This window comes from Arachis stenosperma, chromosome 1 (assembly GCF_014773155.1).
Source record: "Arachis stenosperma cultivar V10309 chromosome 1, arast.V10309.gnm1.PFL2, whole genome shotgun sequence".
NCBI classification, from domain to species: Eukaryota; Viridiplantae; Streptophyta; class Magnoliopsida; order Fabales; family Fabaceae; genus Arachis; species Arachis stenosperma.
Window position 1 is genome coordinate 39,885,139 of NC_080377.1, and position 72,089 is coordinate 39,957,227.

The following is a 72,089-nucleotide window of genomic DNA, read 5'->3' on the forward strand; positions in this document are numbered from 1 at the left end:
AAAAATACTGAAATTCTGCCACTTTGCATCCAAAGACGTGGTTTTTCCTTTTCTGAAAGTTGTAGAAATATAAAATGCTGCCGGTTTTAGGCTAACTAACAAAACCAATTTCTCCTTCCATGAGCTCAAGAAGACATCTGCTAATGCTCAATCCTATTCCAGCTCCATCATAAGTTCAAGAGGTCAAACTATCGCCCTACATAAAAGGTGTGAATATACGGCTTTGCACATCAATAGGAATTCCTATACATGTATCCTCAACTGTTATTAGTAGTTGAATCAATTCAGGCTCTTCCATCAAGTCCACACTATTTAACTTTTTAAAGTTTGCCCAGCTTTTTCATCGATTTCCTACAACGAACCCACTTAATGTATTATATGTTTTGTTTGACAAATTATGATCCAACTTTAAGCCTTTCCCCAGCACTGCATCCATGTTGTGAAGTAGATTCGTCATTTTATTTTCTAGATGAACCAAGACAAACATATGTGTCCTTTATCATGAGTGGACTGAAATGTATCAAGTAAACTAATTAAAAAAGATGATTTAATAAATTTTTTATTAAACATTAATAGTGTTTATGTATTATTGTGATATATGTCCATTGCATAGATCAATCACTATCACTATGTGACTTCTAATAGAAAAAATGTTATATCAAAAACTGAAAGTTATTTCAAGAACATATGGGAAGCATACGATGGATTAAAAAGAAGTATACAAGGTGAAACATCGCAAACCTTGAGTGAATTGCCAACAAGATAAGTAATTATTTGCCAGAACCATTTAGGGTTGCCAATGAGAACTTCGGGTACTTCAATGGATGCATAAACAGCCAACTGTATTAAACCCAAATTGGGAATAAAGATTTATGTAAGGCTTATTACTTATGTTATGAGAGATATAGAACTAAGGTAGTTATGAGAAAAAATTAAAGCTCACGGATACCGGCAAGTACACCAAATCATTCAAGTAATACCACGGTGAATGGATATCATTCCCACGAAGATTAAAGGACTGAGCAAGCACATATCAGATGAAATACTTAATTAGATCAATAAAACCTGGATTAAGAAATTCAAGATTGTGTCTTGCTTGAAACCTTGAGTGCTTGAATGTTAAAGGGACAGTGAACTTGAGTGTTGATTGAGAGAAGACAAGATAGTGAACTTGAGTGTTGATTGAGAGAAGACAATGATGGTGAGAGTCAAGGGCTTCGGAGATGTTTAAGTTCTTAGGAAAATCAATCCTTATTTATCTATTTTGAAGTATGCAAAGATCTTTCATGACAAATTTTAATTAACTAATTTCCAATTCCTTTGCTCCTTGATTTCTTTTCAATTAACCAATCACCAATTCCTTGGTCAACTGACTAATTGAAGAAGTTAAGTACAAAATTGATTTAGTTTCTAACAAGATTTAAAAGTACTCCTTAGGTCGAATTATATGTCAAGCATTTAAGCTAGTCCTGTCTGATTGAATCTTATATGAAAACACAATTTTCAAAAGTTATTCTAATCTGAATTATATGTCACGTATTCAAAACTAGAGTGATTGAAAATCATATGGTATCGCACACTAACAGAAACATTATTCCTAGTCGAATTAAAAAAGCTTTGTGAAAGAGTTTTCAATCTATAATTCAGATACTAAGTTTTTTAAGATAATAAAAGAACACAATAACACAGAGAGAATAAGAGAAGGAGAGAGCGGGGACGAGCATTTGAGGGTGAAACATGATGAAAAAGATGGTCATTCCATCGCAAGAGATAAGGGGGAGAGCGTGCGACGGTGTGTATCCGATGTCAAGGAGGGTTCTTCTCGAGAGGGTTTAGAAAAGTCATCCAAGGTCTCTTTTAGAGATAAGGTCATTGGTGTAGAGAAGTTTAAGACCTTTGCATTAGTAGGGTCTTTATCTGGGGATGGCATCGCCACAGTGTCAGGTAAGCAGGGTGATTCTCATCCACCAAGTGTCAATTGTGTCTAGCTGAACCATATAAGGAAGCCATCGTGATCAAGGTGCTGGATAAGCATTATGGCTACACGACTCTTATGCATAAGCTTTGAATAGTATGGCGCATCAAAGGAGGGTTTGATTTGTTGGATGTGGGGTTTGGATATTTTTTGGTTAAATTTGATATTGCTGCAGATCATGAGAAAGTCATGCTTGGTGGCCTGTGGTTGATAGATGGTCACTATGTCGCAGTAAAACCATGGAATGTGGATTTTAGGCCATGCGAAAAATCCTTCGGATCAACGCTACTATGGATTCGAGTCTCGGGACTTCCGATTTGGTGCTATCGGGAATAAGCAATGTTGCGGATAGCTTCTGTAATAGGGGCTCTGGTGAAAGTAGACTTGGCCACTAAGCTTGCAAAGAGAGGAAAATATGCTGAGCTTGTGTTCAAATTAATCTTGGGTTGCCGGTAATCAAACACATTATAGTGGAGGGCATGACACATGAAGTGGAGTACGAGAGTTTACAATTGATTTGTTCTACTTATGCACGGTATGGACATGATAAATCATTGTGCATGGAGAAGGAGTCATCGGAAGGGAAGGGTGATTCTTTCGGTGATGGAAAGAATCATGATGCCCTGACACTAGTGCCACACAACAATCATGAAATTTAAAAAGAGGTTGAATCAGAAGCTCGTAATTTGGGTGAAGATTCTCATAATTTGGGCAAGAAATTAGGAGTTGTTAAAGGAAAGGATGCGGTTACGAAATTATTGACCCCTCACATGTCTGATGGTCATGTTAAGGAGGCATGCATGGATGATGGAAAGGGCTGGCAGTAAGTGCTGCGTAAGAGAAAATTCACAATGGGTAAGCCATCAGGTTTGAAGGACCAAGACGGAAAGCATCACAAGTATGGTTCAAGAAGGGTCCCAAGGCCCAATTTGCATAGTGATGGAGGCAAATCAATTGGAATTAGGATGGGGCAGCAAGGAAAGTATGAAATTGTGCCATCTCCATCACGCAAAACTCCTGCACATCCTGGAATTTCTCTCCGGAAGCGTCTGCGACCTTCCTCCCTGCAAAACTCGCCATTTGATAAAAATGGCGGTGCAGCGGAGGGAACTTTAGTAGATGGAAGCATGGCGGGTGTAGCGTTTATGGGTCTAAAGGTGCAATTATTTAGGATCAGAGTGTGCCAGTACCGCAGGACAAAGCACGTATTGAGATTGGTGATTCTATTGAGAGTATTATGTTCTTAATTATTTTGTCCCTATTATTTATGGATAGTTTAAATATGATTGTTTGGAATATTTGGGATGTTTCTAATAAGTTAGCCCGAGTGTATTGTAAGGAACTTGTTAGGAAATTCAGACATGTGTTCTTTATTGTGGTTGAAACTCACTCCCCTTTTCAGCATTTAAAATTATTCTGGGAAAGGTTGGGATATCACTCTGTTGGTATAGTGGAAGCAGAAGGACATAAGGGGGTATTGGTTTCTATCCTCTATGTAAGGTATTTGTTGTAAGGTCATTGATGCTTTTGATCAAGGTGTTACTATTGAGGTTAAATCTGATAATTTAATTTGGAGGTGTAGCGGTATTTATGGTAGCCCTCAATTTAATAAAAGGGTTCTCCTTTGGAATTATCTTGTTGCACAATCCATAGTTTCTCAAGGACCTTGGATTATTCTTGGTGATTTTAATGAAATCATATTTTTCCATGAATCTAAGGGCTATCAATTTTCTCATCAAAGAGCAAACAGGTTTGCTACTTCATTAGGGGATAGTGGTTTGTTTGATCTGAAGACTATTGGGAGACGGTTTTCTTGGTACATGAGGGTGAAAACTTATGTTGACGTGGCAAAAAAGCTTGACCGAATTTGTATAAATAGTGGTTGGTTATCTATCTTTCAATAGGCTTATGCAAAAGTTTTAAATAGGTTTCAGTCTGATCATTGCCCTATTCTGGTGCGTTGTAAATGTCATCCTTAGCATAAAGGAAATCGACCTTTCCGATTTGTTGCTGCTTGGACTACTCATCCCGGGTATAAGGATATTGTGAATCAGTCATGGTGGTCTAGTAATAGAGGGATTCATGGCAAACTTTTGAAAGTACAGAAGAATTCATTAAAGTTTAACTCGAAGGTGTTTGGTAATATTTTTGTTAAGAAATATAAATTAGAGTAGCAGATTAATTATTTACAGAAGTGTTTGGAAGTAGTGGATAGCATTTATTTGAGTCAGAAAGAGCAAAAGTTGCTTGATGATTATAATAATACACTAGTGCAAGAAGAGCTTCTATGGTGCTAAAAGTTCAGAGAGCGGTAGGTAAGGTTCGGGGATAGGAATACAAGATTCTTTCATGTTCAAACTCTTGTCCGAAGGAAGAATAATAAGATTCATGGCATTTTTCTCAAGGATAGAGTGTAGAAAACTAATCCGGAGGTTCTGAGTTGAGAAGAAGATTCTTTCTATAAAAGTTTATTCTGTCATTTGGATGATGTTGATTTGTGTTGCCTTGGTGATGTGCCTCTTCCTTCTCTGAATGAGGAAGCTTGCAATGATCTTACGGCACCAGTTACTATGGAAGAAGTCAGAACAGCTATTTTTTACATGAACTCTTTTAAAGCTTTGGGTCCTGATGGGTTTCAATCTTTCTTTTTCAAGGAATATTGGGAGATCATTGGTCTTCATGTTTGGAAGATGGTTAAGATGGCATTCTTCGGTGTTGCTCATGATCCGAGAATGATGGAGACTTTACTGGTTCTTATTCCAAAGGTTGAATCGCCGGTATCTATTTAAGATTTCAGTCCGATTAGTCTCTGCAATGTAGTTTACAAGATCATCACAAAGGTCCTTGTTAATAGGCTCCTTCCTCATCTTGTGGAGATTGTTGGCCCGCTTCAAGGAGAATTTATTCCAGGACGAGGAATCTTGACAACATCATTATTGCTCAATAGGTCCTCTACTTTATAAAGAAGACTAAATCAAAGAAAGGCACACCGGTGTTTAAGATTCATTTGGAGAAAGCTTATGACAGAGTTGACTGGAGATTTTTAGCCCATACCCTTAAGAGCTTTGGTTTTCCCAGTCCTACAATTAATTTGATTATGAATTGTGTCATTGCTTCCTCCTTATCTATTCTTTGGAATGGAATCATCTGAATGGCTTTACTCCTAGCCGGGGTCTTAGACAAGGAGACCCTATGTCACCCTATCTTTTTATGTTGTGTATGGAGAGATTGGCATGTTTTATTAGTCATCAGGTTTATTTGGGCTTGTGGAAGCCGGTTGCTGTTTCTAGAGGTGGACCAAGAATATCCCACTTAATGTTTGCAAATGACTTGCTTTTATTCTGTAAAACTACAAAGAGACAAGTGCAAAATGTGATGTTGGTTTTAGAGACTTTTTGCAAAGCATCTAGGATAAAGATTAATGTGGAGAAGTCTAAAGCGCTTTACTCCAAGAATGTCTCTGCAACAAGGAAAGAGCTTTTCACTGGGATGTTCTCTATTGGATTTATCCAGGACTTGGACAAGCACTTTGGGGTTACCCTTAGCCATTCTAGGGTGACCAGTTTAGCTTTCAATGGTGTCCTATATAAGATTTGGGGTAGACTAGCAAGCTGGAAAGGGAGTTTACTCAATCGGGCCGATAGACTCTGCCTAGTTAATTCCGTTTCAGCCGTTATTCCCACGTACCTAATGCAGGTATCTATTTTTCCCAAAGAAATCATTAGTAAATTGGAGTCTATGATGAGAAATTTTCTTTGAAAAGGATAGGTTGATGGAAGAGGAATACATCTTGTTAGTTGGAAGGTACTAGTTACTCCAAAAAGAAATGGAGGTTTGGGGATTAAAGATCCTTATTTTGTGAATATTGCTCTTTTTGGGAAGCTAGTTTGGACTTTTTTCCAGCAGACAGACAAGTTGTGGGTCCAATTGTTGGATGCCAAATACCGATCATTTCTATATGACTGTTTTGGTTGTCTTAAGAACAAGGGCTCTCCCATTTGGAGGAGGCTTTGCAAGGCTTGGGAAGTGTTGAAGGATGGGTTTACTTGGTGTATTGGGAATTTGAACTAGAATTTTTATTTTTCTAGCTAGAGGACAGAAGGGTAGTTATCTAATGAGATGGATTATATTCACATTTCTGATTCAAACCTCCGGATACAGGATCTCTGGTCGGTTGGTAGTGGCATTTGGATACTCTTTATTCTCCTTTATCTCAAAATCTGAAAGGTAATATTCTTTCTTACAATCCGATGTGCAAGTATGCCCGAAAGTGGGTTGGTATTGGTCTGGGTCTACTGCCAAAGTCTATGATTCACGCAATGGTTACTTGTGGTTGTGTAAGCAGCTGTTTGGTTGCGATGAGCGGAAGAATTGGCTTTGACTTTGGCGCCAGTTTATTCTGAAAAAGCACAAGTTTTTAGCTTGGTTGTGTCTTAATGAGGATCTTCCTACTGTAACTCTATAAGGTTTCACTTTAGAAGAGGTATGTCGTCATCGGATAGGCGCCCAAGATGTCTTTCTAGCCAGGAATCGGTTTAACATTGTATTCGAGATTGTCCAAAGGCTCAGCTTCCATCATAGGTTAGATATTTCTTGTCATCCTTTAGATTTGAAGAACTGATTCTTGTATCATAGCAGCGAGCATCCGTTCAGGTTCTTTTCGATACTTTGGTGGATATGACAAGTAAGGAATAATGACATCTTTAATCCTCATGAGACTTGGCCTCCGGAAAAAGCGATTTATCTGGCATTAGCTTCAGAAACGGAGCTTAGGAATACTTTTGAATTACAACGTATGTCCCTTTCCTCTATTCTAAATGTTTTTTGGAATCCCCATCCATTGGTACTTTTAAGATCAATTGTGATGCTAGTTATCCTAGTTCGGGTGATGTTGGTTTTGCTTGCGTTATTAGAGATTGCAATGGGAGTTGGCAAAGGAGATGTTTGGCAATGATTGAGAGTAATAGTATACTTCAAGGGGAATTGTTTGCCATTTAGAGAGGATATCTCTTAGCCTAAGATGTGGGTCAACAAGATTTTTTTTGTGAGATGGATTGGTGGAAGCGTTTAATTTTGTTACTAATCACCAAGATGGTTTTGGGTTTATTGATCCATTGGTGCTCAAATAAGGGATATCATGCATTGGAATTGGCATATTGATTTCTGTTTAATTATGAGAGATGCAAACACGGTGATAGATACCATGGCAAAGATGGTGATGAGGTTACAACTTTATTATGTAGAGCTTCCTTCTACTTGGGAGGAGTTTAAGAGTAGTCTTAAACGGGACTGTCCTTCTATTTAAGCAGTTCCTTTGTTTTTCTTGTTCTTTTTCTTTGTTTAGTTTATTTAAGTCACACAAAAAATCCTTTAAAGAATGAAGACCAAATAACTCAATCATGAAACAGATTAATACAATACTTCAAAATAAAATAAAACTTAGATTAATAATCCATAGAGAACATATACGGAGCTCCTAACCCTTTGACAAATGGATTAGTTACTCATGATAAAAGAAACTAAGCCTAATGAGAAAGGTGTCTGATGGATGATTGGATTTGGATCCAAAGATCCTCTTTCTCGATGGGATTCCCCTCTCTTGTGAACAAGGTTCACTTATTCAAATCCTAATTTTTATCTAGAATTCAAATTCAAAACTAACTCTAATCTTATCTTTAAAAATCCCTAGATGTCCTCTTTCTCTCTCTTTTTCTTTTTCTTTGAAAATTAATTTGAAATTAAAATGAAATCTATAAAAGAAAGAGAAAGTAGGAAAAAAATATATAATAACCATCAGAGAAATATAATTCAAATTTACCATATTTTTACTTGTCTTCATGGTCCTCTTCTTAAATAGAGACATATTACTTCCCTAAAATAATACCTTAACAAATGCAAAACATGTTTCTCTAAAACTTTCAACACCAAACATAGATTTTGTCCAAGTCTCTAAGTTCAGATGTATTAGTGAGGAGAGAGTGAAATATGTTGTGAAGTGAAAGGTGGATAGAGAAAAAGAGAAGATAAACGTGTAATGAAGTGAATATGGAATGTGTGTAATGTGTGGATGTATATGCATGTGAAGTATGACAATAGAGACAAGAAAGAGTGATATTGAGAAGGGTGACATGCATGAATGCAAAGTGGTCTTTGAGAAGATAAACAATGATGGCAGTCATCAAGCAAAAACTTTTGAAAATTATTTTTGAAAATTAAAATCAATAAATAAAAACTATGAGTAGAGAGCATAATCTAATAAATATTTTTTTCAATTAATTAAAAGAAAACACTTAAATGAAAAGAGGACAAAAAGATACTCACTAATTGGATTGCCTCCCACATTCTTATTACCTCTTTATGAACAACTCATTCATTGTTGGATTAAGCCTTCTTTCTGTTTGCACTACAGATTTAGAATCTTTTTCCAGTGAGATTTTGTACACGCACATGGTGGGACTTATTCCTTTGATGTTGTTTGAGAAAGTAGTCTTTGTTGAACAAGTGTTTGCTGGCTTCTTTTCTTTTTTCTCCTTGGATTGTTGTAACAAATTAGTTAGAGCCTTTTTATTGGACACTTCTTGGCTTAAAGGATTAGTCAAATTGCTCTCTATGGTTTCTTCTGATTTACTAAGATATGGGCCCCTTGTATTAATTGCCTTACATTTTTCATAGGATTTTGTTCTTCTTCTAGTTGCTTAGTAATTTGTCCCATTTGCACTTCTAAATTCTTTATTAAAGCTACTTGTTTTTTAAAATGTGCTCTTGCTTCTTCTATGAACTCGTTAGTGAATTGAGATAGTTTTTCCACAACAAGTTCAAGAGGTGATGGTTCTCACAGGAATTGATATTCAACATTAAATTTATTTGTTGTTGGAATAGAATGTTGAAATATCCTTGTCCTTGACTCTCCCAATTAGAATTTGGGTAATTCCTCCATTCAGGAAAAGATGAGAAATTTCTTCGTTTGTGGGAATATCCCAGTGGCGTACACTGCATTTGTTCCATTAGTCTTGTGAGAGGGGGGAGTTGTTGATGCAAGAGTTTATTGATTGTTAGGATTGTGTCCATAGAATTTGATTCCATGATTCCTTAAACACACAAGCAATAAAAGATCAAACGCACCTTGTAGAATAAAAGAGAAATAAAGAAGGAAGAAAGAATTTAAACAAGATAAAGAAACTAAAAGAAAGTAAAAAGAACGTAAAAGAAAAAGAAAATAAAATAAAAAGAAAACAAACATGAAATAAAAGAAATAAAAATAAACAAGATCTAAGTTAGGATTTAACCGGACGTATGTTGTTAATCTCAATTAATCCCTGACAATGTCGTCAAAAATTTTATGACTGAAAATTAAAGCTCACGGATACCAACAAGTGCACCAAATCTTTAAGTAATACCACGGTGAGTGAATATCGTTCCCACGGGGATTAAAGAATTGAGCAAAAAAAATATCATATTAAATACCTAATTTGATTAATAAAACTTGGATTGAAGAGGGCAAGATTATGTCTTGCTTGAAACCTTGAGTGCTTGAATCTTGAAGGGACAGTGATCTTGAGTGTTGATTGAGAGAAGACAATGATAGTGAGAGTCAAGGGATTCGGAGATGTTTAAGTTCTTAAAAAAATCAATCCTTGTTTATCTATTTTAAAGTATGCAAAGATCTTTTCACAACAAATCTTAATTAACTGCTTTCCAAGTCCTTGGCTCCTCAGTTTCTCTTCAATTAACCAACCGCTGATTCCTTGGTCAACCGATTAATTAAAGAGGTTAATTACAAAACTGATTTATTTTTTAATAATATTCACAAGTAGTTCTTAGATCGAATTATATATCACGTATTCAAGCTAGTCTAGTCCGATTGAATCTTATAAGAAAACACAATTTTCAAAAGTTGTTATAATCCGAATTATATCTCACGTATTCAAAACTAGAGTGATTGAAAATCAAGTGGTGTCACACACTAATTGAAACATTATTCCTAGTTGAATTCAAAAATCCATGTGAAAGAGTTTTTAAGCTATAATTTAGATATTAAATTTTTCAAAATAATAAAAAAATTCAAAACGGGATTAGCATACCTTCCTTTGCTACTCGAATCCGTTCCGAATTTTGTTCGCTGTCGCTTGAGCTAGCCGATAATAGAACGTACCCCTCACACTCACTCCCGTTATAAGTAATTCTCACTGAATTTAAGTAAAAGGAACAGGATAACACAGGTCCAGTATGCATATTATCAGACAAAATAATAACAATTTTCTCAAAATAGTCAAGATAAACAAATCATGTCATGTGTAACGTCTAAACTAATCTAATCCCAGAATAACATCTAAACCATGCAAAGATAAACAAATCAAGTCATGTGTAAAGGTTCTACTATCTATATCAAACTTTACTTTTGAGCACACTAGGCTAGTCAGAATATTTTGGGATGTAGGTGTATGAACAAGCAAATCAAAATTCAACTTGGAGAAATCTAATCCAAACTCTCGTGCAACAGTTAAAGAAATAAAAGAATGCGACGCACCAGAATTGTAAAATGTAGTTAGGAAACGAGTCTTGACATAACATTAACCTTGGATCAAGGAGTCCGAATAGACAGCATCTTCAAGAGTCATTATAAATATTCTTCCTTGTTGTTGCGTCCTAGCCACTCCTTATATTGGCTTCTTCGGATAATTACTCACTATATGTCCCGGTTCACCACAGTTGTAGTAGACTTTTATTCTAAAATAACAAGGGCTACCAATGTGATTCTTTTCACACTTCTTACACATCGGTCCTACCTGCTTCAATTGAGGTTGCTTACCAGCATTTTGTCTTAGCCTGTTTCCATTCCCAACAGTAGAGTGCATAGAAAAGTTACTAACTTGCTGATTTCCTCTCATAAGTACTCCAGGTGTCTTAGAATTAACCTTCTGATGTACTGCATGCCTATGAAAATTATTGAAGTTTCTTAGTGGTAATTTCGGACAACTCATCCTTGATGTTGCCATCTTCTTTTCACAATCCTCCATCAACTGGCTCTTATTGACAAGCTCCACGAATGTCCGTATATCCAGTGGTGCTAACAATTGCATCAGCTCATCACGAAGTCCTCCTTTGTACTTCAAACACTTTCATTCTTCAAAATCATCTGGGTTTTCCTGACAGGTCTTGGAGAATCGGCACAGATCCTTAAATTTTTGGGTATATTCTGCCATGGACATATTCCTTTATTTCAACTGCATCAATTCTATCTCTTTAGCATCACAAATGGATCTATGGAAATACTTTTTTGTAAAACTCCTCCTTAAAAGTATCCCACACAATCTCTCTTGCCTCCTACTGCAGCAAACGTTGTACTCCATGCAACCAACATATAGGTTGCAAACTCTACATGGTGTCCCTCTGGTACACGTTGTGCTTTCAATGACCTTGCGATACCCCGGAACCAGTTGTCAACTTCGGTTGTAACAAGCGTCTCTCTAAACTTAGGTGGATTCACCTTCAAAAGAACTACCAGCGTCATAGGTTTATCATGATTCCCATTATCCCCTTCTTTGTTATGTTCGTCATCACGACCCCGTTGCGCCTACCATTACCTTCCCATAAATGATAAATTGCTCGAGTCATAGCAGTTGCCATTTCACGCACAGCATCAGCCATGGTATTTATCACAGCCATAAAAGCATCTGCGTCTCTCATCGGATCATCTATAGGGTTCTCATTGCGCTTACCACGTTCTTGTCCCTGTGCAGCTATCAAGATCTTATTCATACCCAACATTCAATATTAAGGTGATCAATCATAACATTTCAGGCAAAGTGTGAATAGTCTGTAAGATGGATATACAGTGATAATCATGTAGTCCATATCACAAGGATATCCTATATGCATGAGATACAACTCAGAGTATGCAATGAAGCATGATTCAATCCATTTTCTCAGGCTTTAATTTATCTGGTGATAACCCGATCGTAAATCAGTCTTTGAGAACACAATTGCACCCTTTAGCTGATCTATCAAATCGTTAATCTGTGGAAATAGATACTTGTTCTTAATAGTAACCTTGTTTAGCTGTCTGTAATCTACACATAGCTTCATTCTACCATCCTTCTTCTTTACCAGTATCATTGGAGCTCCCCAAGGTGATGGACTTGGATGAATAAACTTCTTTCTGAGTAGCTCATCTAATTATTTCTTTAACTTTGCAAGTTCCAATGGTGACATCTGGTATGGTGCTATAGAAATCGGTTCAATTCCAGGTACTAAGCTAATGGTGAACTCTATCTCTCGTTGAGATGAAAATTCAGGTATATCTTTTGGAAAAACATCAGGAAATTTCTTCACCACTCAAATCTGTTCTAAACTTAGTTCACTATCATTTGAGCAAGCCGCTAATAGAATACACCCCTCACAGTCACTCCCGTTATAGGTAACTCTTACAGAATTTAAATAGAAAGCATAGGATATAAATGGTTGAGTATGCAGACTATCAGATGGAATAACAATAGTTCTTGCAAAACAATTAAGAAAAATATGGTGTTTAGATAACCAATATAATCTTAAGATAACTTCTAGACCACACAAAGGCAAAGAGATCAGGTCATCTATGAAAGTCCTATCCTTAGTGATAAACTGTACTTGCAGACATACTAAACTGGTTAAAGGATTCTGGGACATGGGTGTATGAACAATCAAGTCAAAATTCAACTCAGAAAAATCTAGTCCAAACTCATGAACAATAGTTAAAGAAATAAAGGAATGTAATGTACACAAATCATACAGTGCAGTTAGAAATCGATTCTTGACATAATATTGACCTTGGATCAGGGCGTTCGATTGCATAGCATCATCAGCAGTCATAGCAAACACTCGACCTTATTGCTGGGTTCTAATTGAATTTCAAGCAAATCCCTTTGGGCAAACTCTAGCTATGTGTCCAGGTTCTCCATAAACATAAAAGTTAGATGTTCCAAACTAGCAAGGTCGGTTATCGTGCTCTTTCCCACATTGCCTGCATATAGGGTTCATCTGTGCATGTTGAGGTCGTTTGCCATTATCTTGCCTTGCTTTACCTCTATTCCCACCTGTAGGGCAAGCAGGATTATTACCAGCATGTGGATTCCAATGCTATGGTACACCAGGTGTCTTGAAATTTGTCCTTTGCGGCTGCCAATTATGGTTGTTGTACTTCCTTGGTTGAAATCCTTGACGACTTGCCTTAGATGCAGTCACCTTTCTAACACATTCTTCCACTAACTTACTCTTGTTGACCAGCTCGACAAAGTTACATATCTCTAATGGAACTATCGAACTCATCAGATCATCATGAAGGCCTCCTTTAAACTTCAAGCACTTTCACTGTTCAAAGTCAATAGGATTTCCTTGACAGATCTTGGAAAAATAACACAAATAATCGAACTTACAGGCATACTCAGCTGCATAAACTCCATCTCCTTAGCATCATGCGCTACCCTTGGAAAATCGTACTTGTAGAATTTTTCCCTAAAGACATCCAAAGGAATATCACCTTTATTCTATTGCAGCAGTCACTATATCCCCTGCCACCAGTACTCAGCCTTTTCTTCGAGCAAGTAAATAGAAAACTCCATGTGTTGGTCTTCCGGAACATGTTGCGCTTGCAGTGGTCGCTCGCTCGATATATGAAAACCAGTTGTCAACATCAGTCACAATGAGTGTTCCTTTAAACTTAGGTGGGTTCACTGTCAGAAAGGTCACAAGGGTCATATTTTTCTCAAGATGCCCCAAGTCATTCTCATCATTCCCATTATTTTCTCCATTTCCATTTCCATTTCCGTTTCTCACTCCGAGACGTTCAACAGCCCTAGTCGCATCTACCGCAGTCTCACGCACGGCTTCAGCTACAATGTTACATTGTAGCCATGAACGTTTCCTATTCTCTTTCTTGGATAGCACTAAGGGTTTCTTCCCGCGTGCTACATCTCTGTGAACTCATTGTGATTCTGTTCACACCAAACAATCATTATTAAGGCGATCAGTCGTAACACTTCAAGTCAAGTGTGAACATTCCCAAAATAAAAACACAGAAACAATCATGCAACACATATCATTGAGATATCCTATAAGTATGAGACACACAACAAAGTATGCAATAAAGCATAGTCAGTCCACTCTCCAAGCTCTACTAGGAATGAATTGCTCTAATACTAAATTGTAATAATCCAACTCCTAGTATGCGATGGTCATACAAAAAGTTAAGTGTCACAAACTTGTTCTCTTAATTATTAAGTATTATTTAATATATGATCATGTACCGTGTTAGAATGGTACCAATTTGATGAGTAAATTTTTCTTTATAAAATGTTGAGGCAAAATGAAAGATTAAGTTCTAATAAACATACACAGCCAGAAATGTAAAAGAACATAAGGAAACATACAACATAACTGATAATATACATCATATACATTATAAACAGATCATGTAGCATTATAAAAGATCAGCTCAGTACACATCCTCACTAACCCTATATAGCTAATATATACACCACACTCCCAAGGCCTGGCCTATAAAAAAAGCTGTTAAGCTGATTCCCAGCCTAGCCTAACAACTCTATAACTCCAAACTCTCGGGTGTACTAACACAAGTGAGAGAATAATCATAACTCAATGTTAAACTGGAGTGTCATAAAAAAGAATACTCCTATTGCTGTCAAACTATCATCATATGTGGCCGTTAGGTAGATCACCATGGTGCTCACCCATTTTCTCATCCTGCTCTATCTCCATGTCTAGGTCCTCCTCCTCTTCATCATTGGCAACTACAACAATACCCCCAATACCACCAAAAGTACTAATATCACTAATTTTCCTAGGATTTATCAAATTTAATTTATTAATTTTTTTAATAATAATTAATTTATTGGTTAATTATTTATTAATTTTCAGGGTTTTACATCCTACCCCCTAACAAAAATATTCGCCCTCGAAAATATCAATCACCTCGAGAGTATGCGAAAGTAGTTCTCCTTTTTAACTCAGCGTATAGTTTTCCAACCTATTGCCAATCTTCGCAATGACCTATCTCCTGCAACTTCTCCTCTTCATCCTAGTAGTCCTAATGTCCTCGCATTCACTGCACTTTTGCTGCCGCACTCTGATTTGTTTGTCTTTTAGAATTTGATTATTCATCCCACGCCAACCAAGATCTCCTTAAACTCTATAAGCTCTAACTGCAATACACTACTCGGTACAATTCAGTTTGGTTCTAAGTTTAACACTAAGCTCAACGTTTTTAGTCTTATATTTTCATCCCTATCATAGGCTACAAATAAATGTGGTGTCCTAAAATCATATACTACACTTTAAATTCGGTTATTGCAATTACCTTAACGCTTACGCTGCGATCGACCCACATCCTGAGTCCTCCCCTGCGGATAATTTTTGGACACATACCTCGGTAAAATGAACTTGTAACATATGCCCAAACCAAAACGGCACGGCCTATTCGAGTGATAACCTCCACATCTTTGACAACTCGAATCACCTGAAGCAGTCGTTGTCTATTTTCCTCTACCATTTCCTTGGTGGTCATCATCCATTCCAGAATTATTCCTACCATGGAGAATTTGTTGTGTGTATTGATGAGCGGATATTTTATACGCTTTTTGGAGGTATTTTCATGTAGTTTTAGTATGTTGTAGTTAGTTTTTAGTATATTTTTATTAGTTTTTAGGCAAAATTCATATTTCTAGACTTTACTATGAGTTTGTGTGCTTTTCTGTGATTTCAGGTATTTTCTGGCAGAAATTGAGGAATCTGAGCAAAAATCTGATTCAGGCTGAAAAAGGACTACTGATGTTGTTGGATTCTGACCTCCCTACACTCGGAATGGATTTTTTGGAGCTACAGAAGTTCAATTGGCGCGCTCTCAATTGGATTGAAAAGTAGACATCCAAGGCTTTCCAGCAATATATAATAGTTCATACTTTGCTCGAAGATAAACAACGTAAACTGGCATTTAACGCCAGTTCCATGTTCCATTCTGGCGTTAAACGCCAGAAACAGGTTACAACCTGGCGTTTAACTCCAAAAACAGCCTATGCACGTGTAAAGCTCAAAGCTCAACCCCAGTACACACCAAGTGGGCCCCAAAAGTGGATTTCTGCACTATCTATCTCAGTTTACTCATTTTCTGTAAACCTAGGTTACTAGTTTAGTATAAAAATAACTTTTAGAGGTTGACTGGGTACCTCATGACATTTTAGATCTAAACTTTGTATCTTTGATGGCATGAGTCTCTAAACTCCATTGTTGGGGGTGAGGAGCTCTGCTGTGTCTCAATGGATTAATGCAATTATTTCTGTTTTCTATTCAAACACGCTTGTTTCTATCAAAGATATTCATTCGCACTTCAATATGATGAATGTGATGATCCGTGATACTCATCACCATTCTTAATCTATGAACATGTGCCTGACAACCACCTCCGTTCTACCTTAGATTGAATGAGTATCTCTTGGATTCCTTAATCAGAGTCTTCGTGGTATAAGCTTGAATCTATTGGCAGCATTCTTGAAAATCTGGAAAGTCTAAACCTTGTCTGTGGTATTCCGAGTAGGATTCAGGGATTGAATGACTGTGACGAGCTTCAAACTCACAAGGGTTGGGCATAATGACAGACGCAAAAGGATCAATGGGTCCTATTCCAGCATGAATGAGAACCGACAAATAATTAGCCGTGCGGTGACAGCGCACCTGGACCATTTTCACTGAGAGGACGGATGGTAGCCATTGACAACGGTGATCCACCAACACATAGCTTGCCATAGGAGGAACCTTGCGTGCGTGAAGAAGAAGGCAGGGGGAAAGCAGAGATTCAGAAGACAAAGCATCTCCAAAACTCCAACATATTCTCCATTACTGCATAACAAGTACTAATTAATCCACGCTTTTTATTTACTACCAATTAAAACTGAGATTTATTATTATTCTGACTAAGAGTTACAACATAACCATAGCTTGCTTCAAACCACAATCTCCGTGGAATTCGACCCTTACTCACGTAAGGTATTACTTGGACGACCCAGTGCACTTGCTGGTTAGTGGTACGAATTGTGAAAAGTGTGATTTATAATTTCGTGCACCATGTATCCTCTTCTCTTGAATTCTTGGCCCCTCAGTGCAAAGCTCTGGTTGTACTCCCTTCGGTAGGACCCTCAGCAATCACTCTCTGCCACAACAGCCTTCCTTGAACATTCTTCTGCAACTCTACTCTTGTTTACCAACTCTGAGAAAATCGGACCTCCATAGGACCCACAGTACTCAAGATATCACTCCGTAATCCACCCTTATACTTTATGCATTTCCATTCTTCGAAGTCCTATAGAGCACCCAGACAAACCTTAGAAAACTAACACAACTCCTCGAACTTACTGGTGTATTCTACCACAGACATGGAGCCCTGCATCAATTGTAGCAACTCTATCTCCTTTGACGTCCTGACTGAGTTAGGAAAGTATTTCTTATAGAATTTGGACTGAAAGGCATTCCATGGTATTACAGCGTCTTCCCATTGCAAAAGACGTTGGGTTCCCTACCACCAATATCGAGCTTCACCCGTCAGCTGGTAAGTGGCGAACTCCACACACTGGTCCTCCGACACTTGTTGCGCTTGAAGGCTCATTCCATTGCTCGAAACCCATTGTCAGCTTCTGTCAGATTTATAATCCCTTTAAAGATCGGTGGATTTATTTTTAGGAAGGTCGCTAAAGTCATTTGTCCATTGCCACCATTTTTGCCATTACCATACCCATCTTGTTGACCAAGTACCTCAGTGGTAGCTTGTATAGCAGCAGCCATACTCTCTAGTGCAGCCATGAAGTTCACGGGATTATTTTCAGTCATTTCGGGTCCCTCATTGTCTCTCCATCCTTTCCCTCGATCACGTCTACATCCATGAATTGTCATTTGGTTCCTGTTCATACCAAACAAGTGATATCCAGGTGATCAGTCTCAATATCTCCAGTCTAGTACTTCAAAGTCTCAAATGCATGCTCATGAACAAATATGCCAAATATATCTGTCAAATATCCTAATTAGCGTATACACACTCCCAGAGTATGCTCAAAAGCATAGTCAGTCCGTCTCTCAGGCTTTACAGAAATGAACTACTCTGATACCATAATGTAATGCCCTACCACACAAAGCTTTATGCCTAGGACGTAAATCAGAGGTGATGAGGCACTACGACCTCTAAGAGGCAAAAACTACGCATATAAACACGCATCACACCCATCCGAATAAGCGCTAAATGGATATACAAGATTGAAAGATAGGATAAACTATAAATATATAGAATAGAATTTCAAAAGATACAAATATCAAGTTCCAGACTGGACCTATGAAGCAAAGGCCGGTCATTATATATATATATATATAACCCAAAAGATTAACTCAAACTCCAAAATAAATACTTATTTTTCCAAGTCAACCTCTAAGAGGGACAAAACATAATATATACAAAGTGGAGAATCTATTTACATATATATACATAAATGAAATACAACACAAAGTCCCAAGAGTTCTTCACTTCCAAAGAGTCTTCAGAATGCTCAGTGAGATGCCTCCATACCTGCACACAAAAAAATATATATATATTTATGGAATGTGAATCGAGGGTTCTCAGCATAATAAAGGTGTCCGCATAGTTAATATAAAAGGTTCCGAGAAAGTCAGAGGCATTCCTAGAACTCCAGCATTCAAACTTAAACTTAAAGTATACTAAACAGAAATTAGGTAGGTTATCTAAGGTATTCAAGTTCTAAATCTAACTTCTTCACTTTTTGTCTCCCCCAACCCTCCGAATCACCGGTAGAACTACCCTTCAGCATCACCTTTGCCAGCATGAGAAATCTCTTAGTTGTATACACATACAAAGCATACAAGAAAAACAGGATTTTAAAGTAGATATAGTAGTTAAGTCAGGTAGTAGACAAATACGGATAATCAATTAGGCAAACCAAAATATGCATACTCAAACAAATCACACAAATGCATATGATGCATGTCTGTCCTATGGCTGATGATATCATCTGTCGGTTATATAGTCAGCACGACATATCATAGTAGCTAACCTTGGACAGAAACACCCCATCGCAGAGTAAGTGGATCAGAGCCACAACCCCTCGCATTCTACCCGCTTGACTCGGAGCAAGTGAATTGAGCCACTACTACTGCGTACTATCCAGGCGGGTGTTTACGAACTCATTCCAGAACAAGTGGAATAAACCACTACTGCTACTACGGTCTAGGTGTCTCAATCACTGAGCCGAAACAAGTGCGATGAACCACTACTACTGACAAGGTATCTCATTCAAAAATTCGTTCTCATTATCATTACAATTCATTCATATTCATTCAAAATTCATAATTAAACTTAGTTCTCATTATTTTTCTTTCTCATAACCAACCTCATCATTAATCACACCTCAACTTGGTCACATTTCATTGCTATTATCATTATCTTCATCAATTACTTTTTATTCAACATTATCGACATATCATTATCTAGTTATCACTTCGCAAATCCGTCTCAATATTCCTTTAACTTGTCTAATCTTTTTACCTTTGTTCTAAAGTTTAAAAACTTGCTAACAGACCCTAAACAGGTATTAAAGAGGTTTGGATAATTAGAGAGTACGTTTCAAACTTAAAAATGCCACTTTTCTAAAACAGGGTGGTCATGCGTACGCATGCCACCCCATGCGTACTCACGGACTTAGATCTTGCCAATCTCGTGTACGCGAGCACTTCCCGCGTACATGGGTTCTCCAAACAGAGGTGGTGGCACACGTACGCATGAACACTGCCACATACGTGCACTTTCAAAACTTGGCCTTTCATGCGTACGCATCTACCTTATGCATACGCGAGTATATGAAACAGAGAAGATTCTCGCAAACGCATACATGGGTCCGCATATGCATGCCTCAAATTTTCTAGAAAAGCTGTTAAGTCTGCAAAAATCAATTTTACACACTCAATTTCGAATGCGCATATCTTTTTTGTTAGAAATCGTTTTTAATCCGTTCTTTAAACATTGTAAACTTCACAAATCTAATTTTCATTCAAAACAAATTTTTTATAGTTTGGAGGTCCGAAAGCCAAGTTATGGCCCGCCAAATTTAGTCAAAAATTAGCTTTTACCAAGTTTATCAAATCTCTACTTTTCCAAAATCCTCAATCCAAAAATCAATGGTTTCATCCTCAAATGTTTCTTCTTGTCATTGTTTCTTGTTGCTCTTCCATCCTTCCTTTCACAAGCCCCCGACTTTGTGAGCCAAACCATACTCACAAAGTTTTGGGAGCTTCTCCATCTTCTCTTTGTTGTAATTGTTGTTGCTCATGACTTGTTTAGTAGAAGACACAATGAAAAAGAGGAGGGGAAGGAGGAGGGGGAGAAAAAAGAAAAAGAAGAAAAGGTAGATAAGAAGATTTTTAGTCCCTGCAACCATTTGAAAGTGACACTTAACACTGTTACCTAACTCCTCAGTGGACAACTATTTGTCTTCTGGTAGTAGGAGTCGATCTATCCATTTTTTTAATGAGTGGGACTTGGATGAGGTTTAACAATGATTAAGGTATTTACCCTTTTTATTGTTGTTGTTATTGATGATTGACTTCTTTTGCTCTATTCATGTAGTAACTAATTTTTATAAAGCTGATATTATGGTCCTCAAAAGTCTTCTTTTTTTTTTGTTACGATGGAAAACGTTATAATGTAAATAAAAAAGACAAATCAGCTGGCCAAGGGCATAAGAGATCCCGGGTTGTAGCTGAAGGGTCGTTGCCCCCAACATTGCCGATGACAATAGTTTGATTATTACATTATACTATTTATTTAAAACGAAGTATAGTTTGATTCCGATCCACACAAAGATGCATAAATTTGTAACCTCTTTGCTCAACTCCAACATGTCTTTGGACTGCATCATGCTAAAGCAAAACATATAGTAACTAAATTCTCAAAAACTTTGGCTTCCTTCCTTATTCCAAGATGCCAACCAAAATGGTAAATCTATATGTTATGTTGATCATCAATGCGTTGTGTGTTTTGCACACTTTTCAAGGATGGCATAAGGTCTTAATCCCATTAGATCATGTTGTAGGTGAGTTGCAGCAGAGGTAAGGCAGTGCTAGTAAGGGTATATGCTGAGAAGCATGGGAAGAGGAGATCATCAATTCAACAGCATCGCCACCACCACCACGTCCATCAAACATTTAGACAAGAGGCACATAGTTCTGCAAGTAAGGGATATGATAGAAGAGCAGGGTTGCTTAACTACTCGCATCAATTACGCGCGTCCGCAAAAGGAACATCTGCATCTTCCACACCCTTACTCTCCATGTCTACTAACATCCATGTTCACACAGCTACAACCAAGGTACCAGTGACATTATAAAAACAATAGATTCACATGATCAAATAAAAAAATTTTAATGGGCTATTAAAATACTCCTTCTGATGTTTTGTAGGTTCTGGCTTTTGATCATTCTTGTAGGGTATGCTGAAATGTATGTTAAGAATATAATATGTAGTGAAGGAGTTTCCTCCGTGTTATCGTTTTGCAGATGACCTCTCCCAAGAAAAAGCCCAATTATACTGGAACACCAACTTGCTTTGGCAATTGGAAACTATTGATTCCAAGCTTCTTAAGATCATGGTGCAATGCCCCAAAAAAGAAGAAAAAGGTGCATAGCAGATTTTTAGGAAACCGCATGAAAATTTTCCAGTTATGTAGATTAAAATATAATATATAATGGTTACATACATGGTACTAATATATGCCCCGTTTTGATACCTGTTTTATTATCAGAAAAGGAGAGGAAGGAATTTCTTTTCGAATGTGTACTCAATAAGACGGACGCGTGCTTGTGTTTAGGATCAATTTTGTTGTGGCTTTTCACTTTTCTCAATGGTGCAATGTCTCGATACAGCTAAGTTTTTGTCTTACCTAACTGCCAATTATTGATAAGCACATTCAAACTGCTTGAATTGGCTCTACATCGTCATTTATAGGTGTGCTGGACCAAGACTCCAATTTATATATCTAGAAATCTTATTCAGTATTTCATTGATTTATAGCTTGCATCTCAATATAAATAAATGAATAAAACACGCCTAATCACGTAAGAACTATCATGGTTAATGGCACTGTTCATTATAACCCGCTCTGTTTCACAATATCTGTCATATTCACCTTTTTTATATATTCATAGGTCAATGTAAGCCACAAAATTATCATAAGCATGACATTGTCAAACGAATTCAATGGGACCAATCCTATAACGCTTATCTAATAACACAACAATTATATTACATGTTACATTATAAAATATAATTCTTATAAAATTATGCTCACAAAGCATGGCTATTGAGACCTCTGTTGTCGAGTATACTCCCAGAGTGCAATAGCGCCACTGACATGAACATTGAGAGATCTAATAACTCCAAATTGGGGAATTTCAACGCAAGCATCCAATATATGAATTATATCCACAGGTATACCTTCTTTCTCTCTGCCAAGAACCAGGACCTAAGTATACAACCACATAGCAAAGCAGCAAGGTATGAAAATTGTGGCACCAAATAGGAAACTAAAAGAACAATGATGTGTATATGTTAAGTGTGGGATATCACACTGACTCGCATCTCAAATACGAATATATTAGATTGGATGTGGACACCACTTAAGAGAATGGATCCACACCTTATTCAATGGAAAACAAAAAAAAAAAAAGAAAAAGATAAAAAGAAAACATATTAAGAACACTTTTCAAACATCCTTTTTACAAAAACTCATAATACAGCAACATACATTTCTATGAAAACCAGATATGAAATTATGGTAAATAATTAATAATTATAGACTCTTATCAGTAAATTATAAAAAAAAATACTTTTAAGGAATGCGAGATATTTTTATATAATGTGAAAAATATGTGATGTTTGTCATAATTTATATTTATTTTTGATAAAAATATTACTATGTTAAAGTGAATCCCAATAAAATGATACATTATAAAAGTAGTTTTAATATATTTTTATTTACAAGAAACTTTTATTGAATGATAAACGTTTTTTTCCTCAACATTTTTATTTGGTTTCCATTTTATTTCAAACATTTGGTTTTAATTTGCTCTTATCATTTTAATATTTCGTCTCAAGTGGTTTAGACACGTGGGAAGAAGATCAACAAAACATCCGGTTAGGAGGATAGATGAAATGGAAGATGAACAGGTAGCAAATGGTAGAGAAAGACCTAAAAAGACCATACATAAAGTGGTCAAAAGAGATCTACGTGTCAACAGTCTCACTGTAGACATGATACATAATAGGGTGCAATGGGTCGTTTGATCACCCCACCTACTGGAATCTACTGGAATAAGGCTGCTGTTGTTGTTTACTCCTAACATTTTAATGTTTCAAATATACCGCCGGTAGACATTGACCCTCATCACATGGCAATCATCTGTTAACATGTCATTGATACGTTAGCCTAAGATTACCATTTGCCAGGTTGTCATGTTAGTGTAATCATTAACAACTCTAAACTCTAAAGGATATATTTTAAACTTTTCGAAAACTCAAGCGACAAAAAACATACTTTATCCTAAAAAAGGATAAATTATCATTTCTATCCACGAACCCCCCCCCCCCCTTTTTTTTTCTATCTTTAGTCATTAGATGAATAAATGGGTTCAACCATTTTGATTGGCATATGATGATGAACTAGAATCAGAGTTTCCTCATAATTATTGATTTATTCGCTACCTCCTACGTAATGTTAAGTTGTCTGGTAAACAAATCTTTATGTTGATATGATGTTGTTAGGGACTTGGGTATTATGGGTGCTCAAAGTCCCACATCGAGTAGTATGGGATGCTTGATGTTGTATATAAGGAGAGTGGTTCTTCCTCCTTAACAGCTAGCTTTTAAGGTGTGGTTTCCCACTTTCTTTAGATACTTAACAATGGTATCAGAGCATGGTTGTCGGCGCCATGGAAAGGGCTACCTATAGGCTGGATTAAGGTGAATACCGAATACTGATAGGCCGTAGCAAAGTGGCTACCGTTGGGTCAGTGTCGATAGAGTGAAGCCGCCGTGGACGTCGGCTCTCAGGGCCGGTGTATTGTTAGGGACTTGGGTATTATGGGTGCTCAAAGTCCCACATCGAGTAGTATGGGATGCTTGATTCAATCAGTTATTGCCTCCTAAAATCATGCAGTCCCTAATTCTCCTCTAACTGATTCAATCAGTTATTGCTTCCTAAAATAAATCAATTATTTAAATCAGTTATTCCTCCCTTTTCTTTATTATTTCGTCTAGAATAATGATAAGGTAAAGGGATCATTATCTTCCCTTTTTTAGATGCCTGCACTGCTGACTCAGCATTTTTCTCAGGGTATGTAACAATACCCTCCCCGTGAAGCATCACCTTGTCCTCAAGGTGAAAGGAGGGAAAACTGGCCTGGATCTCTCTTGTTGCCTCCCAAGAATTTTCAAATTCAGGGAGGTCCTTCCACTTGATCAAAACCTCCAGGTTCCCATCAGCCTTCTTTCTAACAGCCAGTACATCTTCAGGTTCTGCTTGCAGTACATACTCCTCAGTCAAGACTGCTGGTAGGGGCTGAACCTGAGTGCTGGGATTTACACATTTCTTCAACAAGAAGACATGAAAAACTGGATGCACTCTTGCATTGGGGGGAAGCTTCAGCTTATAAGCAACTTGTCCAATTTTCTCTAGAATTTCATAGGGACCATAGAATCTAGCACTCAGCTTCTGGTTTACTCTCCGGGCCAGTGTCTTCATCCGGTAGGGTTGCAGCTTGAGATATACATGTTCCCCTGTTCAAAAACCACTTCTCGCCTCTTACGATCTGCATATGTTTTCATCCTGTTCTGCGCCCTTTCTAGTTGGAACCGCAACTCGTCCAGCATCTGATTGCGTTCCCCCATTAGAACTCTAACTTCCTCAACCGCAGCCTCTTCCCCTCCTCTCAACAACGCGGGAGGTTCTCTCCCGTAGAGTGCCTTAAATGGAGTCATTTTGATGGAGCCATGATAATTGGTATTATACCAATATTCAGCCCAACTCAACCAGCGAGGCCACTTGGTTGGTTTGGAACCTGTGAAGCATCGAAGATAGGTCTCCACGCACTTGTTCACCGCTTCACTTTGACCATCAGTTTGCAGGTGATGGGCCGAACTCATTTTTAGCGCTGTGCATGCTGCCTTAAAAATTTCAGACCAGAAAGCACTCATGAAGAGTTTATCTCGGTCAGAAACAATGGAACTTGGGAAACCATGAAGCCTCACAACCTCCTTCACGAACAGCTCAGCCACTTCTTTGGCTGTGTATGGGTGAGAAAGGGAGAAAAAATGTGCATATTTGGTCAATCTATCCACCACCACAAAGATGGTGTCTTTCCCGGCAGCTTTCGGAAGCCCCCCAATGAAATCCATGGAAATATCCGACTAGACATTGGTCGGAATTGGAAGTGGTTGCAGCAGGCCGGCCAGTGATAAAGTGGAGTGTTTGTTCCTCTGGCACACCTCACATTGCTTCACATATTCCATGATAGTTCCCTTCATTCCTTCTCAAAACAAAACTCCTGATATCCTCTTGTAGGTTCTAAAAAACCCGGAATGCCCTCCTATCTTTGAATCATGGAATTCTCGGAGGAATTTAGGAATCCACTTGGAATGCTTCGAAATGACTAACCGGCCATGGTACAGCAGCCTCCCATTGCGCCATTCATACCCAGCTGCTGTTTCTTTCCCCTGAATCAAGTCTTGGATAATCCCTTGTAGCTTGGGATCTTGCTGGACTTCTTCCTCTATGCCTTCCCAATCTGCTGTGGACACTACTGAAAGTGCTGCAAACTGAAATTTCCTGCAGAGTGCATCAGCAACTCAGTTATCACTTCCTGCCTTGTATTTGATCTCAAAGTCGTACCCGAGCAGCTTAGTTATCCATTTTTGCTGTTCTTCTCCACCAATCCTCTGATCAAGCAAAAATTCGAGGCTTTTTTTATCCGTGTAAACCGTGAATCGTCGTCCTAAGAGGTAATGTCTCCACCTTTGGATGGCCAGCACGATGGCCATCAGCTCCCTCTCATACACGGATTTGGCTTGAGCCCTCTCTGAGAGTTTCTGGCTCATAAATGCTATGGGTCTGCCCTCTTGTAACAGCACCACCCCAATTCCTTTTCCAGAAGCATCGGTCTCTAAAGCAAATGGCTTGGAAAAAGATGGAAGGGCTAATACCGGCACGGTCACCATGGCCTTCTTCAATTGTTCGAAGGCTGCCTGCACGTCACTTTCTCATCGAAAACAGTCTTTCTTCAACAGTTGCGTGAGAGGCCAGGCGATGGCCCCATAGTTCTTCACAAACCGGCGGTAGTATCCGGTCAACCCCAAAAAACTCCGCAACCCTTTTAAATCCTTCGAAATAGGCCAATCTACCATGTCTTGTATTTTCTGAGGGTCTGCAGCCACCCCTTCATTGGAAATCACATGCCCCAAGTAATCAATCTTCTCTTGGGCGAATTTGCACTTCTTGTTGAGGAAGAGTTTATGGCTCCGGAGGACCGTGAATATTTGTCGCAAGTGATCCCAATGATCCTCTAAACTGCTACTATAAACAAGAATATCGTCAAAAAACACCAGAATAAATTTCCTCAGGAAAGGCCTCAATACCTGGTTCATGAGTGCCTGGAAAGTGGAAGGGGCGTTGGTAAGCCCAAAGGGCATCACCATGAACTCATAATGGCCCTCATGAGTTCGGAATGCTGTCTTGGGAATGTCCTCTTCCCGCATACGAATCTGGTGGTATCCCGATTTAAGGTCAAGCTTCGAAAACACCCTTGCTTCTCCCACCTCATCCAACAGCTCTTCGATGATCGGAATGGGAAACTTGTCGGCCACCGTGATCCGGTTCAAGGCCCTGTAGTCTACGCAAAACCGCCAACCACCATCCTTCTTCTTGACTAAAATGACTGGACTCGAGAACGGGCTGGTGCTGGGCCGAATTATTCCCGAACTCAACATCTCCTCTACTATTTTCTCAATCTCGGTCTTCTGGTAATGGGGATAACGGTATGGCCTAATGCGAGGAATTGCTGATCCCTCCTTCAAGATTATGGCATGATCTTGTTCTCTCTTGGGAGGTAGTCCCTCCGGTGTGCTAAATAAGTCCCCAAAAAATTGCAGAAATTGCTCAACATCTCCAGAAAAGGGTTCTGCAGGTTGGGTTTCAGTGGCTGCCAGGACAGGGGTGATGACAAAACCTTCTTCTTGATTCTTTAGCGCTTGCAAGGTAGTCTTCCAAGAGGCCTTACTTCTGCTTAGTGAAGGATCTCCCTGCAAATGGAATTCATTATCTCCTTGGTTCCAGCTCAAAGTTAATTCATTATAATCCCCCACAAATTTTTCCAAGCTGGCCAGCCATCCTGCTCCAACAACAACCTCTGAACAGCCCAGTTTCATAACAAAAAAACTCTAAATAATTGGAATTCCTTGAATAGTCACCTGCAGTTTCTCACAGCCCTCATGTCCCCTTTCTATGGCACCATTCCCTACCTCTACTCGAAATTCCCGTACTCTTTTCACTGGCAGGGACAGCCGCCTAACCACCTCGGTGGCTATGAAGTTTGCCGACGCTCCAGGGTCTATGAGCACCATCACTTCCTGACCCATAATCGCCCCTCTCACCTTGAAGGTTTTGTGTGTTGTCAATCCCCGAAAACTGTAGGAAGACAATTGCAGTTCAACTCCTTTGGGTTCCTCCGCTGGCAATTCTGACCTCTCATCCTCCTGCTCGGCTTCGTGGTCTTCTTCTTCTTCTTCAATCAACAAAATCTTGTAGTGTTTCATAGGACAGACATGGGTCGGTCCCCACTTCTCTCCACAACGGAAACATAAGCCTTTCCGCTGTCGCTCGGCCCACTCCTCATCGGAGAGTCGCCGCGTTCCACTGCCTCTGGTCCCACAGGATGACGCCGCGCCGCCTCCCCAACTGAGCTCAAGTTAGTGCTAGCGCGTGTGATCGAAGGGGCTCGGTTGGTGTTGGGTCCCGATTCCACTCTCACTCCGCTTCTGGATTCATGTAAGTTGGGTCGAGTCCAGTTAGGATTTTTTTGAAATCCCATGCTGATAGATCCAGGTCCCCCCGACCCGCCTCCTTTGGATCCTCCTTCTCCTTTTCTGCCCGTTGGGTTCACTCCGGAATCCTGCCAGGCACGGTTTCTCCACTCAATCGCCATGGCTCTATCCATCAATGCCGGCAGATTATCAAAGCTTGCCACATCCAGTTCTGCCTGAATCTCCCTTCTAAGGCCGTTCACAAAAATACACATGAGAGTCTCCGCCCCGAGGTTTCGTTGTGTCCTGGCCGCTGCTTCAAAATCTCTTCGGTACTGTGCGACATCTCTGACTTGGCGCACCTGTAACAGCGGAGCCATTGGGTTAAGAGCTGCTTCGGGTTGGAACCTCTTTAGGTCTTGCTTGAACCTCATCCAGGTATGAAAAGGAGTGTGCTCTTCCCACCATTCGAACCAGGTGAGGGCCTCCCCTTCCAAAACCAGTGTTGCGAAATCCAGCCTCTGCGCTGTAACTACTCCAATTACCCTGAAGTAGCGTTCCATTCTCACCAACCAGCCATTCGGATCCTCCCCCGAGAATACCGGTAAGTCAAGCTTTCGAATTGGTTCGAATCTCCTCTGCCCTTCGTCTCCTGCACCGTTCCCTTCTACCCTCTCGTCATCTTGCTCGTTCCTTCCACCATCATTTCCTCCTCCGGTGTCGTTTGCACCAGCGCCTCCACCTTGGTGTTGTTGAGGTAGCCACTCCCTTATTTGTCTCAACATATTTGCTGAGAATGCCTCCAAGAATCGTTGTTGAGCTTCCTGTAACTCCTCAATCCGTTTCTCTACCGCATCCAACCTTGACTCCATGGCAGCTCGCGTGGACACCATGCACAGAACACCCAGAACCGGTGCTCTGATACCAGTTGTTAAAACTGGTATTTATTGAATGAAAATGCAGAAATTACAATAGAATAGAAAAATGATAGCAGAGGAATTTCGAGAGTCCTCTTCTCTCCTAGCCTAGGCCTTTCCAAGTCTTTTCCTGCCCCAATACCTATTCGGTTCCTCCTTTTATTGCCTCACCCTCTCTCTAATCGAAATCTTCATAATCATGCAATTTCCCTGATTCTCCTCTGATTGATTCAATCAGTTATTGCCTCCTAAAATCATGCAGTCCCTGATTCTCCTCTAACTGATTCAATCAGTTATTGCTTCCTAAAATAAATCAATTATTTAAATCAGTTATTCCTCCCTTTCCTTTATTATTTCGTCTAGAATAATGATAAGGTAAAGGGATCATTATCTTCCCTTTTTTAGATGCCTGCACTGCTGACTCAGCATTTTCCTCAGGGTGTGTAACAGATGTCAAAGAGAAGGAGTGAGTTTTAGGATTTCTGAAAGTTAATGAACAAGAACTCCAAAAAGAAAAAAACCAAATCCCTACATTATATAAAAGAATTTTCATTTTAAGAATGGATCGTACAATTCTAATAAACCTTTGTTAACATGAACTGGTTAAACCATCCTTTAAAGAAAAAGAGAAAGGGTTTATCTGGCTTAGGGTCTTCTCATCTGCTATGGTAGCATCTAACCTTATTGACCAGCAATCTAGAGCCTAAATACAGTCAATCGTCTTAGTTGACTCACTTTGACATGAACATGTTAGAACTGGTGGTGGTGGTGGTGGTGGTGGTGGATTGGAGATTGGGGTTGGAGTAGGATTAGAATTAGGATTAGGTTAGAGACTAATTTGGAGATTTTTTGATAGTTTTTTAGTGTTTGGATATTTTGTCAAGAGAAATCCATCTTTTATGTGTACAAGGTTAGTTTTGTTTTTCTCGAAGATAGATTTGTCAGTGTCCTAAACATTTATGAGTAGAAATGATAGTTTATCACCCTAAGAAATATAAGAAAATAGTTGGGAATAAGGAACCACAATAGAAATCAAAAGTAAATCAGGTTTAGGAGGACACTTGAGTTTGCAGTGGTTCCTGTTGAAATCCCCTCGATCATACAGCAAATTTAAAGCGGAGGGACAGAACTAAATGGACAACTTACAGTATTTTTTGGAAAGGAATACTTGTCCAAGGGTATGCTATTTGCAGTTTGTTCCAAACCCAAGATGGAAAATCCCTCCCTCTTCTTTTTCTGCAAGTAAGCCTTGATGCTATCAACTGGGACTTCTATGATTGGAACCCATTTTTCAGCTGTCACACTGTAAAAAAGCAACTTTTGGGAATGAATCGACAAAATCATATTGCAAAATAAATTAAATATATTATATGATACTATATATTTAAGGATAATGCTGTAATTTTCCCCCACTTTGCATTATCCATGAAAGACAGTAAATTCAACTTAATGATGATTCAATGCAAGTGAATAGTTACAGGCATATTAAAGTGCAAGAAGTTTGCGTGAGATAAAATTAATTGTGGTTGTTGTTCCCTCAGAAAATTTTACATTGTTTCACTATATGCACAAAAGATGCTTATAAGAAATGTAATATCTTCAACTATTCTTACCCCTCCTTCTGCTTTGTTACACAGGTGCATATAAGCAGTCTAATACATCATCAAAAATCATGCTCTCTAAAGATTTGATCATTTTGAATTATTGGTTGTCTTAACAGTAATCCTATTTTTGAGCTCCAATAACCCAAGTAGCAAATCAAGTTTGTATGTGAAGTATGTGACACGCATAAAACAGAAGTAAAAACAAAACAAAATAAAACAAAACATTATACTATCATGAAACCTGATCAACTGGAACTGCTTGTCGCTTATGATGTTTGCATCAGCAACAGCCAGCCCTGATGCTCTAAATACCTGCTTAAAACAAAAGCTTGTTTAAAGAACAAACCATTTTTTCCGAAATGCACAAAAGGAAAGAATGAGAAAATGAAATTGTAGGATAGATACTATGGAGAACGGGAGAAAAATTAGTTACTTACCTCGCATGTCCGCGCCAGACCAGCAAGATTGGGTATGCGGTCAAGCAAGGATGCTACAAAGATAAAATGTTGTCGACTTTCAGTTAGTCGATTGAGAGAAGATCTTCTTGACTGCAGTAAATTGTCCAGAAGGAGATCATCCCTTTCCAATTCTGTTACATTGATATTCAAATTAAATTACGTTAGATCTAAAACATGAACTCGGCGCATTATCTGGTCAGTGTTTAGAAATTGAGGCCATGGCAGTGTCATGGCAAAATGGAGTGGCACACATTGGGCCCACCACCATTTGGGTGAGGCTGCGTTGCAGAAATAGTGGTGGTCACCAGTGACAGCCATCGTGGTCCGCAATGTGAATGGCGGGGCTGGGTGTAATTTTCTTTTTTTTTATTGCATTTGAAGGTTGTTTCAGTCAACTAGAAACTCCTAAATCCTAATAGCTATTAGCTAATGTTAGTGAGGTCACATTACCCTAGTTACAGCCTCTTTTTCCCTCACCAACCCAACAATCTCTTTCCTCTCTGTTGAGCTCCCTCCCTCCCTCCCTCCCTCCCAGCATGCACAAAACCGTCACTAATTGCAGGCTCTAAAATGTCTCTAAGATAATTTAGTGAGCAAGGTGAAGAATAAGTGTGAACAGGTCTTTGCATGGTCAAATTTGACCAGAGGGATTTATTACCCTCGTAAAAGTAAATTTGACTCATTCATTACCTTATTTATGATTTATTTCCGTTTTTTTCATCTGGGCCCGCCTCACTAAATCATGATGAGTCGTGATTCTCGGGTTTTGCGAAACAAGTCGCAAAGTAGCCGAAAATCCAGTTTACCAGAAACCGGGTCCTTACTAATCATTTTATAGTTTGAAAACATGATGAGACAATGTTTTGGTGTTTCTTTTGGGGTTTTGGTATTTGAATATGCCATAGTTGACATTTGGACTCTAAGTCTTATACTTTTTGGTGTTTTATGACTTAATGTCCTGCATTTTATTTTATTTTACTTTTGCACATAGATATATTTTCAGTCCATCCACCATTTCTGCCATTTCCCATAATGCCATACACCATATGGCGGATTTCTCGGCCTCCACCATGAGCCACCATCTGCAATCAAAAGCTATGTATCTAGTACTCAGCGCGTCTACAACTATGCAGTCTAGAGTTGATCATTGAAACCCCCATTTGTCTTTATAGAAGTTAAATTCCAATTTTAAGGTATGGTGAATCATTGCATTGACAATGATTCAAACTCAACCAAAGACATACCAGTCATTTTTCTGTAGGTTTCGTTGTTGCCATAAAGGAAACCTGCTTCTATCTGCCCCTCGTCATGTTTGGTAACAGTAACCTTTTTCTGGAAATCTGAAGCAATATATTTAAGTTGGTTTCCTTTGATGGCATCAGAGAGATGTTCCAACTGATTCTTATCCCCATTGAATTTTAGAGTCTCATTCCTGATGGTCACCACATCCTTTGCCATTGAACACCGTAAATCTTCTCTAGCATCCTGCAAAAGTTGTTGGAAGAGAGATAAAAGGGTGGGATTCATAAATGAAACAGAAATTTTGACTCTCCTTTTAGATTAAGAACTTTGGCAAATTACTTACATTTAAAAAATTGAGTACTTGCTCCATGAGAGAGGTTGGAACACACTCAAAATCACCTTCCTTTAAATAACAAACAAAAAATCAACACAACTATCATCTATAAAAGCAGAAGTACAAGCCTATAAGTGAGAGATGTTGAATTAGAGTTTCAGGCATGCAGGTATCAACATGTACTGACGATATACACCTAATAGAATAAACAATACATCCACAAAGTGATGAAGCCTAAATCAAGTACAAGTGATGCCATCTCAATGTAGCTAAGGAATCGCATGTTATAAAATACATAAGCAATATGACTATATAAGGATATAAAGATTGTGTCCATATCTAAAGAAACAAAAGATAAGTACATGGTAATGCCATAATGGATTGTAGCCATTGGATCAACGTGTAGTATGTGTCCATCAGATCAAAAATTGAAAAAACAGAAATATTTGGTTCGGAATTTAAATTTGAATTCCTGAAAGGATAGCATCATTATGATTTTTTACACAAATAATAACCTCACCTCAACTCGATTGACGAAAATCCCAGCAGGGGTGGCAGAGCTATTTGGGTTATAAGCATCAAGATATCCTGCCATTGATGTTCGTAAGCTGAAAGATAAATATTAAAAATTCATGAGTGCATCCTTTTCACTAGAAAGTAGTACAACAGCTACCGACAGCTAAATTTCATCCAAAACAATCAGAAATAGATTACAAAATATTGAAATCATATCACATAGATAGAGACGCCAGGAGCAAAAGAAAAAATAAAAGAACATCAAAATACCAATGAGTACTACTCAGTGATTTTCTGAAAGAAAGCAGCACAAACATGCCAAATGAAGTCTTTTTTCCTCATATGCAGTCATTTATTTATCATACATAGTAAAATTTCTTATATTATTTTCTTTAAAAATAAAGCACCTAAATCAATTGAAGTGTTTCCTAAAACTCCTTCCATTTGGTGGCATATTAAAATTTAGATAAGTCAACTTCTCATGCCCACTGCAGGATATATACGTAAAGATCATGGAAAGCAATAACACTGTTTCAGAATGTTTGATACGTGCATACATGACATATCCACTATGGCAGATAAAGATTCATGATGACAAATCATGGGATAACAAGAGATACAAAAATAAGAGTCATACCGGGCACAATCAGAATTCTTTGCTAGGTATGTTTTCAAATCAACCAAACACCTCTTCTCTAAAGGTAACATCTCAGAAGATCCAGAATCCAACAGTGGAAAAAGTTTATGAAGAATTTGGTATGCCAGTAACTGCAAAACAATCATATTACAATTCATTTGTTTGAATTTGAGCACAGGGGTACATTGTCCCACGCGCATAAGAGAGAAATTGAAATGCTAACCTGAGTAAAACCACGTAAACTGTGGTGGTGAGAAGTTAATAGTGGAACTAGCGGAGGAAACAATGTATCCAAATGTCTAGATTGAACATCTTTAGATGAATTGAGAATAACATTAGCTGCTATGAATACATATGAAGAAAGTGCCTGTATTTAAACCCAAAAGACAAGAATACAGTATAAGTGATTTGTACAATCCTAACTAATTATATATATACGATAGTAGATTAACTGTCTGTCATAAAAAGATATTGAACTATATACAGACATGCAAGTATAGATAGCAAGATGTTTCATGACTAACTGATAAAGAATATGTGATTGTTAATCAATGATAATTATATCTTTCAGAAATAATAACATGATGTTGTTGTTGGAGTATCCAGCTGGAATGGAATGCTTGTACTTGCAAGAATATCTCTACATCATTACTTATCACAGCAATGGGATAGTATTTAATGCTTAGCTTTTGACTTTTCATGTTTTGCCCTCTCTTATCCATCTAAACCCTATAAATCTTCAACAAGCTACAGTATTGCAATCATTTTTTGTCTTTGCTTAACATAATCACAATTATGCCACTGAAATTCAAAAGAAACACATAAAAGAAGTCATGGAATGCATTCTACAATTGAGTTATTACTGTCGGTTTAAGCAAACTAAATTTATATGTGTAGTGTACTGACTGCAAATTAAGGACAATTAAAACCTGCTACCAAAAGATTCATGTCATCTAAGAAAATATCCAATAGAAAACTACATTTACCTGTGGTCTCATATCATAATCTCGCAATATCAGGACCAATTTTTCTTGAACCTACAAGTTGAACATTAGGAAAAGCGTAATTGAGAAGAATATGAAACATGAACAAGAAAGCAACTAAATCAATCTAACACCAAACTTTAGGACAAAAGGAGGAAATTCAGGATGTATATGGTGTAAAGACAAGATACATTAAAAAAAGGCCACCCGGTGCCCAAGCATCCCGGGTTAATGTAGGGTCGGAGGAAGGGCCGCACCCAAAGATAAGATACATTAAAAAAAATAATTGAAAGTGTGAAATAACATCTCGTTTCATTTTATAAGAAACCCGCTTGATGAACTGTACTTAAGTGAAGTCTAAACATAGAGACAATGGGCGAAGCAAAACAAGGGAAAAGAAAAGTCTTCTTACAAGAAATGGAAACTTCAAGTAAATGTTGATTGCAAATGTCTCTAGGTACTGACGAACTGCTGGTAGGTTATTTCTCTGCGATTAAAAAATTAACATAGTTATTTCGGTCTAGTGTTGAATTAATACAGGTTGATAATAGTATAACCGACCAGGGTTTGTGCCATATTATAAAAGATAGTTAGATTTATAGCAATTGACAACTCTAACAATCAACCATCACCAAAGCCTTCTCCCACCAGGTTACTTTAGCCAGATGGATCAAACATTGGCATATATTAGGCTCCTATTAGTCTTCTCACATGGCTAAACTGTTTAAAACGACTTTTTGTCATCTTTTCCTCAATAGATATACTCATGTTTCTCCAACACAATTTATCTTTTCTAGTTTTCTTTTATCTTCACTCTTAAATCGCATTATTCTCATCTCTGAAAAATTAACTTATACTCTCTTTGGCAGTTTAGTGCCCAACATTCAGTGACATAATTGTTGGTCTTATGCCATTGCGATAAGTTGATTTTGGAGCTTGAAAGGCACTTTTGTAGTCACAGATAACAATTGAAACATTTTAGGCTCTACAATTGCTGTAGTACATATCTTTTGTTGGTAAGTCATTTTCCTTTGATATGAATAGTTAAATACACAAAAGCAAATATAGTAATAAAAAGAATTCAAATGCAGAGATAGATATGGTGACTGTCTTTAAAATCAAATGCAAGGAAATCATAACTAGAAGTTCATCGAGAAAAGCATGCTATGAATAAATTGAGGGTGCACTTGCTTAGTTGCTTATATGGAGACCACTAACATATGCTTCCATGGAAAAAAAGGTCAACAGCATATTAAATACTAATATCAGAAATAAATACTATTGAGAGATATGATGTAAAATTTACTTACATGGAGTGATATGTACAAGTAATCTACAACTTTCCCCACTATATCTTCATCAACAAATGGGGACAAGACACATATTATTTGCCAAACACGTATTTTGCGTCTATGGATCTGAACATAAATGTAAAGAATTGAAGACAAAATAAGTAAGGGAAGACTGATATTAGCAAAAAATTGCAATAGCATCACAAACTACAGTCATCATGCCATAATCAAAATATTTAAAGCGGGGATAACACACCAACCAAGAGCTGGAACTCTGGAAGAAATTGTATCCTTGTAGGATTAATGTCAATATGCCAACAACTCTCTAAAGATTACACTAATTTAAGGAAGAGTTACAGTTCCTCTACTGTCTAAAGGTTTCACCAACATGATTAAAGACACCAATACTTCTTCAAGGTCATCTCAAATTATAGAAGACAGGACACTCTAGTCAATTGCATTTAATCAAACTAAAGAAGTGAATGGAACAAAGGGATACTTACAGCACTATATTTTTTGTATAACTCCTTAGCGAGATCTTTATCATTCACCTACATCAATAGATAGTGAACTTAAGCGTTCCAGGATAAGCATAAAGCATCTGAACATTATCAAAAGTAAAAACACCTTGAAAAGGAAGAGAGACAGAACCAAACTTGACATAACAAACAACAGTCAACCCTTTAGTATCAATTAACAGTAAGTAACTACCGCAGAGTCAAGAAGCTCTAGAAGAAATGATTTGCCAGATTCTAGAGCCGCAATGCAGTCTGCATCTTCACTTGGTGATCCTACCATCCTAGCCTGGTCTGCCAACTTGTAAAACAAAACAGCAACCGATACACGTGCATACAACTCTGTATTAATAAATGCCTGGTAAGAGAAGTGGCGAATTACTACAAAGTTACGAGCTTCAAGAAATTCAAAGAAATAATACACTTATAATAAATTGCAAATCAGTATGTTCTTCTATTATCATAGAAATATCATCATGTTAAGGACATTTTTTTGTGGGGGGGGAGGACAAACTATAAGCCAACTTGTTCAACTGTTGAGTTACTAACTTCAGTCAGCTCTTGGTCAGGGCTCCTCGCCAATAGAGACACTTCCAGTCTTGCATCATTGTTGTCAGCTAGTTCAGCTTCAAAATCTTCATCAAATGCAACTGACAGAGGTGATTTCAAATTCAGAATGATATATTGAAATTGAAATTGTAAAGCAAAAGATAGATAGTCAGGTAAATCAATTATACAGCAAAATAATTAAGTTTTGTACCTGAACCATAGAGAGACAGAAGCTTTAACTCCTTTAGGTAAAACTTTATAATCCTAGGATTTAAGAGCCACAACCCTGTTAAGTGCAGTGCAGCCAGACGAATTGTACGAGGACTCTTTGTTCCTTCCTCAAGAAGATTTTGAATAAACTGTTTGCCAAGCATTAAAACTAATAGTCACTAGTTTCATGAAATAACATAGCAGAAGATCAGAAAGCTTGTTGAAGAGAATACAAACCCATTTCAGCGGTCCGGGTGCATTGCCTATTTGGTGCATTATTTCATCATTAAAAAACACAGGATGCAAAACAGATGACAAAAGAGCAGCAATGGAAGAAATTCTTCTCTTGTTGCAGCTTATATGCAGTATCCAAGAGGAACGGACCAAATTCCATATCGACTGATAAAAGATAGAAAGTCATTAGATCAGTGAACACTGCTGGTGAGATGCAGAGAAAATAAGCTCGCAAAAAAAAATACGTGGCACTCCAATAAGCCATTATGAAGCAGAAATTGTGTGCTTTCATGCTGGTTAAAAAACAAAACAAAACCAAGTTCAAAGTAATGCAATGAAACACATGTCACATTTATCAGCCACATTTGGCATGGTGATTGTTAATTAACTTATATTTCAATGCAAGCTGATGTTCTTATCATTCAATAGCAATGTTCAATATTTTACTAAGACGGCATCAGATTAGTGGCTACACACATTGGCCATCTAAGATAAAAACAGGAGATATGCCATCAATATAATATAAACAACATGAGTGTCATGCTCATGCATCCTTCATGCCTTCAGTGACATGCTCATGCATCATTCATGCCTTCAATTTCAAGCCAAAAGACTTTTGCATGAGGAGTCTATGCGAGATATGCATCTGCTTAGGCATTAAGAAAAGTCAGTTCTTGATATCCTTGACATCCTCACACAAGAAAATTAACCATGCATATGTAGTAAATTAATTCAATCAAAAGTACCATGGAAATTGAACATATGAAAAAACATACCTCTGTGTCAATTATATTAGAAATAGAAACAACAGCATTTGACCTCACATTGCTGACTAGCTCTATTAACATTCGGAGTGATCTCAGCATGGGTAAAACAGAACTTTCCCCAGCATTTTCAAGGCTGCAAAACACACCATTAAGTAAGCTTAAGAATTGTAAAGAAGATACAAGGCACAATAAGATAACAGAAAAGAAAGCTAAAAGATGTCCATTTTTGTAATGTGTAACAGTAATTTGTAACTAAAAAATTGGAAATATAAAAAATACTGTTGAAAAGAATTGTGGGTCTTCACCAAGTTTAATTGTCAATAAGATAACCCTAACTGCAACCATAGAAATCCTACAAAAATCTTACACACACACACAGGTGCATAGAAATCATTCTGATGCTTACCTTTCAACAAGATCACGAAAAATGCATTCAAGAGTCCCTTCTGAAAAGGAAGCATTGTTTTCCTCCAAATGAAACCCATTCCGGAAAGCTTGAGAAGGGATTGACAACAAAGATTCTAGGCACACCCACTGAATAAGTAACAGATCAGTTAACATTTACTAGTTTATCACTTCAGATCCAATCCTACAATTAGTGCGAACTTAATTGTGATATGATAGGACAAGGGTAACAAGAAAAAAAGGAAAATAAGCTTGTAAAGTTCAGATTCAATTATTGCAATGAAGATAAATGCCTAATGTGAAAGCGTCGCTAGAACCTTTATATCCAACAAAACTGCTCTTCGTGTTCTAGCCAAAACTCCTGTTCTAAGTAGATCATTGATATTTTGAAAGAATGCTCCACACATAGAATCTAACCAGGGCCTTCCTTCTGTGTCTGAAAGAATGTTCTCATTTTCCTTAATTAGATACATAGATCCAGGAAAGCATGGGGATGCTAGAACTTTGAGCCCAAAAACAAGTGCTTCATATGCTGCAAGATGAATTTCAGCTTGTGTCTGCATTAAAATGCATAGCAACCAAAGGACATCATCACACACTTCAATCATGAAAAAGGAGCAATGCTTTAACAACAGAATTCATGTAAATGGCAAGCACCTCTGAGCAGGAACAGGGAGATCTGGTACTCCTCCAGAAGAATTGCCATATAAATATAAAAGCAGAGTTTAGTGGAGCATCACTTCTTATTTGTTTGCACCACAACAAGATTAATGATAATGCCTTCACAGATATAACCTGCTTGATTAAACACAACAATCAGATAAAGTTGCAAAAATAAGATATCCCTTAATCAAAGCAAATTGAACAGATTTCATATATAAAGTATAATTTTTACCTAAAAGTTAAGCAAATCAAAACAAGCTATATATATGTATTTCATTAGGTTATATCTAAAATTTTATGAGCTAGGATACCACCTCCACAAAATAATTTTCTTGTAATAACTTCTTTGGAATAAAGCAATCAGCTAGTGATAACAGAAATCTTAAAGAGTACCTACCGCCTGCAATACAGCAGTGGTGGTAGAAATTGACAATCTTCGTTGACTAGGGCCTCCAAGTTTTCCTTTCACTGCACCTGGCAGGGTAGAGTCCTCTGTTACAACGCCAGACCAGAAAATGGAGCTGGCCTGGTTTGCAACCTGAACGAGATCATCCTGAAAGCCAATACATATAAGGACTGTATAAGTCATAGCAATAAACTAATTAGCATATCATAGAAGGAAGAGGTTTATGAGAAGTTACCAACAAATAAAGAAATTTATCAACAAGTTTCTTAGAGACGCCTTCTATTAGACTAAGACCATCAACTATTCCAGAAAAGGCATTTGCTACATCAGTTCTGGCTTTATTACCATATTCAACAGCTCTTTCCTTTGCTTTATGAAGCTCCAGAACTAAACTCAATGCAAGAATCAAGAATTTTACATATTTGGTATCCTGTCCTTGATTCAAAATATCAGCACCACTGCTTTCAAGAAACTGCAAAATACGTGCAATGGATCCACTATTAAAGTCATACCAGAGAATTGATGCAGGGATACCAGTCAGTGCAGCAATATAAATTGCAAGTAAGAGTTTAAAATAACTATTATGGGCTTAACAAAACTAATATATAACTCAAACTAAAATATGCTGCATCCAGTATTAAGAGTTCTTTTTAATTTGTCTTATTTATTTATTTACTTTTTGTGAAAGAAGAATACATTAAATGGACAGAAGAATAGTACAAGAATGGAGGAAAAAAGCTCCTTCTTACACGAACAAAAACATACAAAAGAAAGAGGAAAGCTATCAATAAGCATATGTTTTCACCGTTCACTAAATACAGGCCAAACTTCTAGTCCTATCCCATAAAACTAGTTTCTCTGAAAATCTATTGTTGAAAGTGCATGAGTTGTGCTCCAACCAAATACTTCAAGCAGTAACACACATTGCTCATTGCTACAAAGGCTTTGCCTCTCTCCTACTCCCAAAACCAGCAAACATGGTTAAGAAAAACTAATTGAAGCTTGCATAGCAGACCCAATAAAGGGATCAATGAGTAATCCTAGCTCAAATTGAGGGTGCAAAATAGAGTATTCCCAAGTTTAGTTGGAATGTAGCAGAGCACTCTATCTCTGATGTAACTGATACTAACTGCCTAAGAGTAGTTTGACTATTGTACCCCATCTAAAAATACAATCAGAATAACAGAACATCATTTTGACTCTACAATATTTTCTCTTTCTAATACACAACACTCACCAAAGATACAAAATAAAGTATTCCCTGATAATGCAAAAACAGATCTGATACTGATTCTAAATTTTCCCAAACTTAAATCAAGATAAGATGATGACTCTATTTTCATTTTTACTTTTTCTTTTTCGCTAGAACAAGGAAGCAATTATAGAAACTACAACAGAAGAAGGAGAAAACAAACCGTTAAAATAGGTTCAAATGGATGTTCCTTCTTGATTGCAAGGAGAAGTACCCTTGCCCATCTATTTGCTTCAAACTCCCAAGCATTCAAGTCCTCATCATCATAATTAAGGGAGGCACTGGAAAGATGATTACTGACAAAGCTCAGTGGGAAGTCACAAAGACTTTCCCAGAGCTTTATCTCATTACTACAGCAATTGCCACAACAAGCCTTTTCACCGCAACCTGAAAGCCATCTTTTTATAGTCGCCCTTAGCTGACCTGGGGAGAAAGAAGAGAATAATCAAAATGTACCAGCTGAAATCATGTATCATCAGATTTTATGCTCCAACTTTATTGGGGAATTGCTAGAGATACAAGTATTGGAAGTTTATGTTGATGAGAAGTCAAATATAATAAATAATCCATAACCAATGAAGTGCACTACCAACATGTCCACATGTCTAACAAGAGTGGTATACCAACACGAAGTGGGCATTCACATACTAGTCAAACACATTCATAGGTGTCCAACTAAAAGGTTTTTTCTTCTTTTTTTCAAATTTAGACAAACAGGATACAACTCAGACATGAAAAAAGCAATATGGATACATTAGACACATGACTTTAACATTTTTTTTTTATCTATTTAACCAACTTAGATATTGGAAGTGCAGCCCAGCACCCAACTTGAGACCAACATCATCTGTTTGGGTTTGTTCCAAAACTTATTCTAAAATTATACACTACATTGGGTGCCATTGTTTCTGATTTTAAGAAAAGTGAGTCTATAATTGTGTGAAAAGGCTACTTTGTTTAGCTTTTGAAAAAAGTTGAGAACTATTTTTTTTAATTCTGATTATTTTATAAAATACAAATATGGCAACTGATTATTTGTAAGAGAAACGCTGAAACAATTGCACTCTAAAGGATCAATGTATTAAAAACTGATTTTTTTTTCATATATTAAAGTTTAATATATCAAAAACTGATTTTTCCAATGGACTAATATTAAGAACTAAAAAGTTCATCAAATAAAAAAAAACTAAAACTGTTATGAAATATAATTTTATGACAAGTTTTTTAATATAAAGGATATATTGTAGAAGCATTCCTTCATTTACCTTTACTTGTCTATTTTAAACTCGTGAACAAAGACTTGAAGATTCTAAGCCCTTCCTTCACTTTCCTTATTAAAACTTTGAAAATCTGTAGATAAAGGTGTATCTTTTCCTATTGGAGAATCCTGATATATTCATGGAATAAGGGCAACCCAATGCACAAGCATCCCACAGGGTCCGGGAAGGGCCGCACCCAGTGGTTGTTTCCACGGCTTTGAACCCGTGACCATGAGGTCATATGAAGACAACTCAACCATGACTATACTAATTACATAATTACAGATGCAAAACCCACAAATATATAATTACAACTGCACATCCCACATAATTTGATTACATAATTACAGATTCAAATCCCGCAGAATTTATAGATTTGAATGATCAAATATTCTGCTGGAATATCTGCTAATATACAGGCAGATATTCTACCATAATTTTCCAATTAATTCTATTGGCATTCCTTTCCTTCCTTTCTAATACATTCCCCTTTGTTTCCATCACAACTCATAAAAATACCCGTAACAAACAGTCAACCAAAATATATATGAAATCATTATGCACACCAGAAAGCTGAAGGATGAGATCATCACAAAATATTCATCTAATCAGGCCCAAGAAACAAGGACACAGCTCGTATGTGACGGGTGATTAGTAAAATTGTGATTGGAAAATCATAAAACATCTTTTATGCATATACAACCAGTTCATCATTGAATTTATGCTTGATCTTGTTTGTGATATGCTGCCCACTACACATCAGAGCAGGGAAATCTTGTTTCATAAGAAAAGAATTTCAATTATATTTATCTAATCCAGTTTCTTTGGATGAGTAGACTTGAACAGGATGAATTGGTTCATCGAGCTTTCATGCATGTGCAAAGAGAAAATATTGTTTGGCAATATCTTTCCTATTTCCAAAAATAGTGTAGAGATGCAAGTTCAGTACAATTAGACCATAAGAAAGAACTAGAACTTAGATTCCACGTACCACCATAATCTGTAAATTCCCTTGGAAAAGCTGAAAGGAAAAGCAGAAGAATCTCAAGAGGAATATCAAATGTACACACCACCAAAACAGCTGCCTCCAAAATTTTGCTACAAACTGTAACCATAATCAAGCTTTGAGTTGACTAATACTGCAATCTACAAACAATCAAATCAATTTTACAAAAGATCTAGACCAAGCAGATTGAATTAAGAACCTTTAAGACGGTAACTGGGATTGAAATGTTGTTTGCTGCTCTCAACAACATATCTAAAAATATCCAGTAATTCTTTTTTATCAGTTTGATTTGCTACTCCAGAAACAAAATCCATCGGAACAATGTGTTTAGATGATTTTGTACTGGCCTCAACAGTTGTTCCAATGCCTGCAGCAGCTAATGCAATGCATTCAGCAAGCGCCATAAGTCCAGCTCGTCCGAAGGAATGGTGTTTAGCTGTGGATGCTAAATTGCACAAAAATGCAATGCGTTTCCTGTAGCCAACTTTAAGACAATAAGAAATGCAAAGCCAAAGCATTTTATCACATGTTCACAAATTCATGATGACTGTGCAATTTATCCAGGACATGTTTCTTTTTGGTAATAAGAAGGCATTTATTCAAGAGCTTTTGCTAAAAATAAGGCATTTATTCAAGACATCCTTTATACTCCCCAACCAATATAACCCAATTTCACGGGGAAAAGTACTGTTCTACTTACCAATATTGGTATCTATGCATACCTTGGAATCAGGAAAGTAACATAATGGTGTATAAACCGGGCAGCACCTTCAATTACCCTTGACATGAAAACTCCCTTTATGCCTGAAATGCAATTCAATCAGAAGCAGTTATAAGCAATCCTTTTCTGTTTACCCCCATTTTTTGGAAGTATTCAATCTAATCATTTTAACAGAAAACCAGATTCAAGAAATTAATTACCAATATCAAATTATTGCCACAGGAGATCGAAAGCTTAACACAAAACACAAATCTGAATAAAACAAAATTCATTTGAAAAGCTTAGTTATCAGAGCCGGACCGAATTGGACGGTTCGACTGAGAAAACTGGTAAATCAGTTGTCCAGTTCGATTTGACCTACGGACCGAACTTACAATCAATCCGATCAAGAAAGGTCAAACCCATTGAACCATTAACCTAGTGTCACAGTAGCTTGAACTAGTCGATTACCAGTTTCGGTTTTGAGAACTATGATCCTAAGGTTAAAAGTGTGAAGCACTAACCAAATTCTTTGTGGTGTATTGGGTCATTCAATCCTTGCATAAATGGACCAAGAACAAAATCTTCAGGCACTGAGTTTATGTAGTTTCCATAATCCTCCCAATTTATGTCCAGAAAAGACTGCATGATCAGGCACCTTACTGCATTATTTGGTAAACACCAAAGAATGAAAAATGATGAGTGGAGGTGAAAGGAATAATTTGGTACAAGACACAAAACTCGGACAATGGTATTGATGCCATGTCTTATGAAGTTTTACTAACAAAAATATTCATTGGGTTGTACTTGTTCATGATGAATTGAAAGGTAAAAAAACCTTGTGGATTGCCATGATGAAGGCCTCGTTCCCATAGAATGGGCAACCAATTGAAAGTCTCACCACAGATTTCAAGTTGATCTCGATGAACGTCACCAATACAACTACTAGCATTGTGATATGACCCAGAGAATTGAAGCAACAAAGAGACCTGTATAACAATTATTTTAGCACGTTAGATGCACTATGCAGAATTTCTTAATAAGCAAAATATAGCTAGTCCTTGAGAAGCCCAAAAAAAAAAAAAAGACCCAAGTCCTGACTAATTGCTCATCTATTCAGCAAAACAAGCATTAAGCAGCTGGAAACCTATAAGCACACAAAGCATACATGTCGAAACAGACCCCAAAAACAAGAATAAACGTTCTAGGAAACATCAGATCCAGAAACATCCAAATATTGCCCGCGAAAAGCAACATTTCAACATGTCATATTCCAAAAAGGACTCTATCTTTCTGCAACTTAGAAGGATTCCCAACTACTCCAACCATGTTTAATTGGAACATGAAAAAGTATTTCCGACCTAGATAGGGACATAACCCTAGAGGCCTAGATATGGGAAAGAAGATAATGCAAACCTAGTACAACAAACCTGATTATTCCAAGCAGCTTCAACTAAGTGAGTCCCATATTCTTCAAGCATCTCATATAGAAGGACAAATGCATCCCAGAATTGTTTGCTGTCGAAGATTAAGTCATCTGAAGTCAAAAGTTTCCCAACACCAAGTGACTTGGCTTCCTTGTAAGCCCAACGTTCTCTCTTTGTCACAGCATGAGGTGCAGAATGCTCTACGTTGGTATTATTTTTTGAAATTTTAGAGATGGAATTGGCTCCCCTTTGCACATTCAGAGCCATCTTCAATATATGTAAACTCTGCTTTCGCACTAAATTTTCCTTGTCAACCTGACCAGGTTCAGTTTGATTCATAACAAAGAAAAGAACTAACAAACTAAACAATCTTTAACGGAAAATTACTAAATAAAGCTGAAATACCAGCCCCATCTTTATTTCATCCCAGAACTGCTTTTCTGCTCTTATGTCAAACTCTTCAATTCTAAAGATTGAATCAGCATCTTCACATTTTTCTACAGGCAATAAAAAGGAAAAACACAAAGAGAGTACATTATATGCATCTCTTCTCTCTAACTTTCCACCTGAAAACAGTGTAATGCAGCAGTTCCAAAGTTTGATGAAGAAATGCTCCCTGAAAACCAATGTTAAACAGGATGCACTTAGAAAACAAAATAGCATGTATACACCATACAAAACAAACAGACATTAACGAGTTTAACTTATTCTACCTAGAAAAGTCATGTCTCTGCCCACGAATTGAGATTTCAAATTTGTGATTCGTAGGAAATGCTTTGTGAACAATGGGAAGAAAGAAACCAACAGCACAAGACCTGTGATCCAGACTATGCAAAAGCATCCGCTCAGTCATATTACACAAGTCCCAAATCAAAGTTTCAACAAATTTAATGGCAATACACCGTTCCTTTCCTGCTGATTTAAAGAATGTATGTGTTTGCGCACATTGAAGGGCGCCTTCCATAACTAGATACAAAACATTGCATGCTGTTTTCAATGTAAAAGTACTTGAAGAAGACAGCAATAATTCCTTGTCCTTTAGTGGATCTATTATGACATCATATGAACCCTGGAAAGATGGTTTGCTACTCCATTCATAGAAATCTAAATCACCGCTATGAAGCATGCCCATGGAAAGACCAACTGATTTCAAAAAATTTGGCACCAATGCTTCTTCGAAAACACCCCAGGCACCCGTTTCCACCACAACATCCATGAACCATTCTGTGATCTGACATAAACATCAAGCATATCCAACAAGTGGAGAGGAAAAAATACAGAAATTAGGTAATGAGAAGCTCCCGAAGTCCAATAATTACCTAAAACTATATGAGACAATATCCTGGTTATTGGATAATAATATTGCAACTATACCTGACTAAGCAAGTCATGCTGAGATGTTTGTAGCACCACAACTAAAGGAAGGAAACATCTATACATAAAAGATTTCATCGCACCATAATCAGCCCCTGGAAATAAAAGAATTAGAGAGCACTGTTCCTAAAAAAAGATGAAACTTGACAGTTTTAAATGCTCCATTTCAGCATAGTATTTCAGTTTCCTAGAAATGTACTTCCACATGAAGAACATAAAAAAACCGTGTATGTAGTTTACAAATAGCATGTCTGGGAAAGTTCAAAACAAAAAGAATTAAACAAATCCGTAGATGGGATGACAACTCACCCATTTTCTTCAGTAGATGACAAAGAGCACTTGACAATGACAAAAGATGGAGATGTTTATCAGAATCCAAATTTTCATCCTCCAACATAATACCCTGTTATATTCAAGAATAACGAAAAAATCATGAAGACGAAAAAAGTAAGAAATAAATAGGGTGTTACATACAATAATATTGATAGTATAAAATATTTTGTTGAGTTGGTTAGAAGTTAGTTACAAGTTAACTTATCATCACTAGTCTATATAGCGCACATTCATCCCCCCCCCCCCCCACCCCCTTCCCCTCCCCTTCCTTCCTTCATTTTACTTAATCGTCTTAGTTCTGGCCATTTTCCTCAACACAATAAGCAATAAAATGGTCCCTATTATTCACATCTACGACATTTTCTTTCAATTTTAAAAAAAGTTTACTTCGTTTTATTTTGGTTCCCTTCATATTACAATAAAACATGAAACAAATATGCAGATTCTTCGGTTAAGAACAAATTGACAGGGATGGAATTACAATACTAGAACCTTCAGAAGATGAGGAAAATCCTCCAGGAAAGAAGCGAAGAGTGACAGCGGTGGCAAGCCAGTGGTGGCGAGAATACAATCGAGCGTAGCGGGAACCGCGGAGGGAGGCACTTGGTGGAAGCTTCTAGAAAGCGAAGCAACAACGAGAGCAGCCATGGGAGCAGCTTCTGCTTCTGGTTTGGACATTGGTTGCACCGATCAGTGATTCAGTGATCAACTTGCACTCGCTCTCCCTCTTCTTCCTTCTGCGGATTCAAATTTCAGAGAATGTTGCTTGCGTGCGACTTTCGCAGATGTTCTGGAATGGTTTGGTTGCAGAGGTGGAAGATGAGAAGTAATAAGACTAAAACCTAATTTTGGGGTCGATAAACCCTGAAGATGTAGATGACGAAGTATGGGTCTACCGCCGCAACGTCTATCGGCAAATTTTCGCGCCCTTTTGTACTTATATAAGTGAAATTATTCCGTCCACATTGTTTGTTCTCTCATTTTTAGTTGGAGTATTTTTCCAATTTGATCCCTAAAGAATTTTGAATAAGATATTTTAGTCCTCAATAAAATTAATTATTCGATTAGTTTTTGACAATAAATTTTATTAGTTGTTTAAATCTTTTGTTCCGTCAATTCTAATAAAAGATAAAATGGTCCATAATAATTTTAATAGAAGACAAAATGATCTCTGACCCTTCTATTTAGAAACGTTATTCTCCCTGATTTTCATCATATCTCGCATAATCCTAACAGTCAATGTTCATAAAAAGAAAAATCTTTAACTTTTTCTCAATCAATTCATACTCAAGAAATTAATGACTATGTCTCTTGAGTACTTGTTGTCTTTGATGGATCCCATAAATCTGAATATGGACAACAAATCTGGTTTGTTAAGACCCGTCATCATCATCGTCATCTCTATCCTCCTCTGTCCTATCATCTTCATGGCCACATTGTCCACCACTCTGATCGCTTCCTTCTATTTCTTTTCCGAACAAATGTTCAGTATCGCTCCAGTTTTCATATGAGCAGCGACGGCGATATTACTCACTGTACTGATAGTTTGGATGCGAGGTCGAGGCTGTCTGCCAGCTTAGACTCTGGGAGAGAATGAATAAAGCACTTGAGGTCTATTCTAAATGAGAATTTGCATATAATGTCGAAGGAGAATCTTCTCATGATGTCCTAATGTCCAACAATCTATATAACTTGCCGAGAGTGAAAAAAGGCGTGCCCTTGAAGTAGTTGTGGAACTTGATCTTGAGGATGTGGTGGACGTTGTCGGGGTTGGAGATGATGTTATTATCGAGGACGTGGAGGTGAATATTTCTGGTGAGTGAAGTGCGGTGGAAGTGAGTGTACCAGTCACAGAGATTTGAGAAGTATGTGGTCCATGACATATTGAGATAAGTGTGATATGTGTGATGGTTACACCGTGGCTTGATCTTGAAGAAGAAGATGATGATGGAGAAGAATACTATGAACGTGTAGAAGGAGAGTATGAATGTTAGGGTTATGCAAGATACGATGAAAATTAGGAGAGAACAACATCGTTTCCAAACAGAGGGGGCATGGACCATTTTCTCCCCCATTAGAGTTGTCAGGTTCAGTATCGCTTCAGTTTTCATATGAGCAGCGACGGCGATATTACTCACTGTACTGATAGTTTGGATGCGAGGTCAAGACTGTCTGCCAGCTTAGACTCTGGGAGAGAATGAATAAAGCACTTGAGGTCTATTCTAAATGAGAATTTGCATATAATGTCGAAGGAGAATCTTCTCATGATGTCCTAATGTCCAACAATCTATATAACTTGCCGGAGAGTGAAAAAAGGCGTGCCCTTGAGGTAGTTGTGGAACTTGATCTTGAGGATGTGGTGGACGTTGTCGGGGTTGGAAATGATGTTATTATCGAGGACGTGGAGGTGAATGCTTCTGGTGAGTGAAGTGCGAAGGAAGTGGGTGTACCAGTCACAGAGATTTGAGAAGTATGTGGTCCATGACATATTGAGATAAGTGTGATATGTGTGATGGTTACACCGTGGCTTGATCTTGAAGAAGAAGATGATGATGGAGAAGAATACTATGAACGTGTAGAAGGAGAGTATGAATGTTAGGGTTATGCAAGATACGATGAAAATTAGGAGAGAACAACATCGTTTCCAAACAGAGGGGGCATGGACCATTTTGTCCCCTATTAGAGTTGTCAAGAACTATTTTATCCTCCATTAGAGTTGACAGAACAAAGAACTTAAGTGACTGACGAAATTAATTGTTAGGGACCAATTGAATAATTAATTTTAGTTATGGACTAAAGTATCTGGTCCGAAATTCTTTGGAGACCAAAATGAGTAAATACTCTTTTATTTGAGACATAATGTTTAATCCATTTTGCTAAAAACCGAATAAAATTGGACAGTTCGACAAGAAAAAACAAAAAGTTGATATCTGATTCGGTTCGCTTAACCATGAAAATCGTAAATCAGTCACTTCTTGCCTCACATTTTGCCACTTTCCTTGCTCACTGTTCATGATTGATATGGCATCAACGTTAGAGGAGGAAAGATAAAAATAAAATTAGAGAGAAAAAGATAAAAGAAAGAAGACAAAGAAACTACAGAACAAGAAAATGCCACAATAACAGTGCGGGGTTTCTCAGCAATTTGGACATAAAAAAAGGATAGAGTGACAATGGTCAAGTTTGTGAAGTTTAAGATTCAATGAGCACACAAGGGAGTTTTGAAAGTTTTTGCTTCTTAGCCATTGTTATCACCATTTGAAGAAAAGATGAGTGAAGAATTAAGAACATAATTATCAAAATAGGACTGAACTAGTTTAACCAGAAAATTAATAAATTAGTGGTTCAATCAATTCGGTTCTTTATGAGAATCGAAAATGTTAATAATCCGATCAACAACGGTCAAATTCGTTGAAAATCGAGCGATTCTCATGAACCAATGAACTAAGGTTCGAACCAAAGACATTTTCCTTAACACTCATTCTCCTTTCTACCGAGACACATTTGTCTTTAATATATTTTGTGCCTTTAATTATATATTAGCCATACTTAATTTTTAATTTGATACGTATCATATTAATAGTATGTTTTAATTAATACATCCAATTAAAATAATTTTATAAAGAAGATTGAATGATAATTATTCTAAATAAAAAATAAATTATAATAACCAAAGATATAATCATATTTCATTTTTCATAATTATACGAATACATGATTTAAATTACAATTTATATATAATTTAATGATTCTTTCATTAATATTATTGTATTATAAGTTTATCATATTGTAATTATATTAAATTATAAAAGTATTATTTATTTTTATTATTTAAATCTTTATTTTATTATAAGTTTATATATTTATTTAATTATTATCAGGTCAAACGGTTCGATTACTAATTCATCGGTCAAACCATTGATCCAATGATTTAAAAGTTTGATCGGATTGATTATTGGTTCATTTCTGATAACAATGGTTGAAAGAGACTTCATATTAGGTTAACCTATTTGGGTTGGTGAGTTTGTTCATTTAGAGCCTATAATAAATGTTTTTTACATTTCTAATAATCAAGTCCAGTTGCACAATTTTACTCTTTTGATTTTACTTCTCTCTTTGCCTCTCTTATAGTTTACTTAGGCTGTAAAATAAGCTTAAAACAAAGATTTCAAATATGAATATTGTTTGTAAGTTCGTTAGATCGATTAGTGAGGAAGTATTAGGGATGAAGATCGGGACCTAAATATGGGGCTAAGGCAAGATGTTACGCTTGCGAATCGTTGATTGGTTGGCAGGTGGGACCACCTGCAAGGACGCTCCGATACTTAAGTTAATGTTCGTATAACTAGGAGGCTAGGTTAGGGTTACTGTGACGTACCTAGGGAGAGGGGTAGGTCCCCCTCACTTATCCTTATTCGTCTGGGTGGGCCCCTATCTCCTTAGGGCCCCGCCCCTTTCCCCGTTGTGCCCCAGCTATCAAATCCCTCATTGTTTGTGTCACTTGGAGGATGCCTGTCGGTACGGAATGGCACAAGCGTCCATTTGTTGGGCCATGTATGGGTCGTGTTGGGTTGGGTCAAAACAGTGCCCACCAATGTGTCAAAATGTGATATGCACGATTGTCGCATTCGTCTACTTGGATTCCCGGGACAACAGCCCTTACCCAACGTGGGTCAATTGTCGTGGACTTGGACTTCTAGAGGCTTCTTCGCGTGTAAGGGTTTCCCCCAACACTCGTCTCAAGAGCGTTGCTTCGAGGATTGCACTGGAGCATCAAATGCATTTTAAGAGTGATTTAAAATTGTGTGGAAAGATTTATTCTACCATTGACCTTTTGCGCTTCTCCTTCTTCAGTTACAGTTACTTCCCCTATTTCATTCTATCATTTCTCTTTCTCTTTCTTTATCACAACTATCACCACCATTTTTGTTGTTCCTCATCCTTCCTCCTGCGACTGCTACCACTGATACTCCTTGGGGGTTTTATCCTGTCATCGTAGGAAATTTGCTATTTTCCGCTTCCAGCATTTATTTTCATCATAAATACTGGTAAGTCACTATCTTTCGTGCCTACCTTACTTCTTTTTTTTGCCATTATTGCTATATCTCCTTTTACTGCTATTGCTTCTTGCTCTGGTTAAGTAGTTCGTGGGGGGTATCATTGGTGTCATCAACGTGGTTTAGCTATGGTGGTTTTATGTCAAGATATGGTGGCTTTAAGCTAGAATAGTTTAGTATAAAGTGACTTAGTTTAAGGTTAGGATATTCCTTCCTCCCTGCAATTAACGTAAATGGTGTTCCCACTGTAGGTATGGCGATGCGATCTCCTGTGAACTGTTATGTGTGCTGCACGTCCGACGTGACGAGTACCTCTTCTAGGGTGATTGCAGAGGACTTACAAGAGCTCTGTGACTCAGGGGCGATATGCGGAGGCGATCTCGAGGAAGCTAACTACGAGCTTCTAGTGTCGGGCCCCTGGGAATATGTCTGCCATCTTAACCTTGATGCCTTCCGTGTCCCTGACTAGATGTGGGTATACAAGCCCATGTTTACTGACCTAGGTGTTCCGATTCCCCTTTTCTCCCTTTATCTTAGCTCTTGTAAATCAGTGTGACACTGCCCCCTCGCAATTTCACCCGAACAACTGGGCTGCCATTCGGTGCTTCAAAGTGGTCTGCGAGTACCTGGAACTCCCAGCCACTGTCGAAGTCTTTCTCTTCTTCTTTCTACTTACGAACCCTTCCCGAGAGGGTAAGTATAAAAAAGGATACCTCTCTTACCGGGCTATGCGGAACTAGAGGATCTTCGACCTCTTCAAAGATTTTTTCAAGGTATAAAGAAATTTTTTCAAAGTAAGGCCAGCCCAAGGTTGACACCCTTTCTGGCTTACCCTTGAGGGGGAGAGGCGCATTCTGACCTATTGGAGCTTCGGTGCTGGCTCCAACTACTTGATCAAAGTGACCTATGATGGTTTAGGTTGGGAAAACCAACAAATTGCGGACGTCTTGCTGGCCATATTTGGTTCTAATCCCCTTAACCCTCATCTTCTGATGGGTGATCGAGACTCCAGTCGGAATTGTGTCGGTAAGTATAGGGCATTCTTCTTGCTATTATTCTTCCCTTTTTCCTGATTTACACATCGTGTTATTATTGATTGCATTATTATTGACGACTTCATAACTTGCCTTTTTTCTTTGTAGTTGCAATGGTTGCTGGGAACACTTCCCTGAGTCGCTTGATGACTCATTTCTTTCCTGACACGGACAATGACTTTGACTCTCCCACTCTTCAAGTAGAGATTCCTCAGTCTGAGAAACCGAAAACCCAATCCGTGCCCCCGTCTGAGTCCCACCCCGGTCACAATGCGACTAGCGGGGTTGACCAGGGTATTTTGATGGATATCCATGTGCCATTGCATAGGGTTCTTTCGGGTTTATTATTCCTGGGAAGCCGTATTCGTAACTTAGTAATTATTTTCAAAACAAAGTTGAAGTAATTTTTCAAAAATGCGCCTCATCAAAATCCATTGACGTTGTTCCGTGCTGATAGAAAAGGGACAGAGTACCCCTTCTCTTATATATCACGATAGTATAAGTAGGTTTGCAAGATTAAAACAAAGTAAATAAAAATGAGCACAAGGTATAAGGAAGAAATGTAACCAAAGCGTGATCGGTAGACAAATGTGATCGGAAGATCGCCTGGGCGTTAGAAGTAGAATCTCCTGAGGTTTGTCGTGTTCCAAGTTCTTGGTATTTCCTTTCTGTCTAGCCGCTCCAACTTGTATGTGCCTTTGCTTTAGACCTCTTTCACCCTGTAGGGTCCTTCCCAATTGAGGGACAGTTTCCCTTCCCACGGGGTTAGCGGACCGATGTGGTTGCACTGCAGTACCAGGTCTCCCTCCTCAAACTTTTGCTGTGTACCTTGCGATTGTAACGTAGTGACAACCTCTACTTCAATACTGCTTCCCACAAATGAGTCATTGTCCTAGGCTCATCTACTAGGTCTTTTTCACTCGCCTCATCACCTCTTTCTAATAGCAGCCTTAAGGTTAGGTTCCCCTATCTCGACGAGGATTATGACATCTACGCCATAGGCGAGCTAGAAAAGCGTGTCTCCGATAGCAGATTGTAGCGTTATCTTGTAAGACCAAGGCTAACTCGTTTGCCTACGAGCCTTTTCTTTGCTCCAAGTGCTTCTTCAATCCTTTCAGGATGACCTTGTTTGTCGCTTCTGCTTGTCCGTTACTCTGGGGTTGCTCCATAGAGGAGAACCTTTACTTGATACCAAGGCCTAATAGGAATTCTCCAAACTTCTTATTGGAGAACTGTGTTCCATTATCCAATATTACGGTCTGAGGAAGTCCGAACCTGACAATCACTTGCCTCCACAAGAATTTCTGGCAATTTGCGGACGATATACTTGCTAATGGCTCTGCTTCTACCCACTTGGTATAGTAGTCAATGACCCCGATTAAGTATTTGGTTTGTCCCGGGACCATCGGAAATGGGCCTAACAAGTCGACTTCCCATTACAAGAAAGGTCGGGAAGCCATGATGGTGCATGAACAGTGACCTCCTTCTCTTGCTTCTCTTCTTTCACGTGTTTCCTTTCATTGGTTGCCACTATTTGATCTTCATTCTCTTTGCTAATGAACCCTTCCACAACTCAAGCTAATGGTCTTGCATTCTTTTCTTAGATTGAGAATTGTGTCACTTGAAAAAAATTTGGATGGCCTCTGTGAGTTGTTTGGCAATTTATCCTATTTGTACTTTTAAATTTTAAATGGATGAACCTTGATTTTGAAAGTTGGCTCTTGTCTCATCCATGAAACTTTGAGTTTGTGTATGAATGTGAAGGTGGATTGAGCTATTGTGGTAATGGCTTGGGATAGTTTTTCAATGGTAGTTTCAAAGGAGAAAATTTTGGTTTCTAGAGAAGAGAATTTGATTTCCAAAGAAGAAAGTCTTTGGTAAATTTGTGGTTGTATGTGTTGAGGTGCAATGAATTTCTTTGGCTCTTGATTGTCCCAACTAAAATTGGGGTGGTTTCTCCATCTGGAATTATAAATTTTTGAGAAGGGATAATTGAATGGTGGCTTTTGAAAATTTTCATGTAATTTCACTTGTTCCTTCTTGAACAACCTACATTTTTCATCCTTGTGAGCTCCTCCACACAAGTTGTAACTCACTTGTGTAGCCACTGATAAGCCTTGCATGTGTCCCAATTGCTTTGTGAGTGAGAAAATTTGTTGAGACATCATTTAATTTTGTGCCAAAACAGTGTCCAAAGTATCTAACTCCATCACATTTCTCTTCATTGTACTCTCAGATGAATATAAATATTGATTGTTAGCTACAATCTCAATCAATTTTAAGGCTTGTTCAGTAGTTTTCGTGTGCATGGATCCTCCAACTGAAGAATTCAATAAAGTTCTGGAAGCGGGAGTGAGCCCATCATACAAAATTGGAGTTTCATTCAATCAGCAAACATATCTTGGGGACACTTTCTCAATAATTCTTTGTACCTTTCCTTGAGAGATTCTCCATCTTTCTAAGTGAAAGTTTGGATATCATGTCTCAGCTTTGTCAATCTCTGTGGCAAAAAAAATTGGTTAAGAACTTATTGACCAAATCATCCCATGTTGCAATGCTCTCTTTTGGTTGAGTTTTAATCCACAGCTTGACTTGATTCCTTACAACTAATGGGAACAGCATCAAGCGATAAGTTTCAGCAGAGACGCCATTAGATTTGACTGTGTCACATATTTATAGGAAGCTAGAGATGAACAAATTGGGATCTTCTTGAGGGCTCCCACTAAATTGGCAATTCTATTACACCAAAGTGAATAGTCGAGGCTCCAACTCAAAGTTGTTTGCCTCCATAGTGGACCTTACTATGCTACTCCCACAACTATTACTTGAAGAGTCCTCCTTGCATTGACATTGTTGTTTGCCATGATTTCTTGCTCAAACTTGTAACAACCTAATTTTCAGTATATCTAGATCATACTGAAAATTGAGCGCTACCAATTTATTTTTCTAACTATTATCTATTATTTATTATATGAGCCTAATTCGTTGTTAAAAGCAAAGTTATTTTGCGAGGAACTTTTTTTTGAAAAATGTTTGGATTAATAAATGGAATCACTCATAATCAATTCACAAAAATAACAAATACAATAGTTATAAACAACCACACTTATATACATTCCAAGCAGTTAACAACATTCAGTTATCCAGTTGTTATCAGAGTATAGATCCTAGTTAGAACACCCCTAGATATAGCTAGATAATAACTATATACTTATATGTACTTATAATCTCCCAGACCCTGACATGTTCAAGAAGTCCTTAAGCTGGCACCCAGGCTAGCCTAAACTCTATACTCACCTAATCACTCTAAACTACAAAAGTGAGGGAAAGTACGTTCTAGGTCATCAAAACTCGAGTCAGGTGGAAAGTCATCAAAAAGCGGAAGTTCGTCTACTCCTCCTCTGCACGATCATACGCCGTTAAAGAGCATCTCACTATTACTTTATTGAGTGGCAACAAAACAATGACATCGTACGAAGGACTTAGGCCAAAGTTCATAGATAAACGGGGTGCAAATATTGGCTGGTCTCACAGCATATACATATAAACATATAAAAGAGTTCACCCTAGACACAGAAGACTACCTAGAGCAGAATTCTCTTTGCGAAACAGTCACCAGTGAACTACGAAAGGGTACTCATGCTTTCATCTGAAGGGGGAGAGAAGGGGGCAAGAACTTGGGAGTTCTTGGTAAATTCAGGTTAATTAGTCATGTTAATCAGCTCCATCGTTCTTTTCAGACAGTAATATACTTTACAGAAGATAGAGGAAAACAAGTAAAGCAGATAAACAAAGAAGCAGAAAAAATAGAAAAGCAAAAAACAAAAAGACAGAGAATAAATAGAGAACTACAAGAATAAAGCATAACACAGAGAATATGCAACAGAGAATAATTTGCACACAAGAATGATGCATGTATATCCTTAGTCCAAGTAATGAGCTTATCTGTCAGTTACTAACCGCTCTCGATGTTACTATCCTTGTTGGTAATACCCACTGCAAGTAACCTTTGTCTTGTAGGGCGGCACTTAGCCGATATACGCCCAACACACTCACTATAAGCAACCTCTGTCTTACAGGAGCACAACACACTCACTGTAAACAACCTCTGTCTTACAGGAGTACAACACACTCACTATAAGCAACCTCTATCTTACATGAGTACACTTTAACTGTGTGTATCTCGATACCTTTGTAAGCAACCTTTGTCTTACAACATAGTATTAAACTAGGTATCCCAGGAAAGCATTCTCAGTGGTTACACCACCATCTATCTGACTGCCTCTACCACGCAGCAGATGAACATACAATAGATGATCATATCACAAGAATCAACTCTTTATTCTCATTTTCTTTTTGCTTTGTCTCTTTACTCTGATTACTCCTTTCTCTTTGTCTCTTTACTCTGCTTTGATTACTCTTTTCTCTTTGTCTCTTTACTCTACTCTGATTTCTCTGTTTAACGTATGTATTTATAACTTATGTAAATTTCGGTATGAATAGTTAGCTTGTCCTAAGTATAGGTTCATTAAGTCTATACTGAAATAGTTTAAATTTTCATATTATACCTAACCCTAGGCGCAACTCAAATACTAACTATGTTGCTCCTAGTTTGCTCACTAATCATCATTTATTTTTGTCATTACAACTTTACCGACTTTTTCTTTGATTTTTATTTTTTCTTCAACTTATTATCTTTCCTTTGTCTTTACCTCACTAATATGTTATTACTATTCCCTAAGTATTTTATGAAGGTAATTATGAGATTCTGCGCTTAAAGTTGTCTTTCTAGAACTTTTACGAAAAACTGTCTTTTTCGCATTATTTTATTATTTTTAATTAAACAATATTATTTAATATTTTATTATTATTTATTATTTTATTAATAAATTTTTTAAAATTAACTTACTTTTACCTTTAACTATATGAATTTACTTTTTACCATCCGTAACTTTTAATATTTTTAATGTAACCACCCTAACTTTTAATATTTACTAATTAATCCCCCAAACACCAAAATAATTATTTTCTTGCCCTTTTTAAGATAAAAAAGGTGTTCTTCATTTTTCTTCATCATACTCAAAGTGTTCTTCATGTTCTTCATAAATTCTTCAGATTTTTTTCTGTTTTCACCCGTTTTTCAATCTTTTCGGTAACTGATTTTTACCATAATTCATAACAAATTTGCAGCCACTAAAACCCCATCTTTTTCATTTAATTTCAACACAAAAAATTAACCCCAATTTAAGGATTAAAGGTTTGAAATTCTAGCAGCCACAAGAATATGCATTTATAGCTTGAATATATTCAAATTTCATCAAATTTTCACCAAAATTTCAACAAGAATCACCCATATAAATAATCAATTTCAAGAATATCCAAACCATATCATAATCACAAAACTCAAATACAATTAATCAAGATTAATTTTTTCAAATCCTACCTTGATTTGCTGCCTCAAATTCGGTTATGCTTCTAGGTGTTCTTTAAACACTTTTTCCTCCCAAATCACATCAAGAACAACTTTGAATCCATAAAATCTCAACTGACTGAACCTTAATCAACATGTTAGGAAGAGATTTTTCACCTTAAACGTACTGAAAATTGAAGATTCTTGGCTCACAAGTCAATCTAAGCAAGAGATCCAAGGAAGAACATCAAGAAAACACATGTTCTTGCATATTTTCCTTGAAACCGAAGCAAAAGGGAGAAGAAACAGATAACTCACCTTGATTCCAATCTTGATTAGTCACATGATTGTGAAGAGAAAGAAGAGAAAGTCATTTTGGTGTAATTGGAATTTTGATTTGAGTTTAGTCCAGAAGAAATCAAGTTTTGAAGATTAAAGTGTCATGAAAGTTTCTCTCTTTTCTCTCTTGTCATTTTCGGCCAAAAAGAAGCAAATGACAGCCTTGGAAGGTCTTGGGGGGTGAGGAAAGTCGTGCTTGATGGTGATTGGATAGTTAGGAAGGTGGTTGAAAAATATCTCACATGTATAATTACTAAAACGAGATGTATTAGAACACAAGTAAAAATACATTCAGAGATTTTTTTCTGAGCTACTAGCAGATATGACACTAGTAGCATGTTTCATGTAAAAATATAACATATATGATGAGGTATTAACATTGCTAAAGTCATCAGAGAGTGCTGGTATTAAACTGCACCAGAAAACTGTGAACCTAGTTAAACCGATCTCCTAATTTTAACTAAAACAGATCAAATAATAATAATGTTATTATATTACCATTTCTCTTCTCTCATGAATCGAGTCTGGTTCGTCAAACTGAGACTAATTACAGAAACCAGAATAAAAAACTCCTAACTGATACGGCTTAAAAACTATGTTCTTCGTGACTGCGTTGTCGAGCTTGCCTCAAAAAAGGTTCTACCTTAGAGATAACATAATGACAATGAGGATTGAGATACTTGATGATACAATAGAGGTGTTCCCTTCATGATCTTCTGAAGGACTCCGTATCTTCAGAAAAGATCTCACATACCCGAAAACTAGGTTGTTACAAAACTTCTCTTGAATTTCCTCCTCTAGAATTTTAGATTTCTTCCTTAACTGATGAAGAATTCTCTCAATTTCTGGAACAAACAAGAGAGGTTTCTTGTCTTTGTTTTCATGCATCCAAAAGTAAGAAAAACCATAGAGAAAAGGTAAAATTTTCAACGTCAATGTGGAGCGAATTTCAGTGAGTAGCAAAAGAAAATAAAAAGACCTAATTTAGAGAATCAATTAATGTGATAGTTGTTAATCTCAATTAATCTCCAACAACGACACCAAAAATTTGATGCGGAATTTTACAAAACTACAACTCAGCAAGTGTACCAAATCATATTAAATAATATCATGGTAAGTGAGTTATCGTTCCCACAAGAATTAAAAGACTAAGCAACAATAATTAATTAATTATTCTAATTAGATAAATCAAATAAACAGATGAGTGAATGGAAAATTTAAAACATGTAACAAAGAGCAATAAAATAGCAAATATTGAGTGAATGAAAACAATGATGGTGAGGATATTAAGGTTTCAGAGATATTCACTCTTTAGGAATTATCAATTTCTCTTTAACCTAATTAATCGCTAATTACTTAGCCAATTACTTAAGAGAAAAGGTGAATCACAATTCTGATTTAATTTCAAATAAGATTCAAAATTATGTCTAAACAATTGAAACTTATAAGAAAGGATGATTTCCAAGAATTGTCTAATCCAAATTTTATGTCACTTATTCAAATTAGAGCAATTGAAAATCAATATGTGTCGCACACTCTTTGAAACACTATTCCTAGTAAAATAAAAAAGTAGTGAGAAAGAGTTTTCAACCTAATTCTGATATTACTTTTTCCAAAACAATATTTAGAATCCAAAATGGAGTTAGAATATTTTCCAACAATTATAAATCTTTAGGGATGAAGAACGAAAACTCAATCATGAATTAAATCAAAGCATAAACCTCAATTAAAATAAAACACTTAGATTAATAAATCATAAAAAGATGAACAGAGCTCCTAACCAGTGACGGACCCAAAAATTTTTATAATGGGGGCAAAAATATATTAAAATAAATTTTGTTAAACATCAATATATTTATAATTTGAAAGACACAAAAAAATCTTTATAATTTGATACTAAAATTATATATATACATAAAAAAACTAATAATTTTACTTATATTTATAATAATTATGTATAAGAGTTAAAACAAAGAATATAAATTAGAATTCAATTAAAGAGGTAACTTTTTTCAATTAATTTCAATCAATATCAGTCAATTTTTTTTTGAATTATATTATTTATCTTAAAATTTAAGCCATCAAGTCTCTAAAAAATTGAGAATTTTTATAATTAAAAAAATAATTAATGTTAAGTAACTAAAAATTAACTTTTAATAATTTGTTATTATTTAATATATAAATAATATTTTTTATCTTAACCAATTTAAAAAAAATAAAAATTTTATTTATATTTAAAAAACTAAGTATCAATTTAGTAATTAATTAATTGACTATTTTAAAAAGAATATTATCATTATTTATTATTTTTTTATTTTTAGTTTTGATACTAAATTAAATTTAATGCGATATATATAATTGCATATTAAATTTAACAAAATATTTTTTTAACATAATTCTCAAAAAAATATTTTATAATTTAATATAGGAACAAAGTTAATATAATAATAGGATTAAATATATTCATTTATATGTAATTATTATTAATTTTTCATTACTCAGTGGGGGGCAAGTGTTCTCTCTCTCTAATCTAGGTTTATCCCTGCTCCTAACCTAAACAAAGGAGATTAGTTGTTCATAATGTAAAGAAAAATTTCAAATTATCAATTGTAAAACGGTCGATTAGAAGAACATCACATATGTATCTTTTTTTCATACTAATTCTAAAAATTAATTCAAAATTCAAACTAATTCAAAAAGAAACTAAATCAAATCAAATCTAATTAGTTAAGTTTTAATAACTCTTAATTAGCTAATGGTCTTTTTTGTAATTCAAATTCAAAATTTGGTGCCTTATTTAATTAAAATCATGGGTTTAAAACTTGATCTTGGATCATCCAATTAAGTGCTTGAATAATCGAAGAATTAGTGAAGGAACCAAAGTCCAGAAAAATGGCCCAACGCCATGTGTTATATACCTAGACTTTGGCGTATAATGCATGGGTTTCATGAGTGTTACTGGAGGGGCCTTCTTGTGTGGTATAACTAGGGGTGGCAAACGGGCCTAAACCCGCCGGGCCGGCCCGCGTAACCTGCCAAAAAAGGCGGGCTGGGCTGGAAAATCGGGACCGCCAAATAGCAAAAGCCCGCCTAACCCGCACCGCTTAAACCGCGGGTTTTGGCGGGCTTTGGCGGGGCGGGGCGGGCTTCTCCGCCGGGCTAAGGTTTTTATTAGTGAGGGGGTATTTTTGCAATTTTTTTGTCAATACCTAACTTCCCCCAACCTAACTTACAAGAGTATGAAGATAAAAATTGAGTGTTTTGAATTATGTTTATGTTATTTTGGAGACAATATTTATAATTATGTTTTGGATTATATTTATTTTGCTTTGGAGAGAATATTTATACTTATATTTTGAATGAAAATTTGGTTTATAATTATATTTATTAGATATTTATAATTACAAAGACTTTAATGTTTGTGAATATAAAAAATATAATTTTTTATGCCATTAGAAATTATAAATTTATTAATATGATTGTGAAATTATATATATTACTTAGTAGTTAATAGTAAAAAAAAAAAAAAAAAGAGGAGCTTTGGCGGGCTTAGCCCGCCAGCCCGCCAACCCACAGTTAGGCGGGGCGGGCTAGGATTCTAGGACCGCCTCACTAGGCGGGGCGGGGCGGGCCAGCCCGCCAAAAGGCGGGCTTCTGGCGGGGCGGAGCGGGCTTCCCCGCTTGCCATCCCTAGGTATAACGAATGGGAGGTGGGGTATAAAATATGGGAAAAATTGGTTCCTTGAGAGTGCATGTATTGGTGCACCATTCTCTGTGTATAACGCAGGGGCAAAGTTGGCCCCTAGATGGTGCACTTTGGCTTTGTTCGTGGTTTCCTTCAATCTGGGAGGAGGCCAAGAATGGGAGGAGGCCAAGATATATATATATGTCCCTTGTTATATTATGTTTACTTCAAAATAAAATATAAATAATTTTTTTGTATTTTATGTTAAAAGTTTGTTGTTAAACTTAACATATAATAATAATAATAATTATATTATTAAATTTGAGTTAGTATAATAATACAAAATTGTAATAATTAATTTTATTATATTAATTAATTAGTTGATAATTAAATTAAAACTTAGTTTTTTAATTAAATACAACTTAAATTATTAGTGATTTTTAAAAAATTATTTAAGATAAAATATATATTATCTATCTATATATTAATATTTGGTATTAATATTCATTATTAAAATAGTCTTAATTATAGTAATGATTTTAGTTAAAAAATTTATTTATACCATAATGACTATAATAAATAGACTTAACAATTAAATATGAGATAACAAAAAATAAAATAATTCTTTAAGAACATATATAGAAAAATAATATTGTCATGTTAAAAATAAAAAGAAAGCCATTATAAGTGATTGTGTGTATATTTTTAGTTTTTATCAATATGTATAGATTATAATTTAAAATTTTAAATATATCTAAACCAATTTGGGTTGGTCGAGTGATTAGCTTAATTAGTCGTCGTCCAGCTTAAGTAAGTATTGGGAGTTCAAATTCCATCTTGTATGTATAACAACTTATTGGCCAATTGCACACTTTTAAATACAATTTAAATTCATAATAGATTAGCCCTTAACTTGTTGAGTATTGTGAGAAGCAAAAAAAAAATATATCACCTAAATTTTATTATATTTTTGTCCTCATTGCAAAACTTTTCTAGATCCGTCACTGAAGGAGGTTGTATTAGATGTAGGTCCAATATAGACTATTATATATCGTTGAAAAATCCTTGATGTTATCTTTTAATGCCGCTAGAACTGCTTCATTTGAACCTTTCTAACTCAAATTATGCGTGTTGGAGTATGAAAAGGTGAGAGGGACTTTTTGTTGTGGCGTATATATGCCAAATGCCATGCATATAACTCATGGTTGAAATGGACCTAAGATGGGGGCTTCGTTCAACGCAGGAGAAGGTTGCCTTAGACGCATGTCCACTATAGACTATTATATATCGTTGAAAAGTTTTGAAAGTTGACTTTCTAATGTCGTTAGAACTGCTTCATTTGGACCTCTATATCTCAAGTTATCCTTGCTGGCGTATGAATAGGTCAGGATTGCAAATTCTCTTTAAACTTCCCTAGGCTTGTGTTTCAATTCATGATTTTCTGGGAGGTTGCTTCTTTTTGTATGCCACCTTTCTTGGTTCTCCTAGGGACTTTTTTTTATTATCTTTTTCCTCCTTTGGTCTTATCTAAAATCTTTGACAATTTTCTATACATACCAAAGTTCAAAATAACTCCAAAAAATATTGATTAAAGCTCCAAAAAATATCAATTATAACAAGGAATTCACTAACTTTACTAAAAGAAATACTAAAGAAAACAACTACAGATACTTATGCATCAACCTAATAACTAATTTTTAAATTCTGAAAATAGTGTGAGTAAATCTAATGAATTAAAGTGATTAATTTCCGAATAAAAATTTAGTTAACCAGATAAAATATTATGGAGATGGAGGTTTGTCCCACCTGTAGTGAGAACGGTGGTTTCATCCCACTCACAGAAATATAAAGGTGATTAGTAATGAATGAATGGGGTTATGTATGTTAGGTTTATCTTTCGAAACTAGATGAAATTTTGAATTGGTTTTAAATATGATACTGATTTTTTGTCTAATGGGCTGCGTTTGTTTCTGAGAACAGGACAGAACAAGACACTTAGAACACGGCAGGACAAGACACTGATAGGCAGAGACACAAAATTTTGTGTTCTTGTATTCTGTTTGGTGATAAACTAGAACAAATTATAAAAATCTAATTTATTCTCATTTTTTTTCATTCAAAAAATTTGAGATGAAAAATATAATAATAAAAATATATAATTATGAAAAATTAACAAAAATAATGAAAAAAAGAATGAAAAATAAGTTGTGTTTTTTGTTAGTTTCCTTGTGTCCTTTCTGTCAGGATGTACATAAAATATATTAATTCAGTGTCTCTGGACACACTGTCTCTGTCCATGTCTCCTCTGTCAAATATAATTTTGTGTGTCTGTGTCTATGTCTTAGTGTCCTATCTTTGTAAACAAACGCAACCATAAGGATAGTGGTATCATCTTACTTACCCAGTGTATAATTTACTGTGTGAAAATAGTAATTTATCTTACCCACAATTAGAATAATAGTATTATCCCACTTATGAGAGAACGAAATTGAATATTTCATAAAGAACTGGGTTTAATGAATTTAATAGCTTATGAAATTGATTAAAGTAAATTATTATGATTGATTATGGTTTAAATGACCGATTCGGCAAGGACAGTCTTATCCCGTTTACGTATTTAAAAGATAATTACTAACGATTGGCAAGGACAGTGACGTATTGAATTTAGGATTGATATTTGTCACTTCCCTTGAACACATACTGCCATTTCTAAATATATTTCATGATCAACTCTTCCTCAAATGGACAAGCGGGAGAAACTTATTCAAAATCTTAAACCAGAATGGGTTATTTCATCAGTTTTGACACCCAGACCTACTTATCCAAGTCTATATATTCGTAACTGATTTCAAATACATCACAATTACATTCTCTAGTTGATTTTTTATATAAATAAAATTCCTAATAATTGTATTTTTATTTTGTGTATTAATATCTTTTAATTGATTCCAAACTTGCAAGATTTTTCCTGCTCTCCTTAAAATAATATAATTTAAAAAATTATATTTTTTAGAATATTATGTTTGGAAATATTATACTCAAATATTATAAACAAAATTATATGTTTAATGCTACAAATGGTTGTAGATTGTTTTTAATATTCTGAAGAGTAAAATAAAATAACTTTGTTTTATTATATATTTTTTCAAAAATATTTTTTAAATTTTCAAAATAACACCAATATGAAAAAAGAATTATATGTTTAACAACAAACATAATAATTAAGAAACATAATAATAATTCTATATCTTAATTTTGATTCCCTTTATATGAGAATATCATATATCCACATTTTCAGATAAAAAAAAATTATATTTTTGACGAAAAAGTTAGTCTCCAAAATTAAAGTTTTATAGACAATTTATAAAAAGTTAAATAAATTTAAAATTTCCTAAGATAAGCGTCTAATTAAAAATATATATCTATGTAGAAGGCAATAAACGTCTATACCTGAGAATCATGAATGCCATGTGGATATCTGACTTTGATAGTGCAGCAATGGCAAAAAGAATTGATAGACTAAAACTTGTTGTAGTGTTTTGGAACATGTAATGTAATTACAATCGTTAACCTTATATGGATTCTTTGGAATGATACTAACATTCAGATAACTAAAAGAGTTACTTAGTTGCAATTCCGACGATTGTGTATGGAAGTCTGATGGAAGGGAAAGGAAGCAAGCTTGAAATATTTTGAAAGAAATTAAATGGCAAATTCAATAAAGCAAGAATAGATCTTGATTAGTGACTTTAATGAGATTACGGATCCATGCGAAAAGAAAGGTGGTGCAGCAGTAATAGATCTATCCAAATGTCAGAATTTAATGAATTGGATTAGTTTTTGCAACTTCATTGATCTTGGATCAAATGGAACCAAGTTTATTAAGCCAGAGCATTTTATAATTTGAATTGGAGAAACAATCACCCAAATTATACCACCACCCACTTTTAGGGCTTGTTTTGGTGAACTTCTAAGAAAAGATCTTTTTTCGAGTTATCTTTTTTTAAAAGATCTTATTGAAAAACAAAAATAATTTTATGTTTGGATATCTCATATAAAAAGGTTTTTTTATCTATTAATTATGTTTGGGTATAACAATATAAAAGTACTTTTTTGTTTATTTATTACATGAAAAACATCTTTTTTTTAAAGAAAAAAGATCTTTAAAAAAAATGTAAATTACAGCTTCTCAAAAAAGATTTTTTTTTTTATTTTACTAGTGCTTTTACTTTTACTACTAGAAGTTTGCCAAACACGTTAAAAAATAAAAAATATCTTTTTTCCTTGAAAAAAGATCTTTTTTTAACAAAATAATGACGCCCAAACATGCACTTACTAACTTCAACTTAAGAATTCTCTAATGAGAAGAATCGTGCATTCAAATTTCAGGCTATGTGGATGTCTCATTAATCTTTTGCTTAATTTCTTAACAAAAACTGGATAAGGGACACACCCGCACACATAGTTTTGCAGAGCTTTGTTGAAAAACTAAGAATATTTTGGTAACATCTTCTTTTGCAGCCATTTTCTATAAAGAGTATTGGATGATAGTTACAGAGAATTTTCAACATGAATTTTACTCTGTGTGATAAATCCCATCTTATTAAAGATGTCAATCATACTCTTATAGTTCTTATTGTAAAGGTGGATAAGCTAGAATCTATTAATCAAATTAGGCCTATCTCCCTATATAATATGACTTATAAGATTCTTTCTAAACTCATTGTCAGTAGAATCAAACCCGTATTAGAGTATTATATATCACCTCATCAAGCCAGTTTTATTCTTTGGAAAACACATTCAAGATGATATTAAAAGTGAATGGAAACTAATGAATGCTAGAAGAAATAGACCATTAATTTCTCACTTAATTTTTGTAGATGACTTTATTTTGTTTGATGAGGTTTCAATGGCCCAACACAAACATAAAACACAGATTTTTAAAGATTTTTATAAAGCTTCTGGTCATAAGGTCAACCCCAACAAGACTACTATTTACTCCTCTCGTAATGTGGCGATTCTATTCAGGTTTTGAAGAATGCAATGAGATATAGGAAGATTTCTTGGGGCACACATCATAAATGGGATGAATTAAAAAAAAACAATTGGTCATATTATTAACAAGGTTTAAAGAAGACTTCAAGCCAATGTCTCTTAATGGCTGAGAGGATTATACTAGCAGGATCAACACTCCAATGCCTATTGTTTTTTTCTGTAACAATGTAGAATAAACAACCATGCATGTAATCACAGATTGTTCCAAAGTCAATAAAATTTAGGATTAAGTTCAATTTTAGTCCCTAACGTAGGGGTCAAAAATGTATTTCGTCCCTAAGTTTTTTTTTAAACAAAATCGTTCCCGAAGTTGACAGTTGTATTAAAATGGTCTTTTCGCAACAAAAATAAAATTTAATGACAACTATGCCCTTTGCGGTTTCTCTCCCTTAATTTCATTCCCGCGAAGTGCACACCTCCTCATGAAGCAATGCCTAAACTTCCTTGTAACACTTGAGAACTGAAACGTTGGTGTGAAACCCTCAGACGTAGGTGCAAACAGAAAGCATTGTCGCCATTGAGGGGTTAAGGTTGAGAATCAGTGTGCTGAGACATTGGTGAGTGATCGTCATCGCTGCAGCAGCTGATTGTTCAGGTACGATTACTTTCCATCCCTCAAGCAATCACGTCAACTGTTCACAACATGTTGTGGGTTTGGTTTTGATCACGATGTTGCTCTGTCTGAGCATTTAGGGGTTGAATGCAGGCTTTTGAGTCTGCTTCTATAACTAGGGTTTGTGAGTAATGTATTCTGCTGTATATGTGTTTGTGAGTAATGTATTCTGCTATATTGCAAGGTTGACTGAGCAGAAGATGGTGTATATGAACGTGAGGGTGCATCATGGGGGTGCTTTCGGATATGAGGAAGGGGTTTTTAAGTACCTAAAGGGTCAAAGTGTAGAACCTATGCACAATTACTCAAGAGGGGGGGGGTGAATTGAGTATAGCAACAACAATGAATCTTTTTGCGAAAGTTAAAGACAATATACAAAAGTGTTATTGTACTAGTATTTTTCCAAGAGCTTAACTCAATTGCTAAGCATTTATAAGGAACTTTTACTTTCCAATAGACACCAACTCAAATAAATTGATCAAGCTTTTCACCAATCGGACTTAAGCTATTCCTTAAGTACTTACGAAGCTACTTTTCGATCACAATTTATTTGCTCAAAGGTAAAAGACAATAATATTGAAGAGATGAGTTTGGAGAGATACAAACGCTATTTAGAGTGGTTCGGCACAATCCTTATCCTACGTCCACTTTCTTTCTCAATCGCTATTGAGAAGTTCCACTATTGCCAAGCTTCAAGGTGCTCGCGCAAAACCTTTTACAATCCGAGTCCTTAGTTTCTAACACCTCACGGTATATGATCACCACTCGTATACTAACCCACTCCACTTAGAGATACATTCTCTAAGATTTGCCTTGAGTACTTAGTATACCTCTTTGGTATCCTCACCGACTATAGTGTTTATAACTCTTGACTCAACCTTGGAGATCACACTCCAATTTACAAAGTGTACAAGAAAACAATTCTCAAAGAATTGTTGAGACGAAATGAGTACTCTCTAGAAGAGTGTATGATTACAAGTTTAGCACTATTGAACCAATTGATATTGCTCTCTCAAATTGTGTATTATAACACCTTAAAAATGTGTAGAATGAAAGAATATGAACAAGATAGTTTGCAAATACTCAAGTATATGAAATAAGGCTTCAATCCATCTATTTATAGACTCCCCAAACCTTAGAAACGTTGGGGAGTTAATGGGATGGAGCCTTTTTTGTCAAAACTAGCCGTTTTTTATGTTTTTTTGAATCATTTGCATCGATGCATAACACTTTGCATCGATGCAAATGTGTCTTTGAAGCTGAAATTTGAATTTTCAGCTAGGTTGCATCGATGCAAACATCTTTGCATCGATGCAACAAGTCGTCGCATGCTTTGCATCGATGCAAGATGAGTGTGCATCGATGCAAACCTTAAAGAATGGCTTAAAATCACTTCAAAATACTTAGGATTGATCTCAAACTTGTTGGAGTCAATTCCTATGCTTTTGTACCTTTGAAAACAAGTTTTAAACCATTTGGCTAGCATCGAATTGCAAGATGTGCATCAAAACATTTTGTGAGTGTGTGTTGAGAGATTTAGCAATTGGTTCTTAACAAGAAGTTACCTAAGTCCTAAGACACTATACTTGTCTTCAAATGTTGTGGACTTGAGTTTCTTGTTGTTGTTGTGTTGCTTTCAACTCTTCATTCCTCAACGTTGAATGTTGGTTGATCTTTCAACATGCTTGTTCATTCAAGTTGTTTGTTGGTTTGTCTTTCATGTCGTTTGTTGGTTTGTCATTCATCAAAACCTACGAATACAAACTTCGCATACAAGCAACATGATTTACAATTTCCCCCTTTTTGATAATGACAAACCAATTTTGAGGATATGCATTTATAAATGATTTTGAAAGCAACAATAATACACTTTGTTTTATAGAAAGCTTTGGAGAAGACTTCACAAAAAAATTTTTGCAGGAGTTCCCCCTAAATATGTGCATTTGTTCCCTTAAAGGGCGTTTATCAAAGAAAACGATTTAGATATCAAAGTTTTTGCTTAGCGGAAGTCTTTTTGAAATCATTGTTTCGCAAACTTATTTCTTCTTTTCAAATCCTCAAACTTCTTCTTTTTCAAAAGTTCAAAACTTCAAATATCCTCAAACTTTTCTTCCCCCTTTTGACATTATCAAAAAGAAAGGAGTTTGAAATGTGTCATAGAAGCATACATAAAACAATGAATTTTTTTAAGTTCAATTTCTCTATTAATCTCAAGGATGAGATATTCCCCCTTTCAAAAAGAATTTGATTTCCTCTTTTTATATATAACAAGCATGCATAATTCCCCCTAAAGAAGTGAAATATATCAAGGCATGCACATTAACTTAAAATAGGGGTCCCAAGCCTATTTTGAGTTATTCACCAAATAAGCATACAAGCATTAATCATTAAACAAAATTATGAAGGAAATATCAAAGTATTTAAACCATAATAGAAATCCTTAGCTTACTAGGAGTTAGTTTAGCAATTCATATAATCAAGTAAACATAAAGCAATAAAAAGTGATTTGATGAAGAGGAGACAATCAATCTTGGTCTTCATCATCATCATTATCCTCTTCATACGGTAGGTGGATGCCGAAATGCTCATATAAGTCATCAATACGACGATCCAAGCGACCCGTGCGATGATCTACACGAGACACACGACGATTAAGTGCTTCAAGTTGCCTACCATGCTCTACTTCAATCCTTTGGATGTTTTGGTTGATGGATTGTAATTCTCTCATTACATCAACCAAGGAGGGTGGTTCTTGAGCTTGAGGTGCTTGTGGAGGAGCTTGCTCTTGAGGACCTTGTTCATCAACATTTCTTCTTCCCATTTTGTTGAGAATATGAGTGTTGATACAAGATTGAGGTGGTACTTCCTTGGCAATCTCATTTGATACATCAATACCAACATAATCAAAGACTTTAGACCATAGGCAAAGGAATCCTAATCCACCATTCCTATCCTTCATCTTGAGCCTAATCATATGTTGTACTATAAAGTATGGCCAATTAATCTTAATCCCATTCATCATAGCCCACATGACAATCAAATCTTCATCATTTACATTCGCATGCCCGGATATTCTAGGTTGCAATACATAGGTGACTAGATATAACAAAGTTCTATGTTCCGCACTCATTGAATTGCAACTAATTTTGGAGTGAGCTCCTTGTACAAGGTTGAACAAATGCATGGCATTGTCCTTTGAATAACCCCATTCATCAATTGGGGTTTTACCACCTTGAAACAAGTCACCTTGATTTGGCAACTCCCAAATGGTGGCTAACTCATCACCATCTAGCCTATAATCCTTTCTTCCTATCTTGAAGAATAATGTGAAATTTGATTCATCTTCCTCATCAATCTCAATCATGAGTGTACTATAGGCTATGGCAACTAAATCTGGATAATATTTACTCTTAATTTGAACAAAATCCATGAGGCTTTGATGAACTAGAATAGCCTTAAGAGTATCAAACTTATGAATGACAAGAAGGGTCGGATCCAAATACCTCGGAGGAATTTCCTTTCTTCCGGCGAGCCTTGCCTCATAGAATTGAAGATCTTCATTAGAAGCAAAGTATCTTGCCAAAGGATGATCATTTGGAGGTGGAACCACACTTGAAGAGCCTTTTGACTTCTTGATGGTTCTCTTGATTCTAGGCATTGTGGATGATTTTGTTTTATGGGTTTTGTAGAGGAGAATGTGGGGACTTCAAATATGTAATTTGTTTGTA

General features: G+C 36.4%; 2 protein-coding genes across 3 annotated transcripts; one reads left to right on the top strand and one right to left on the bottom strand.

The window, feature by feature from the left end:
- Positions 1-20,913: 20,913 nt before the first annotated feature.
- Positions 20,914-22,175, top strand: LOC130963935 (uncharacterized). Of its 2 annotated transcripts, XM_057889850.1 has the most exons (4): positions 20,914-21,011; positions 21,109-21,384; positions 21,572-21,691; positions 21,817-22,175. In XM_057889850.1, the coding sequence occupies exons 1-4, from the start codon at positions 20,997-20,999 to the stop codon at positions 21,880-21,882; spliced, it is 477 nt and encodes a 158-aa protein (XP_057745833.1). In that variant the 5' UTR covers positions 20,914-20,996; the 3' UTR covers positions 21,883-22,175. The 2 variants fall into 2 exon arrangements, with proteins under 2 accessions (XP_057745833.1, XP_057745834.1); XM_057889851.1 differs by lacking the exons at positions 21,572-21,691; positions 21,817-22,175 and adding an exon at positions 21,476-21,554.
- Position 22,176: 1 nt separating this feature from the next.
- Positions 22,177-48,086, bottom strand: LOC130963919 (uncharacterized). The gene is made up of 35 exons (XM_057889849.1): positions 47,661-48,086; positions 47,145-47,238; positions 46,836-46,930; positions 46,175-46,692; positions 45,867-46,077; positions 45,465-45,776; positions 44,873-45,023; positions 44,559-44,696; positions 44,057-44,138; positions 43,534-43,808; positions 43,320-43,433; positions 41,233-41,492; positions 40,053-40,289; positions 39,809-39,964; positions 39,406-39,543; positions 39,066-39,305; positions 38,750-38,877; positions 38,353-38,476; positions 37,580-37,741; positions 37,344-37,491; positions 37,133-37,233; positions 36,780-36,941; positions 36,572-36,619; positions 36,087-36,194; positions 35,189-35,263; positions 34,780-34,830; positions 34,017-34,160; positions 33,794-33,924; positions 33,161-33,248; positions 32,650-32,709; positions 32,309-32,549; positions 31,044-31,195; positions 30,848-30,918; positions 30,149-30,305; positions 22,177-22,536 (listed from the first exon to the last, which is right to left on the bottom strand). Exons 1-35 carry the CDS (start codon positions 47,844-47,846, stop codon positions 22,372-22,374), a joined length of 5,523 nt encoding a protein of 1,840 aa, XP_057745832.1. The 5' UTR covers positions 47,847-48,086; the 3' UTR covers positions 22,177-22,371.
- Between the last annotated feature and the right edge of the window lie 24,003 nt (positions 48,087-72,089).

What these genes read in the sequence shown, in the direction of transcription:
- LOC130963919 (XM_057889849.1), bottom strand. Translation starts at nt 47,846, where the DNA reads ATGTCCAAACCAGAAGCAGAAGCTGCTCCCATGGCTGCTCTCGTTGTT. An exon ending in TCATCTACTGAAGAAAATGG is followed by an intron (nt 46,931 to 47,144) that starts GTGAGTTGTCAT and finishes TTTTATTTCCAG; the next exon opens with GGGCTGATTATGGTGCGATG. An exon ending in AAGCAGTTCCAGTTGATCAG is followed by an intron (nt 30,306 to 30,847) that starts GTTTCATGATAG and finishes GCTTTTTTACAG; the next exon opens with TGTGACAGCTGAAAAATGGG.
- LOC130963935 (XM_057889850.1), top strand. An exon ending in TTCACACAGCTACAACCAAG is followed by an intron (nt 21,385 to 21,571) that starts GTACCAGTGACA and finishes ATCGTTTTGCAG; the next exon opens with ATGACCTCTCCCAAGAAAAA. An exon ending in CCCCAAAAAAGAAGAAAAAG is followed by an intron (nt 21,692 to 21,816) that starts GTGCATAGCAGA and finishes TTTTATTATCAG; the next exon opens with AAAAGGAGAGGAAGGAATTT.